Source organism: Cicer arietinum, chromosome 6 (assembly GCF_000331145.2).
Source record: "Cicer arietinum cultivar CDC Frontier isolate Library 1 chromosome 6, Cicar.CDCFrontier_v2.0, whole genome shotgun sequence".
Taxonomy (NCBI): domain Eukaryota; kingdom Viridiplantae; phylum Streptophyta; class Magnoliopsida; order Fabales; family Fabaceae; genus Cicer; species Cicer arietinum.
In genome coordinates, this window is record NC_021165.2 from 949,268 (window position 1) to 1,021,356 (window position 72,089).

At 28.8% G+C, this 72,089-nt stretch overlaps 8 protein-coding genes and 2 non-coding genes across 13 annotated transcripts; 2 read left to right on the forward strand and 8 right to left on the reverse strand.

Moving 5' to 3' along the window:
- Positions 1 to 1,630: 1,630 nt before the first annotated feature.
- LOC101509745 (E3 ubiquitin-protein ligase SDIR1) lies at positions 1,631 to 6,744 on the reverse strand. 4 transcript variants are annotated; one of them, XM_004503100.4, is made up of 9 exons: positions 6,566 to 6,744; positions 5,424 to 5,588; positions 5,235 to 5,289; positions 5,077 to 5,129; positions 4,737 to 4,965; positions 4,454 to 4,568; positions 3,415 to 3,457; positions 2,813 to 2,935; positions 1,631 to 2,002 (listed from the first exon to the last, which is right to left on the reverse strand). In XM_004503100.4, exons 2-9 carry the CDS (start codon positions 5,499 to 5,501, stop codon positions 1,883 to 1,885), a joined length of 816 nt encoding a protein of 271 aa, XP_004503157.1. In that variant the 5' UTR covers positions 5,502 to 5,588; positions 6,566 to 6,744; the 3' UTR covers positions 1,631 to 1,882. The 4 variants fall into 4 exon arrangements, with proteins under 4 accessions (XP_004503157.1, XP_004503155.1, XP_004503156.1 ...); XM_004503098.4 differs by having other exon boundaries at positions 2,813 to 2,938; XM_004503099.4 differs by having other exon boundaries at positions 3,415 to 3,460.
- Positions 6,745 to 13,028: 6,284 nt separating this feature from the next.
- Positions 13,029 to 14,795, reverse strand: LOC101510723 (aspartic proteinase PCS1). Its single transcript, XM_004503101.4, has one exon. The coding sequence runs from the start codon at positions 14,596 to 14,598 to the stop codon at positions 13,255 to 13,257; it is 1,344 nt and encodes a 447-aa protein (XP_004503158.1). The 5' UTR covers positions 14,599 to 14,795; the 3' UTR covers positions 13,029 to 13,254.
- Positions 14,796 to 26,527: 11,732 nt separating this feature from the next.
- On the reverse strand, positions 26,528 to 28,615 carry LOC101511045 (probable E3 ubiquitin-protein ligase RHC2A). The gene has a single exon (XM_004503102.4). The coding sequence runs from the start codon at positions 28,229 to 28,231 to the stop codon at positions 27,089 to 27,091; it is 1,143 nt and encodes a 380-aa protein (XP_004503159.1). The 5' UTR covers positions 28,232 to 28,615; the 3' UTR covers positions 26,528 to 27,088.
- A 1,822-nt stretch (positions 28,616 to 30,437) lies between these two features.
- Positions 30,438 to 30,511, reverse strand: TRNAN-GUU (transfer RNA asparagine (anticodon GUU)). Its single transcript has one exon. It is a non-coding gene; the product is annotated as a tRNA-Asn (tRNA).
- A 1,651-nt stretch (positions 30,512 to 32,162) lies between these two features.
- LOC101496341 (thaumatin-like protein) lies at positions 32,163 to 33,330 on the reverse strand. The gene is made up of 2 exons (XM_004503139.4): positions 33,107 to 33,330; positions 32,163 to 33,024 (listed from the first exon to the last, which is right to left on the reverse strand). The coding sequence occupies exons 1-2, from the start codon at positions 33,165 to 33,167 to the stop codon at positions 32,327 to 32,329; spliced, it is 759 nt and encodes a 252-aa protein (XP_004503196.1). The 5' UTR covers positions 33,168 to 33,330; the 3' UTR covers positions 32,163 to 32,326.
- A 1,956-nt stretch (positions 33,331 to 35,286) lies between these two features.
- Positions 35,287 to 38,635, forward strand: LOC101511682 (uncharacterized). The gene is made up of 5 exons (XM_012716562.3): positions 35,287 to 35,522; positions 35,732 to 37,552; positions 37,701 to 37,902; positions 37,992 to 38,185; positions 38,266 to 38,635. The coding sequence occupies exons 2-5, from the start codon at positions 35,758 to 35,760 to the stop codon at positions 38,343 to 38,345; spliced, it is 2,271 nt and encodes a 756-aa protein (XP_012572016.1). The 5' UTR covers positions 35,287 to 35,522; positions 35,732 to 35,757; the 3' UTR covers positions 38,346 to 38,635.
- A 381-nt stretch (positions 38,636 to 39,016) lies between these two features.
- LOC101511354 (L-type lectin-domain containing receptor kinase S.4-like) lies at positions 39,017 to 41,568 on the reverse strand. Its single transcript, XM_004503103.4, has one exon. It carries the CDS (start codon positions 41,490 to 41,492, stop codon positions 39,381 to 39,383), a length of 2,112 nt encoding a protein of 703 aa, XP_004503160.1. The 5' UTR covers positions 41,493 to 41,568; the 3' UTR covers positions 39,017 to 39,380.
- Positions 41,569 to 52,982: 11,414 nt separating this feature from the next.
- Positions 52,983 to 56,692, reverse strand: LOC101512000 (ribulose bisphosphate carboxylase/oxygenase activase 2, chloroplastic). The gene is made up of 6 exons (XM_004503104.4): positions 56,358 to 56,692; positions 54,888 to 55,213; positions 54,621 to 54,726; positions 54,441 to 54,526; positions 53,600 to 54,072; positions 52,983 to 53,477 (listed from the first exon to the last, which is right to left on the reverse strand). The coding sequence occupies exons 1-6, from the start codon at positions 56,397 to 56,399 to the stop codon at positions 53,197 to 53,199; spliced, it is 1,314 nt and encodes a 437-aa protein (XP_004503161.1). The 5' UTR covers positions 56,400 to 56,692; the 3' UTR covers positions 52,983 to 53,196.
- Positions 56,693 to 63,141: 6,449 nt separating this feature from the next.
- On the forward strand, positions 63,142 to 63,336 carry LOC113787355 (U2 spliceosomal RNA). The gene has a single exon (XR_003473863.1). It is a non-coding gene; the product is annotated as a U2 spliceosomal RNA (small nuclear RNA).
- Positions 63,337 to 66,696: 3,360 nt separating this feature from the next.
- On the reverse strand, positions 66,697 to 68,716 carry LOC101512324 (AT-hook motif nuclear-localized protein 15). Its single transcript, XM_073369739.1, has one exon. The coding sequence runs from the start codon at positions 67,823 to 67,825 to the stop codon at positions 66,899 to 66,901; it is 927 nt and encodes a 308-aa protein (XP_073225840.1). The 5' UTR covers positions 67,826 to 68,716; the 3' UTR covers positions 66,697 to 66,898.
- Positions 68,717 to 72,089: the final 3,373 nt, after the last annotated feature.

Here is a 72,089-nt window from a genome sequence, read left to right on the forward strand (position 1 = left end):
GTTGATTACTCTGATGGAGAAAGAAAATGAAGTGTTGGGGATAAATGGTAGATTCCATTGTTCCTCCATGTGACCAACATGACAATCTCTAAAAATTATATGCATGAGAGTTCACAGTGTTTTTTCCTCAAACATCCAATAATATAATGGGATATAGGGAAAGTTGGTGGTAGCATTGGTTATTTGGGGTGGTAAGACAAGGCTTTCACTACATTCCACTTCTACCGGTTCAATTGTAATTGCCTCCAACATAAAGTAGAGGTGTTCTTTAATGTAATCATATCAAACTTGAATAAAAAAAGGTGTTATTGATAATTAGCGGCATTCGTAATGAATATTATTATGTTATTTGTTTTTCATTGTTTTAGTTATCTTAGAAATCGCACTTACAATGAACATATTCTCAAAAAGTATTGTACTATTTAAGTGTGACTTTGTTGTACTTTTTGTTATTTTGAAAATCATGTTTCTTCGTAGATTTTTAATAAATTTTTTTTAATAGAAACTGAATAATATTTTGTTAAAATGTGGCACAAACAATTTTCGGTGACAAAAGTTCTCAACGGTGACAAAAGTTCTCAATCCATGAGAGGGGAAACCTGTGAGTAAGTTTATAATTGATCTAGATAAAAAATGTGGTGAAATTGCTGCAAATATGAGACACTATTCATTCCATATTCACATGTCACTACAACTTATTCACATTGTAGATTCAAAGTCTATGGCCGTTGAATCACTTCATATTCAATGTATTCAAAGTCTACCGTAATCACTTCATAGTTTAGATGTTGAATCATCATTAATTGTGTCATGTTTCTATTATAAATATGATCAATACCATGAACTTCTGATTAGATAGCGTAACATCCATCGTTGTTATAATTTTCAACGATTTTCAAGTATGAGACATTTATCTACCCTAAATGCCCCCTTTCATTTAAAGTATATGGCCGTTGATGCCGTTTCCCCTTATTCACAAAAATATATACAATTGCATGAGAAATACCAACATTGTTATAGAGAAAGTCTTTTGTGGGCACAAAATGGTCACAAAACTAAGGCACACATTCAAAACCATTGTGAAGATCAAATGCTTGATTTTATTTTAATATTGTTTTTGTTTGTCAGTTCATTATGAATGCAACTTGCTAAGTTTTTGAGACTTCACACGAAGATAACAGTGTTATCAAGGATTGATAAATTGCTGTCAAACCATGGTCTAACACAGAGCATGATTTTTCGGAAAGTGTGAAAAAATAAGGGTTTTCATTTCATATTTCTTTTGGCTAATTTCTGCAGGTTGTAGAAATTGCAAAAATAGCTTGCAAGCCGGAATATGCATATGATAGCTGGCACGCAGGTCTAATATTCTGCTGATGGTGGTTTTCGTATAATTGGCGGCTTCGATTTGTTGACAGGATGATTTCATATGGTGTAGCAGAATGCTGTCCGATTGAAAAGTTGAAGCTACTTTGTTTAGTTTGAGATTAATGTTATTTGTACACCAAAGTACTCTCTTTTGCTATGTCGGATTATCGATAGGAATCAAATTAGCTGCTATCTATTAATTTCACGCAGTAGCTTATGTGATCAGGCTGCACAGAGCACGCATGTACAACGGCACAAGGCATTAAAAAGGAGTAAAATTGTACTTACTTTTTGGTTTTTACATGGCGACCCAATGAACTTTCTGTAATCTATAGGAAACAAATGTATAACTCTATAGTTGTTACACGGTATTCTACTATTCCTCAGATCCCTATGTCAGGGTAATTACAAGATTACAAGTCATAAGCTACAAATTCTGATGCATGACAAGTCATTACAGTTACAAAATAGATTATGATCACAGATTCATAATTAAAAAAATTAGGCTAGGTAATCAAACCATGTCCGCGATATCATTATGTCCACCATCATTCCATCCAGATCCTGCGCGAAATTTGCATACAGGGCATGTCCCTTGTTGCCGCAGCCAAGGATCAATGCAATTAGCATGAAACTACAAAATACAAAACAAATAAGCAGGCATCAGTATCACATTGAGATAAAATTATAAACACAGAATATCAACCATGAGGTTTCTATTTACTTAGAATTGCTTGACTTCTTAATATAATAGTCAAGATTGTTCCTAAGCATGCCCACACCAAAATCTTAAAACCAAAATGTTGATTTAATGTGGCTGAAAAATAACAAAACAAATTTGAAAAACATAAAATGTTGTGAGCATACCTAATTACTAAAATCAGTTTCTAGATTTAAAACTGGAGAAAATATTCATTCCATATAAAAGAATAAAAAAATAGTGTTCAACTGCATCACAGGTGCCTTTTTAAATGGGTAAACTCGTGCTCATGATGGAACATCCAAAGAAAAGTACTTTATAAAACAAAGGCAATGCTAACAAAAAGTCAATAACTTGCACATCCAACTTCAACTGTAGCTGAAATTCCATAGGATTTCAACTACATTTTTGTACTTGGTGGCAGAAAATGAAGATTAGAACTTGACATTAAAAAGACTGCTCTTCTTTCTCATAAAGTTCAAAGTGACTACTGTTTTTTAGTGTGTATGTCCATTGGTAAAACCTATGTTGGATGCCAGTGCCCCAGATTTACTCTCTCACATTATCGGTCTCAGAATGTGTGACAATGCATACACGAACGCTTTGACTTTCTTGTATATATTAGTGACTCAGAGTCTCAGATGAACATTAGTAAAGATGATTCAGTTGACTGGCACAGTATGTAACAAATAGGAAATAGAAACTATCTGTTAAATCATTACAATTCCAAGCAGCGAAACAGACCTGATGTAGGCAGGGCAAGCTCCGAAGTACATCTCCAACATTAACTTGCTCCAGACATACACTGCATGTGAGCTCATCATCGGAGGGTTTCGTGTTTCCAACAGCATTTGAATTATCCTGTGTCTTCTGCCCCAAACCAAAAAAATGAATCATGACAGGTAAAATGAAAAGGTTATAATTTGACAGTAAGGAAAATAAGCTTTTATACTTGTATGATCATTCTGTTATTAACTCCCCTATGAGAATATAAAGGGGTGGAAAATTCCAAAGACTTATTATAATGAACATACACACAGTGGTCTATAAAAATGATAAAATGAAATTCAAGAAAATAATATAATGGCATACACAGACTATTTTCCAAGTCCCCAAGCCCAAAAATGATAAATGTGCTATTTAAATTAAATTTATCAAACAAGAACCATTTAAGGATTATCAGCATTTCCATGTAGTGTCAGGTATAGTACAGGAAAATCATATGAATAACATGCACAAAAGCATACCCTCAAAAAATCAGTGAAGTTCTCGTGAGATGCAATGTAATTCACTTGTTTAAATAGAGGGGAGACAAAAACATAAAAGAACAAGGATCCAGATGATACCTCAGCAGAAGAAGATGGTGATGCTTGTTGTTTTGAGGAACTACTGCTGTAAGCAAAAACAGCTTCGTGTCATTTAATCAGCAATACAATTTTTCTAGTGTGCATGTGTGTGTGTGTGTGTGTGTGTATCTGTGTCTGTGAGGACATATTGGTTTCTGTAATAACTTTCAATGTCACCGTAAAAGGAACAATATCATGCATTTTTTTATCCAACTATTAAATTGTAACCATCCATTGTCTTTATTATTTGCATCAAATATTGTAAAAATTGAGCACCAATTAGAATATATTCAAATGGGTTCTTATTTTCATCTATTCTTAAAGTATATTATAATTAATCTTGACATACATTAATTACATTAAATAATTGAATGGTAATCAGTTGGAACAGTGGAAGCATACATATATAAATTGCGTTTATATTGGCTTATGAACAACAGTGGAAGCATACTAAATTTTCTGTGTTTGGAAAAGCTTGTGACTGTAAGCTAATTTTAGCTTATTTCAACAAGCTCTTCAAGATAAGCTTACGAAGACAACTTATAACTAATATAAACAGTTTAACCACAGTTCTCTTTAATTATATGCATAAGTTGTTATCCACTATATATATACAGCTTTGACGTGTCAGTTACCAATATACAGCTCAAAGAACCTCTTCATATTACAAATAAAATGGCTCCAAAAATAGAGTTCTTGATCCATATAGCATGGCAGTGAAAATCAGCATTTCCATGTCATTGACCAATATATAAGTCATGAGCAATCAACATAATTTCTATCTATGATCTTTACTACTTTACCCTCAAATATGTCTTTACATATTGATTTATGACATAACAGTAGTGAGTTTCATTTTTTGCTGAATCATTATCGACAGTGAATTTTCTGGACGTCAAACAATACTCTTTGAGTAGAGGGCTTTTTTTGAGGATGGGGCTAAAAGAAAGTACTCTTAGAGAAAAAGTTATTTTTGGTTTTGGAATGTCAAAATCCATTCAAAGGGAGGATATAACAATTGATCTGACTGATCACTTACCTTTGGGGACCAGAAACCTTGTATTTGTGGACAGGAAGAGAATTTATCTCTTCCTCAGTCATAGAAGGTGCAGTAGAAATATTATCCGAATCCAAAGCTCTTAAAGTTTCATAATCTGAAATTGAATAAATGACTAAATAAGGAATACTATACTATATTATATAAACACATTTGAAGAGTAGTGAACACATAACTTAACAACACTAGATTTGGTTTTCAGAAAGTTGTATAATTTCTAATGAGAAACAAAGTAAGAATTTAAATTTGAAAAGAACAAACAAACCTAGATCATCAAACTCCCGATCAAGAAGTGCCAGCTGAAGTCTAAGACCCTGCAGACGCCCTCGGCTTGCAAGTGCTATTGATGGCGGCATATGCAACCGTAGTTCTGTGTGGCCAAGAAGGCCACTGGCTGCTGCTGCATGAGCTTGGGCCTGTGCTTGAAGCTGTTGACATGTTGCATACATCCTTAGCATTGTAGCCATCAAGAAAACACCAAGCACCAGCCAGAGCTACAAATAGAACAAAGACCTCATAAATCATAAACATCATTAACAATATCAAATCTCGTTTTAATTTCTTGATAAAATATGCATGCCTTGCTTAGAAAGAGAAGACCTTACCAGAAAATTTGGTGACATCTGGTGAGAGTTCAGAATCATGAATAACAGGAGAACTGAAACATATAAGAAGTAAGTTGTGAATGGAACATTGGAGAAGATACAGAAAAGGAAATTAGCAACATAACAAATTATAAAAGAAACTTATTTCGAGAGCATACCTGTTACGAGAAAAGTGAGTGAGTTGGAGTTACTAGGACGTGCTGCATGAACACGCTGAAGAAAAGATAGGAATCAGTACAAAATAATACTTTATTCACAAAACAAGAAAAGAAAGAAACAATAAAACATTGCATATGTCAGCTATGGTAACACATTTGTGCAAAATAATTGATGCACACAATACATACCAATGCACGCCTCTCAGGTATAAATCCTGGAAACCCATTTTCTATGTCAGCTCTTGCTCCTCGAAAAACGAAACTCATGGCTCAATATATTTGGAAACTTGAATTAAAACTTCATGGGTGGACTATAGACCCTACCGGAATCAACAATTAAAACCTTCCAATATTCTGAAATAACAAATAAAATGGTAGTCAGTAAACCAGAGATCAACACTAAATACATGCTTGAGGGTGAAATTTAATAGGAATTACAAAGAGGATAAAATCAAAACAAAAATACCAGATAACCATATCATTAGAGACAATATCCAAATTGCCACATACTAAACCTATCAGGATTATACCAAAAATCTTAAAGTATCATTACTTATCTGAAATTTTTATCATCAAAATAACGACAAAAGAAAACACACACACCATTTGAGCCTGCAAAATATAAATTAATAGTTCTAAAGTGATAGACCTCAAACATTTCAAAGTATGCATTAACATTTTCAAGTTGTTTCACTTTCACAAACAACATGGTCCTAAAATATACTAGTATCCGTTATTCTGCTTAGCATTGATAAAAATTCACGGTTCCTAACTTTTGGCACAATAGTTAGAGAAAAAAGAAGGAAAAAAATCTTCCCTTGTTTTTGTTTTAGACTTGAGTAACAGAGCAAGATTCACGTATTCTAATCTTTAAGTTATGTTCCTTAACAAAATGAAGTCATCCAGTCATAAACTGATAGAATCAAACACTTAGCTGCAACTTAGCGGCTCTTAAATAATTTTCCTTGTAAACGCACCAAACACCAAAACCTAGGTGCCAAACCACTTAGCATTATACACCATTTCACAATTTGCAAGATTCAAAAGAAGATAGTAATGAAATGAGTGGCCAAAAAAATCCAAATCAAGAAGATAATAACATCGATAAAACAAACTCCCCATAACCGCTCATTACGCAAGAGTCGTATCGATTACAACATTAACCAACCGCAGATCCTCCATAAAAGCAATCAAAAACCCTAGCTCAATCTTGTCATCGCATTCAATTGAATATCAACAAGAAATAAACGCATCAAGTGATACAGAAAAAATGTAAAACCGAATTTGAGGCGTGTTTGAAAGCCTTGGCAATAAAAGACGAAGAGACTTACGGAAATTGACGAGGAACAAAAGCTGAACCGGAAACGGTGTTTTCGATTTCAACGAAGAAAAAACGGTGGATTGGATCTCCGTTCTCTGGATTCGATTCGAGATGGAAGATCACGAGAATCGGTGAATTTTTCCTCAGTTTTTATTTTTATTTTTTGTTAGACAGCCACGTGTTTCGTATATGTCTCCTTTTGGCAAAGTGCATGGCTATAAAAATCGTTGCATAAAATAAACTAAAATAAAAGCCACATATTTTATTTTTCAAAAGAAATTAAATAAAATAACATAAAGTAATTAATAGATCTTTTCTTTTTGAATATCGAAAGAAACTAACAGCATCGCAACGGTGGTAATTTTATTTGGGTGATTAATGGTAAAATTATAAAAGTATTTAATTTCACCACTGAAAATTGATCGGTTGGTAAGGAGTTACTTCAACTCACAAAATAATGTGTTCAATTCTTGTTGCCAACGTAAGAACCTTTTCTCTAATATATCATGTTGAAAATATTTTATTAAACGAGTTCTACTAATAACTATATATCATTGTATTTCAACAATATTTATTTATTTTAATATTATATTAAGTGGTATCTACAAAAAGTAAAGAGAGATGAAACTTCTAGAGCTATTCTTCTTTCTATATCTACGCATCTCATTAATCTTTAGTGGAGTACCTAATAGGTGGTGGTGCATAATATTCTAAGGCCTAGAAAATGTTTTAAGGATATAAAGTTGATTTAGTGGCGGAACTAGAGAGTTGAAAAGTGGAGTGATAAGGAGATCATGGTTTGATCTTCATCCTCGACAAAAAAAGAATGATATTAACAATGTTAATTATTAATATTTATTTTTGTAAAACAAAAAAACCTAGAAAGTCCGACGAGTATCTAGCTTGCTTATTCACACAACAAATTTCCTGAGGTCGGGCTAAAAAATTAGGACACGGGTTACAAAATTGGTACTTGATGTGGCCGTATACTGCCTGTGTGTTATTGGGTCTGTCTGTATATTCTATTTATAATTAAAATTATTTTTATTAAAATAAAAAATTATTTCTTTTGAATTTTCAATTCAACAATATTAATTATTAATATTCTTTTTTGCAAAAAAAAAAAAAAAAAAAACTTAAACATCCGATCAACATCAGACTTGTCCATCCAAGCAGTGAGTTTTTTTGGCTCAGGTTAAAAAATCCGAACATAATGCGAGTTACAAAATTGGTACTTGACCTAACCTTATTAGGGCTACATGTTATTGGGTCGGTTTATATATTTTTTTTTATAATTAAAATTATTTCTATTAAAATAAAAAATTATTTCACTTGAATTTTCAATTCAACAATATTAATTATTAATATTCTTTTTGGCAAAACAAAAAAAAACCTAAACATCTGATCAACATAAGGCTTGTCCATCCAAGCAGCGAGTTTTTTGAATTGGGTTAAAAAAATCCGAATAGAATATGAGTTACAAAATTGGTACTTGACCTTACTTTATTAGGACTACGTGTTATTGGATCAATTTATATATTTTATTTATAATTAAAATTATTTCACTTGAATTTTCAATTATTTTATCAAAACAAAAATAAATTGAACCCAATTATGTGTTTTACTTAACGGAATTTAAAATTGTGACAAGAACAATTTAAAGTTAATATGTAGAAGTGAAAATAATAAATAAAACTTGATAAATAACAAAAAATCACTATTCAATTATTAATATTAAATAGGCTAAATTACATCTGTGGTCTCTTAACTTAATTTCAGGTAACGTTTTAGTTCTTTATCTTTTTTTTTCCTGAGTTGGTCCTTTGTTTTAATTTTAAGTGATAATTTGATATTTTATGTTTTAAAATTTCAACAATGTTGTCATTTTTTATACAAAAATTCAAAAAAAATTATCAAAATTTTCAACCAAAACCTATAAAATTAATAATCATCTCCAATATAATGCAAATTTTATCAAATCTATAACTCAAGTATTCAAATACACTCATATTTTCATCTCCAACAACATCAAATAAAGAATGAAAATATGAGTTTATTTCAAGATTTAAGTTATGAATTTGATTAAATTTGTATTTTATTGAAAATGATAATGAATTTTATGGGTTTTGTTTGAAAAATTTGATGATTTTTTTGAATTTTTGTAAAAAAAAATGACAACATTGTTGATATTTTAAAACATAAAATATCAAATTGTCACTTAAAATTAAAATAAATGATCAACTTGAAAAAAAAATATAAAAGATTAAAACGTTACCTAAAATTAAATTAAGGGACCGCAGATGTAATTTAATCTATTAAATATTTAATTATTTCTTTAAAGTTATTTAGTACTAGCATGTATATTTAAAAAATAAAGTTCAATAAGTATTTAATTGTTAGTAGTAAGATAATCTTCAATAAATAAAATTAACATTTGCACGTATACAATTTTACGTTAGTTTTTTTAATATTTAATTGTTAATTAGAAAAACGACAAAATATTAATATTTCTGATAAGTATTTTTCATTTAAAAATTAATAGTATTAAATTTTAAATAAAATGATTTTTAATGGGGATATATGGGCTACCTAAAGGCCAACTAGGTTAGTCGATCATAAGTTTGGACTTTTACGGACCAAGCTAAAAAATCTATTCTAATTCAGGTTTAAAATTTGATGTTCAAACATTATATTTTTTTGGCTTTTTTCAAACCAGTTCATTTCGACAATTTTAGTATAGGAAATTCTTCTACTTAGTGAGCACTGGAGGGTTATCAGAAGCGTGAAGTTCAACGAGGTTCAGAGCTCTATAAATAGGCAAGCTACTTAACATAAAACTCTAACTTTTTCGTTCGCGACTCCTTAAACACTCGGGTCTAAGTCACATTACATTAATGGTCAAGTCTACCTGAGTTCTATTTCAAGAATAAAATTAAATAAATATCTTGTTAGAAATACAAGAAAATTAAAGTGCCCAAAATATTTGGTATTAAGGATATCTTATGAGTGTTCTCCTATTCATTCACTTTTGAAGTTAGTATAGGTTAAGAAAGATTACTCGAATTTCCTCATCCATGTCATTCACATATACAAAGAGTCTAATATTGTGGTAAATGAGTAAGTTAAATTAACTTATTTTCAACCATTTGGTGGTCTTCAAATTCAGTTCTATCTTCCTAGGTGTGAGCCTATTATTGTGCATAATGTAATAGGAAATGAGATGTCTGACAGATCACAATTTAAAATTTAACATTTTGTCTCTCGTTATTTTAAAAATATTTAAAGTTCAAAACTTATTTATCATATGATGTTGAATATCAAATCATAATTGAAATAAAATATATTAATATATCATGTCATATTGTTCTCATCCCAACAAATAAGGCATTATTTTAGTTGGGAATAGTATGAATAATAGTTGAACCTAATATTTTTATAAATTAAAAAAATAAACATGATTTGATCAACACTGCACCGAAACAAGTTCATTTAAGAAATTCATTTCAATGAAAGTTTGATCCAATTATAGCAATTACATTATTTCTTAAAATTAGTGATAAGGATAGAGTTTGAATAAGGTACTATAATACTCGTATTTGTAGTTAAAAAAAGATACTCATACTTAAGTGCATACCTGTGTGAGTATCAATTTTAATCTTCATACCCCTACTCTATAGGTACTTAAGTATTCATACTTATATCAACTACTCGCGTTTGAACTAAAATAAAATATTAAATTATAAAATATTATTTTATTATAACACAATTACGAAAATATCTAAAGTTCTTTAAGATTAAATCATAAAAATAATAAGCTATATAGTATTTAAATTCTCAAAAACTATTGAATCATGCAAGTATTTATTTGATTTAGCAATAACTATACTAAGATTATAAGGAACATATTCTAATGTCTTTTGTCTTCCATGTGTCAATCTAACATCTATTGTCTTCTCTCAAACATTTGCTAACATTTATTTAAATTCATTCTATCGACTCTTAATTAAACAGATTTTCTGTACAAGTTTATTGATTCAAATAAAATATCCACAAACATCAAATAGATAGCGTTTCTATTAAATAATAAATGAATAATAGTCAATTATAATATAATAATAATATTATTTTTTATTTCCTACAAATTTATTGCAGTGGTCCTTTAAAAAATTAAATACCAAATTTACAATTAATAGCATAGTACTACATTTATATGTATTTTATATGTATTGTACTACATTCTTATGAGTGTGCAAATAATTAAAAATAAGCGATAGAAAGCTCACACACAAAAACTATATTGGTTCACCCAATTCGGACTAGTCTAGTCCTCACAACTATGAGATTTTCACTATGTGCTTGAGAATCATAATATTTTCCTTCACACATTTTTTCTTAATCACACATTGATCAATTACAATTTTCATATTTCAACTTAGGAAAGATTTTTACAGTCACCTTTTAACATTGAAAGGATTTTCACACTCACATTTCAATCTTAAAATGATTTTTATAAACACTTTCAATTTAACATAAAAGATGAACTTGAGTTACAAATGATTTGTATGATAAAAGTGTTTGGGATCTTGAAACTTCTTAAAACTTATTTGAGATAAATAAAGACAAACTCAATAAATGATGATCCACATATATAATAAAGAGAGTTGGAGTTTACTTGAAGAGTTTTTGACTTGTTCTTACTTGCAAATGTGTTGGTAGATTTGAAAGTTGAACTTTTGTCTTCATCTTCCAATTGATCTTTATTTTATAGATGATAAGAGGCTTTAAATATTCAATTTAAACTTAATATAACCGTTAGACACATCAACCAATTGTCAGATATGTTTAAAAACAATTAAAAACATGTTTTATTATCGTGCAGAACGTTCTTATCAATCTAGATGTTATTTTCCTCCTTCGGGCCTTCAAGTCGAGTTCTTGCTTTTGATTACGTTTGGGCGACCTTTGTACGGATTATATCAATCTAGAGCTGGCTTTTAGAGATCCCGAAAATGATTTATTTGTCTCTTGTCTTTTATTTAAGACAACCATAATATTTTGCCTTCAATCTGAAGATCAATCTTGATATGATCATGTCTAATATTCTACATGTTTATTGTTGCAAGTATTCATTCAAATCTTGACTTTTAATTGCTCATTAAATATTGGGAAGATCATATGTGAAATGTCAGCTGATTTTATGCATGTTGCTATTCCAAAAAGATTTTTTTTTTTGTCAATTGTTCTTTAATTGAATAACTAGAACATTCTAGTTAATGTTCTTCCATCAATATTTTTACAAATAACTTAATAAATGACCCAATCTTGAAATGATTTCTTTTTTAATGTTGATTCTTGTCATTTTTCTGAACTGATATGACTATTTATGAGTGCAATGAACTTGTTTATCATGAGAATATTATTTCATAACAATTGAGAATGTTTTCTTCTATATGAGAGGATAAATATTTTGTTGAAGCAATACTTACTACAATTTCTCTTGGTGTTACACAAGTTGTGTCTTATCCATCAAATATCTCTGAGATACTTTAGTATAGATATGAATGTATTGAACACTTTCTTCGTGAATGTGCTAACTTGAAGATGCAATAATCATTATCTTGAATGATTGTTATATGATATATTTCTTTTGATATTTTTTTTTATTATAGAATAAATACTTATGTACTTGTTGATGTGAATGACTTATTGCTTGTTCACTTATGCAATTTATGTTTCTTAAATAAAATTGAAGTACAATATCACCATTCATAAAACTTAATCATTTATTTCATAAGTTTGATGTCATTAAAACATATATCAAAAATGTTTTTACCTCAACACCAATGTCTTTTATGAAATTAATTGTTAACTTTATATATATTTCTTAGATGTGGAATATTTTTCTTCCACTCAATATTTTATTGAGAAAAATTAATACTCAAATTAATCTATTGTATAAATAAGACATATTAGTCCATTCTTTAATTTTTTATCCAACTTTGGTTGATTTTTTTTGCTTAAGTTATATGTAACGATGATGATTCATTAGTTATCTATGTCACTGTGTCAAAGATAGTTGACATATAAATATTTTTGGACTAAATTAATCTCTCCCAAAATTATTTTTTATTTTGAAACTGAATATCACATATATTGCATAGATCAAATAATTACATGTTAACAATTTTTAATATTGTGACATGACTAGTTGTCACCTGATCATCATTGCCAGACATTTCAAACAAAAAATCAACAAAATTTTGATCAAACTTAACTGAGAAATTAACATACCTCATTTATTCAATTATCAAATATTAATTTGAATATTATAATTTCTTAGAAACTACAATAGTGTACGTCTAAAATGTCAGAAATCAATTTATTCTTAAAATTAGTATCCCAAGTACTTACTTCTCCAAACTCTCAACATGAGTATATAAGCTGTACAATTGACCAGCATAAGAATAAGAACCTCTCGATAAAACTCATCATGATTAACGTACGACCAAGAAATTTGGAAATTTGTTTTTGTAACACTACACTAAGAATTAATGAATAAAACAACAAAACTAGTACAAATAGTATTTACCTAACCTATCTACCACAAACACAGACCCACTACAATGGTAGGCCACATATGTGTTGAACATTGTCCAAAGAATCCAAAAGAGGCCCAATGACTTAAAAAATATAAAGAATTTAAGGAGCCATCCCTAATCGTTGACTTGCAAGTTCACAACTAGTATCAACAAATCCAACCCTAAAGTTGACTAAATCAAACTCCATCCACACGTTCATTTGATGATAATGTCCAATTACATAAGCCTCAATTCCCAACAAGTCAGAGTTCCCAAACGTGAAACAATACACAGAATCATTTTTCCACTTTGCCACGTCACCAACTTTATACAACAGCCTCTCCCCTGAAACACTCATCTCCGCCCCTTCAAACACAAGCGTCACCGCCGGTAACGGCGGAAGACCTATCCGACCCGAACCCGACCCAACTCGATAACACAAATCCATAGCTCCTTGGAACACGAAATTCGTGTCTTCCAAAAGGGTCAACACCCCTTTCGTCTGAGCAACGAATTCTTCTCTCAAAGCGGTGTAAACTGGTCCCAAAAGAAACGTAAATTGTGTACCCGAATCTACCATGGTTTGACCCGCCCCGGTATGATCCGGTGATAAAATCGATTTTGGTAGCTGAAGATTCTTTTTCCCGACCCGAATTCCTTCGAGTTGAACCGTGTATGCTACCCGATCGAAATACGGTAACGGGGTTGTCATTTTCACGAGTGGCGTGTATTTCAACGGTCCCAGCCAACCGAAATTCGCGTCGCCGAAGAGTAACACGCCGGAGGAATCATTGCCGGAGATGCAATACGAGAATTTGGGTAACCCCAATTGTGTCACAAACGAGAGTGACCCGCGGTTCATACCCATTAACCCGGTTGTTTTCGAGTCTTCATTTGTGTTTGTACTGAACCCGGAATCCATACACCCGAATATAGTTCCGGGTTGTGCCAACCCGCCGGCGAAAAACGTCTCCATGGCGAGGTTGCCTTCGATGTAAGAAGCGTCGGCGTAGGAGATAGTAGCGTGGCAGAGTTTATTCGGGTCGCATGAAACGGGTACAGGGAAGTCTCGGGTTCGGGTTTTACAAACGGGTGAGGTGCAGGGTATAGGGGTGTATGAAGAAGAGAGGATTGGGTTGAAAATGGAGTTTAAATTTGGAAGCTTTTTGCAGTGTAGCCATGAGAGTTCACTCCCTGTGTCGAGGACCATGGTAACGTTCTGTGGGGGTGAGCCTACTGTTAGTGATACTGTTAATGTTACATTGTGATGGAAAGAGAGTTTGCGTGAGGATGGAGTTTTTTTAAGTGAAATTGTTCCATGTGGGAGTGTTTGGACCTTTAAAGGCATTATGAGAGGAGATGAGAGACAATAAGTGTTTGTTTGGATTTGAAGGAACATGATGAAAAGGGTAATCGTAAGAGGATGAACTAGGAGAAAAACATGGTGGAAGGAGAGTGCTTTCATTGGAGTTGTTTGGTTTTGGTTTGTATTGGATGTTTTGAATTTGAATGGAAAATTTGAAAGGAGAGAGAAGGGGAATGAGATAGTTATGGTATGGTGGTGAAATGTACTATATGTCTCTAAATTCTTATATATAGCTGGATTGAACTATAATTATTTCATGACTTGGAGGGAAAGTGTGTGCCACTTGTTTACTAATTGTTGTAGCAGTCTTCAAAATAGGTCGACTATGTAGGAACCTTTTACACGAACGTTTGTTGTTATATGCTACTTCAATATTGTTATATATTGATTACTTTTTAGACTTGTTAAATAGTGGTTATAATATAACATTGATTCAAATAGAGGCTATATAGTACAATTGCTTATTTAAAATTTCAACGGATCACTATTTTCTACAATCACCAACATTGGTTTTTGTTACATTGAAAACTTTTGCAGCCGTTTTGAAAATAGATTATTATTTTCACATTCATTTTATTATTCCATATAAAAATAGTGCATTACATTCAAGTATTAATATTCTTGTGCACAAGGTGCACTGTATGGTATTTAACCAACTCATATTAGCATTGATGCTCATTGGTTGATTCTCTTAATGACATTATTAGTTAGTATGAAAGGTGAGATAAAGAAAAAGAAGAAAGACAAAGTTTTGATGCTACCAACGCATTCTTGAGGAAAAAGGTCATTGTTTAGAAGGTACAATCCATAGACATAAAGTGCCAAGTTTTAAGAAAATGGGGGGAAAAGGTATAGGTTTAATTGGATGGAGATAATAATAAACTGGCTTGTTATTATCCATTGACTCTTCACCATTAAAAAATTAGAAGGGATGATCATTAGTACTTTAGTACTTCCGAATGGAAGGGATGAAAAGTGTGCACGAACGTTTTTAAGACTATTAAGAGAATCAAGTCTTTAGCATGTACTCTATAATGATAAAATATTAAATTGACTGTGTCCAAATTCTTTTTTTATTATTATAAGTTGAATTTCTATTTACTAGTCTTACACGTGAGGTATGGAAGGTGAACCTTGACTTAACTAACCTGATTAGCTGTGAATTTTAACTATGATGACAGCTTTTGAAAGTAGAATTGCGTCCATTCAACATTTTCCAAAATACACAACAGATAAACTTTTGTACATGTGCCCTTTGGTTATAGAAGTTCGTGGAGAGAATAAAGTGGAATGTGGGTCTTATTGCATTCTTTTCTTTCACATGAAAGTTTTGCATTTAAAAAAGTGTTATTTGATTTAAAAAGGCTAATGATCATACTGTCACAACTAATGTAGTTTGTAATTTTGTTAATGTAATTTTTTACACAATCGATCAGTACATAGCAATTAATTTTTTATACTATATTATGTAGGTTTATAAGTTGAGAAATTCTAAGATGGAGTTGATATATTAATTTATCGGGTGAACTTAAATCTATAACCAATTAATGAATGCTATTGAATTTAATGAAAAAAAGTTAAATTATAGTGTATGTTGCATATCATTACTCTTATATTGTACTTGAGTCCCTAAAATTAATTGAAATCAAACAATTTTTTTTCTTCATATTTTTGTATTTATTTCATTAATTATTTTAATATTTCTTGAATTAATTTCTTTTCCAAATAATAATTTCTTAAACTCTTTATTATTTTCGCATTAATTAATTTGGTTTCTTTTAATATTTTGCTATTTATTATTATTTTTTACCCAGTATTCTTTTTGAATTTTTTTTTTATAGCTTTTGTATTAATTTTTTTAACTTTCTCGAAAATCATTTTAATATCACATCACAAAAATGATGTACCATGGGATCCAAACCATATTCTTAAGATCAATCATCAATCCTTTGCCACCAAGGTAAATTGTTAGATGTGAACAAATATATATATTATATAATTTTTTCAAGGTTTTAAAAAAAGAATAATTGTAATTATTATATATTAAATACTTTTATATATATATATATATAATAAATTAATTATTAATTGAAGTAAAAAATTATACTATTGTATCATCAAATTAAAATTTTAAAGTTATAGTTTTTCTAAATAGTTAAGATTGAACAATAATGGTTGAAATAATAATTTTAAAGTTATAAAATTTCTCAATTTTATTTAGTCTGATTAGGAAATATTGATATTTTGGATAATTGAAATTAAAATTTATATGTCATACTCAATAAAATTAGTTATGATTTCGTCGAAATTTAGATTTCTAAATTATAACTCATAACGTTCTGGCTTTTAGTTTGAAAGAAAATATGAACAAAATGAGCTGTCAAAAGTAAGTTGGTATTGTGTTTGATCATAAACATGTATAGTTTTCTGGTAAACAATGTTAATATAATGTATTTGTCTTCTTTTGTCCTTGTTTGTAATTAATCAATCTGAATATCAATATAGAGACATTTTTAATTATTTGGACTTTCAATTTGAGTATCTTAATTGTTAATTTAATCTTAACGGTCTTATGTGCAATTTTGACATTCTTACCTTACAATTTGAACTTTCGATCATTCATTTAGAAGATTTTTCAAAAAAAGAATTGGGCTTTACGTAAGTAGATTTTTATCTTGATATGACATGATATGGGACCACATGATTTTTGCATGAATATGCAAGTTTATGATTGATTTCATATCTTTGAATAATCCATTCAAAAGCACAAGTTAATAAATAATATGATCATAATCATAATTAACAATTTAATTGACTATTTGTTTATCTTCAAAATAATAATTAAGAATTTTGTCTCAACAATAGTCAATTCAATTATTTAAAATTGGACTTTCGTATCATCGAAATTATATTTTCTCACTCATAGTTAATTTAATTATGTTAGACTAAATCGTTGGATTGTGAAATTAAAGTTTATATATCATATTTAGTCTAACTAGTTAAGATTGAATTGTTGGATTACATATATTTAAATTTCTAAGTCATAATCGATTTAATTAGGTAAGATTGAACTGTCAGATTGTCAAAATTATTATTTTTCGGTCATAGTTAGTCTAACTAGATAAAATTGAACCGTTAGTTATATTTAGTCTAATTAATTAAGATTTAACCGTTGGATTGTCGAAATCTAAATTTATAAGTTATAATTAATATATAACAATACATAAATTTCTCTTAAACTTTCCATTACATGACACTCGGTACATCTATTGATCCACACTCTCCATATCAAATATTTAAATAACATTCATTCTAACACAAAAATATAAAAGAAAAGAAACTAACATGATTCAAATTTAAACAAAACATTTTTAACCGGTGCAATTTGTAAAGAAAAAACTATCACCACATATATAGTTTTTAGCTTACTCTTCATTTATAATTCGAAACAAATGTAAATTTTTTTCAATTTCAACCATTCCTATCACAAATTACACTCTAATGTTAAAGTTAGTCTCGATATAAAACGACGATGAATAAATAATATACAGCTAAATAGGGTAACACGTGCTAGTAGTCCTTGAAGGGCCTTATGTATCGGCCATATTGATATCGTGGTTGTGTATTTAGCCAAAATTGTCTTGTTGTGTTTCATCCTTGCCTAGTGTCTTTCAAGTTCATTTGATCGACCAAACATTCGCTAACTCTGATTGAATAATGTAAAACGATATAATAAAGATGATTAATTGTGTTATAACGTAATAATGGTGAGGTCACAAGTCGATGTCGGTGAAGCAATCGTGAACATAGAAATTTTGAGTTTAGGAAATGAGAAGCGACGTGCAGAGACCACAATAAATTTCTATTTTATTTTAAACTTATTACTTATTAATTATTATTAGCGACTATGTCAAACTTAGATTTCGTTGAATCCAACATTTCCCTTTCTCTAATTTCTAGTGGGGAATTGCTATCATCTTACGAAGACTTTTTGATACTATGTATAAACCCATTATTGCTTATGTAAAAATATAGCTTTTATGATTAAAAAAATTAACAATAAAGTTAACGAATATTTTTTTATGATAAAATGTAATTTAAAAAGTGAAATGTATGTTAAAATTATTTTTATAAGTAAATTATAATATTAGTTGGAAATTTCAAAATAAAACATTATATCATAAAATATGTTTTATTTTAATTTATATTTTTAACAAAAAATGTTAACAACACATTCTCTAATATATATTTTTCTAACATTTTTTTATTAGTTGAATTTTATATAGGATTTCCTAAATTATGTTAAGTTTACTTAAGTTTAGTGGATCTCGTATCAATATTTCGGAAGTAAATAAATAAAGAGTTAAAAAAGTAAGTACATGAGTGTTATATTAGTCTTTCTCATATCATATCCATTACCATCAAATTAATTTTTGTTTAATTGTAATTTTGATCACTTTATTTTCATCAATTTATAAAATTGATTCATTTATTTTAAAAATCGATAATTTTGGATATTCTTTCACAATTTTGAACTAAAAAAATAATTATTTGACATATTTTAAATAATGCGACATAAGATTTAGAACTATTTAGATGTATTAATTATTTATATATTATTAATTAAATTATAAAAATGAATTTATTTCAAAGTTTAAAGTTAAATTTTTAAAAAAATTTATTGTAATTTTGTGAATATAAATCACTCTACATCGTATCATATACTACGTTACTTGAAGCATACATTACCATTTTTTAATTAAAAAATTAAAATGAAAGACTAAACTAATAAATTTTAAAATAAAAAATTCAATTTCATAAATTAATAAAAATAAAACTGCAATTAAGTGAACGATTTTTCATTGATTCTACTAAGAATCTATGGTTAGAGCCAAACTATTTTTGACGCCACTCATGAGTGGTCTTTAATTTCTTCTATTGTTTGTTTTAATTAACAAGACAAGATTGGGGACCATCAAATTCCAATCAATCAAATTTCAATTAGAACAGACCCGAATTTTCTATAAATAATTATCATGTACGAAGAATGTAAAAATTTTTCCACCGATAATATATGATAATTAAACTCTAAAATTAATGTATAATTAATTCAATAAAAGTGTTATATATATATAAATATTCAATAACAATTGACTATGACAGATCAGTCTGTTTCAACTAAATTTTAAAATTAAAGAATATTTTTAAAGTGACAATAATAATTTATTTCCACAATAATAATTTTTAATAAATATAAAATTGATTTATACAAATATTATTTATGTACTTCTGTAATTTCATTATTCACTTATAAATATGTGTGATGATGATAAATTTGTATCCATCACCACTGCATAACAAATGGGATATTAAATATGGAAAGAAACATATTCAAACGGATATTAAAAAATTTCTTTCGTGTTGGAAAATTAGTAATAGAAAATATTCACACAAGCGAAATTACGCTTACCCAAACACAAATACACTCATACAAGAAGCAAAATAAGAAAATACAACTTCTAAATTTAATACGGTTCACTCCCTACATGCATCTACATTCTCACAACAAAATGTTGTTTTACTTAACTTCTAATATTTGCAAACTCTCTCACATAATTTAGTAAGGAAAATTTTTAAACTCTCTCAAAGGCACTCAACTACACAATTAATACACTCAAATGACTATAATTGGTGTGGTGAAAAATTTAAATCAGAGTACTTCTATATTTGAAAATTAATATGTTTTAGTACTATTAAATTAAATTATTAATAATTGAATGAAATATCATCAGTTTAATTATATATTAGATTTAATACTACTAAATTTTTAAAATTTTATTTTTCGAGTTTATTTTAAAATGACGTTTTTTATTATGATTTTAATTAAAATTAAAATTTTAATGTCAATTATAAAAATAATTTGTTTAATTATCAGGATCAAAATTAGATAGATAAATGTACAATTTTTTTTAATTTAATCAACTTTAATAAATACAATAATAACATCTACATAAACAAATTAAAAAAAAAACTATTAATCAAAATGTTCATAATACCAATACTCAATTTTTTTAATAGTATCATAAAGTTTGTCTTTAAATTAACTCTTCATATTTATAATAATTCTCAAATTCTTTATTTTTTGCACTAGATAATATGATACTTGAATGAGTACCAGTGTAACACTTTGAAAAGAAGTTAAAAAAAAGAGATTTGGTATGATTTCTTAATCAGGGTAAGCTGTATGCAGATATGGTGACGCAAGTTGGTTCTTAGCAATCCCAACAGTTAAAGGGGATTCTCTTTCTAAAAATATATTGTCCAAATGTTGTATGCTCATGTATTAAAACACTTGCTGTTTGTCCAAAGGTAGCATGCTGATATATTATAACACTACCTACTATATATATTTTTTGCCCAATAATGCTTAGTAGTTAGTAATCATTTTATTTTTGTTAATTGCAATTTTATTGAATCGTAGCAGCCTCTTTTCCCTTGTTCTCTGTTTAATTGGAGTTGCTTGAAATCGTAGCATTTTCTAACGAAAAGTCCTTACATTGCTTAGTATGGCAAAGGAAGGTATAAATCAAGATTATATTTTAGTTCTATAGTTATTATTACAATTTACAAGACGTGTCAATTAAAAACACTTAATTTTTTTCTTCTTCTTTCTTTTATTCTATTATCTTAAAATATTGCAAGTAAAGATGACAAAAATGTATATAATAGTAGATATATAAAATTTGCTACGGATACAAGATATATAGTTTAACAACTATCAACTATCAGTAAAATAAATGAATATTTTGACTAATCGTTAGATAATGATACAAAGACATATATAATGGTATTCTTCATTAAATTAATAATTTAAATAATTATATTGTAATACACTTTGTCTATGTGTTAATGTAATAATATTTGTGAATTTTGCGATAAATTTTATTTATGTGCCGATGTATTGACAATTTAATATTTTTTGTGTTACCAAAAGAGGAGACAAATTCTATTTAATTGCAAAATAAAAATAATTTTGTACATTAATAATTTTTTTATTTAAAAAATGATATTCTTATTAGAATTTTTATCCTCATATATATCGAATAAAGAATATCTTGACATCCTATTGAGGTACGACTCATGCATATCTAGTCATGATTTTACCACTTTTGGTTGTCTCTAATTTTTGCAATAGTCCCATTGTCTATGAAGTATTCAACACATAAACAACCTTCAAAATTGTTAGAAGAAATTACATAAACAACCTATGAACCTCTTTCAAGATGTTTTGAAAAACTTTGATGTGATTTGAACTAGCACAAGAAGTCTATCTTTTTTATAGTTATTTTATTTAATTGCACTTTTAGTCTCTTTATTTTGATATATTTACAAAAATAGTTTTTCTGATTTAAAATATAATCTTTTGATTCCTTTATTTTTACATTTGTTGCAGTTTTAGTCCAAAAACACAACTTTCTCTTCAACTTCACAATTGAGGCCATGAATCATCATTTTTGGGACTCAAAATAACCGCTTTATAGTTCAAAAGTCTAATATGTGATCAAAACTACAATAAATGTTAAAAAAGAGCGACTAAATAGTTTAATTTTAAAATATGAAAACTATTTTCATGAATATGATAAAATAGAGGGATTAAAAAATACAATTAAACTTAATAGTTTAAAGGGAAATGTTTCCTAACTTAATGATGATTTAGAGTATAAAAATGAAAAAAAAGTTACTAATAACAATGGCCAAATTTGTGTTTGATTGGTGCTGTAGGTAAAATATCTTTATATATTTATTTATATATTTATTTATAGAGAAACTCGTGTGAATCAGTTAAAAAAATATCTCTTTAAATTTTTGTTTGATTCAGTATGTAAAATTTATTTACATATTTATAACGTTAACAAAAAAAAAGACACAAACTGACCCATAAAATCCTATAACAGTATAAACTACTCCAGTACTTAAATATTTAGCTGATACAAAATGTTATGTCAAGCTCATTCAAAATAAAATCTCAAATAAATAGAAAAAAAATATTTGTGACTCTAATCTAAGTAAATGACATTAACAAGCCGCCTATTTAACGTGTTTAGTGACAATATTGATTTAGAAGGACCACCTACTCCTTACAAATATTTATATCTATGTATATCTATATATCTATCAATAACGAATCATTGAGGTAAATTTTACTCTCGTACTAATAAAAAATACAAGATACCATGTGACTAAGTTTAGTGTGAAAACATCTTTGATAGGTATTTCCAATGTGAACCACCCCTTTTATGGACAATCAGACTAGTCCTAACAACCGGCTTAAGACGGTGACACAACAAATATATTTGACAAATTAAGTCCTTACTGAAACTTGTGGCATGTACTCAAAAGCCTTCACTTCCTAAGCTTTTATTTCACAAAATATCAACTTTTTGGAATGGTGATATTCTTATATTAAACGTGGCAATATTTATTCTGGGGACACCTGGTAGTATTTCTGTTAATTTTTTATTATTCAGTTTATTTATTTACTTTTGAAGTGTGACTGAATCATAAGATAAGTCATATGTCATAAATCATTTCAAAAGGAAAAAAATTCGTAATCTAAAAACAAAAACACGAAAAGAAAAAATCACAGTATAAATCCCAGATGAAAATCAGTGGAAAATTGCCACTGTATCAGACGTCATGAACTCTTTGCCGTAGCTAGAAGTTGTCATGAACAATTGTATTAGTGAAGTTTAGAATTTTTGTTTTAACTTTTTTAATTATGCATTTCAAAGATTAAATTTGTCCCACATATTTTTTTTTATTAGAAACCAAAACATCTCATTACTTTAATTTTAAATTACAACTCACACACAACCTCCTATTGCTATCCCTCCTATATATTTTTATTCTCATAGTAGTCCTAAATACAAGGATTCAGATCCTTCAATAATCTCAATTGTAATAAATATAACAGGATTTTCATCTAGGAACAAGATTATCAAAATCACATATTAATATTAATATGTAAATTCGTACGAATTTATATATTTAAGTATAAAAAACACATTAATTCATTGGTAGATTTAAAATTGATAAATTTGTTATAAAGACTGAATTAACACCGATGGATTCATAAATTTACGGTAAATTAAGCTAATACGTTAATTTTACCCTAATTTTAAAATAGGTTAAATTTTTTAAGTCTGATTCAAAAAATACTTTTTTTAGTGTTCCCTAATACGTTTGAGACGAACATTTACTCTTTTTAAACTCAAATGAACTATTATCTTCTTTTTTCTTTGAACTCACGCACGACTTCATCTTTACCGTCACCGTAAACAATCAACAAGTCACGAAAGATTCGCAAGTCTCGAATAGTTATATAATTTACTTAATTTAATATAATATTAATTTATGAATATAAAACTTTATGGTAATTTTATATACTTTTACTATATAATTAAATTGTAAGTTTAGATTATTAATGAATTTATGATATTATAAAAATATATATTAATTCTAATATGAAATAAATTCGATAAATTTATATATCGATACTTAGAGATAAATTTCCACTATCAATTGGGCCATTGAACTCGGGTTTTACAAAAGTAACATGTACAAAACAAATTTATTTAATACTCGAACTTAAGTCAGCAAAGGTGTTAACTTAATTGCATCACTTACGGTTATACAGAGTTTCCAATTTTCAAATTTGTTACAATATACTAGTGCTTTTTTGAAGATTTTTTTTGTTAAATCTTACACTATATATATAAAAGCATCATTTTGAAAATCAGACCAATCAATTCAAACCACATCCTATGTGAACCAGATATATGGCTAATCTAGTTGAGCAGAAAATTGTTAGTCTTCCCATAATCCCTTAAAAAAACAGTTGCTTTTACTTTGACATTTGACATATACAATGCCATGTGTTATAATTTTAGTGAAAGGAGTACACACTATACCAAAACTGAACTCTTTTTCTCCAATCGAGCTTCAGAGTTAAATTCAGATGTTTTTGTGAAGCATGATTATATGGTTTTTACATATATATTAGTATCTTCAATTAATTAAATGAAAAAAAAAACATTTTTATAACTATAATAAAATATATTCAAATATTGAAGTTTGTAAAAGTATACACTCTGTAGAACTGCAGGAGTGTTGACCACTAACTATAAAATGCTAACTAATAGTAACTAACACTAGCAAACTAGTCCATCTTCAGTCTTCACCCAACTGTATAAACGAATTTAATAAATTTAAATATAAGCAAATCTCAATTAAATAATAAGATTTTTTTTATTAAACTTAAATATTAAAAAGAAAATGTTAATTAATCTAATAGCGATATCTATCTACTTTTAATGTTACTTTTTCAAGAACACCTTCAAATTAATTCATTGAAATTTTAAGGAGAAAACCATGATAATTAAAGATAATTTAATGAACGTAATTAATTTTTACATGAAATTAAAACAAATAAAATATATTTTACTTACTATCATTCTTAAAACACGTGAGAGTAGTCAATTTTATTTGTAATTGAGTTTAGATAAAGTAATAAAACATATTTACTCTAATACTTCTCTATTGAGTTGATCCCTCCTTAGTATGACAATGAGACGACTCAAAAACGAATTTTGCCACCTTCGCCTTTACTTGTAATTAATTGAAAAAAAAATTATATGTTTCTATTTTTTATTGTAGTTATATTAATCGAAAAAAACTTTTATATTTTCTATTTTTTTATTGTAGTTGCAATTTAAATCTTCATTTCCATTTTCGAAGGGGTTGGGTTTCTCTATTCTAATCCTAAATCCGTTCTTAATTAATTTAAAAGTTATATATTATAATTAATAGAATAAAATGATAATTATTAATATAATATTTTCTAAACAATATATTTTATTATGTATTTATAACATTAATAATGCACCAATACCTAACAAAAATAATTTGATAAAAGTAGTCTGATTTCTATTTCATTTATACATTTTTCATAATATGTGTGAAATGATCAAATGACTCAATTATTATGAATCAAATGAAGTATAAATTTAGTATAAGCGGGTTCAAGACAGGTGAAGAGCGGATATCAACACCCCAAACTCATCTTAATCCCCGAGATTCAACTTCAATGAAGACTCATACTTGTACCCGATCAAAACAAATATTTCTTATCATAATCAAGACGGATTCAAGTAGATACTTGGTGGTGCGTGTTGTGTGTCATATCTAATATCTCCTCAAACAAATATCTTCTTAAAGAGAAAGTTATGTTCCTAAAAAATAATACTATTTGTAGTTTTGTAAAATATAAAGGCATGTGCATTGTGGTGAAATTATTGGCACTAGAATGGCGTGCGGGGGCAAAATTCAACTAATCTAAAATCCATCCAGCAGTGCACGTGCAATTATTTTCTTCTTTCTTACTCACTTGAAAAAAACTCAATTTCTCTTTAGCTATGTACACTTTTGGTTCTTAGGTACACGCCAAGTGGTTTGGCCACCCCCACCAAAACTGAGCTATCTTTGCCAATAATAGTGTTTTTCAAACGTGTACAACTTTTTCCTTTGCCAAAACAAGTAACATGTCTTAGGAATGGACATCCATTTTCCATTTGTTTATTTTTAGTTTGCTTCCAAGCATAATAGCTTTTCAACTTGCACTGCCTTCTAAGAACTCCCAAACAAAGAATATATAACCTTTTCAATCTTCAAATCAAGCAGTAAAATTTCGTGAGCCGTTTGGTTCAAAAAATGTAGATTTTTATTAAGTTGAATCTGAATTATCCGATCTCAATCAGTGGCTAATGTTGCTGTTCTGCCCTCATACTTCTCCTGCTAAAAAAATGAGCAGTGTTGACTACTTATATCGATGTAAAACGATGTACAAAAGTACATACCTGAAGAAATTTGTTGAATAGCAGTATGATACTCTCCATGATTCAATGTTCATTATCTATTAGATGAAAGAAAGCAAATAAATAAATCGCGAACTACTACGAGACAGGTGAAATTGAGAAACTAAAATGTTTGACTAGAATCAAATAATAGATTGCTTTGCTCAATGGTGTAGAGATCTTCTAACAGAAAATCCAGCATCGTATATGCCATCAGCAACAATCAATTCAAGGCAGTGTCCTTAACATGCATTTGAACTCGTGTTGTTGAAGGAAACAAAAAAACAAAAAAAACCAATGACCATAATTTGAGATATCATAAAAACTGAACCTAAATGAAGTTTATCAATGACTAGAAAGAACACAACAATAATCAATATGAAAGTGCTTCAGTTCATTATCAAAGTAAAACCAAGGCACTGATCATCATGCCCCCTTCCCACAATAGATTCTGATTTTTCTAAGTTCCCCTCCATTGTTTTCTGACTTTCTGCTTCAAATCTCCATTCGAATTTGCTACAAAATCGAACTCGAACATAATTCACCATATATCTGCAGCAGAAAATGTCAAGATTGCATTGTGCATATCCTGAACTCAATCATTCTCATTATGTACTTTAAACTTCGAGGGAACCAAGAAACAAAGCTAAGATTTTTATCCTCCTCTCATAATGGAATCACCACGATCTCATTCCACTGTTTACATCCATAGACCAAGTCCTTCGTGACCGCTGAGAAGGATCCATATTGGAAGAATTAGTCCTCAAAGATCTGGAATGTGTACTAGAAATAGAAGGCTGATTCCGAACTCCACCTCTAAAACAACCAAAGAAATGTCCAAACAAGCTTCTGAAACCACCTCTCTCCCTTTCTCTACTCCCTCCAGAAGACCAAGAAATCCTCCTGGGTTCGCCACCGTTATTAAATGCACCATCCATTTCAGTATAAACAACAGGTAGTTCCCTCTCAGCACCTCTTCTCCCACCAGCAAATCTCCCAACAGCAAAACCACCACCAGGTAATCTCCAAATAGTTAAACCAACATTATTATCTTCCTCATTCAAACCAACTGATTGCGACTGCGTTTGCGATTGCAATTCATTATCAGAAGGTAACTCATGACGACAAACAGGACAAGAATTGTGAAGTGCAAGCCAAGGTAAAATACAATCAGGATGATAAATATGTTTACAAGGCATTTCTCTAACAACAGTACCTAACTGAAAAGCCTCTTTGCAAACTGCACAGTGTGATTCCATATCCAAATGACACCCATTGATTTCAATAGTTGGTAATGAATCAACGGCTGTTTTTGAAGCTGGTGGATGTTCATATCTTCCAATACCGTTGATTTCAATCTGAGAAAGTTGTTCTAACAGTCTATCAAATCCAGATCCCAAAAGAAACTCTGACATACTTGGTGGTAAAGGTCTAAGACCAGAACCAGCACCATCATCATAGAAAAGCTCAAACCCACGACTCTCTCCTGTGCTACCACCTTCTGTTACCTCCGTTGATCCACTTCCGCGTAGGACGATCACCGGATTGAAAGGTGACCGGTCACCTCCGTTGCGGCGGGTTCGACGGAGAAAAGGTGGACGAGAATTGTCATCGGAACCGGGATGTTGACCGATCATGTACATAGCAGCAGCAGGAAAACGTCGGCGGCGAGAGTCCACGTGGACAGAATGGGATGGATGTTCGATTTCCTCGACAAATCCGCCGTCACAATCGGGACAAGTAACCGTTTCTTGTCTCCCTACCCTAACAAATCGACTGCATCTGTAACACCAATACGAGGATGTCCCTGAAGACATCATCTGTAGTATACTAGATCTTGTGAAAAACTCTAAACTTGATCCAAACCCAGTAACCCAAATTCAAAATAAAAACACCCCACAAAGTCAGAATCACTTTTTATGTTGTTCAAAAAATCGACGAAAAATAAAATTAGATATTTGAAGATATAGGAAGGGATCGTGTGGGTATTGTTAATTTCAAGCGTGTGAAAAGGGAAAGAAAAATTTCAAAAAAATTGAATTGAAATTGAAATTGTGTGGAATTGGGAGGGTTTCCATGGGAGAGTGTGACGACAGATACATGTGTCGCGTGAAACGAAGATAAAAGAGAAACCGCGTTTTCATTTTTTGTTAGCGTATCAATAACGCTTTTATTGTGTGACACGTGGCTTTATGTTGTTGGATGGTTTCGAAACAACAGCTTAACAAAGATAAAACGTTGCAGCCGAATGAGCCGTTTTAGAAGAGGAGTTAGCCAGCCGCACAGGCAAGCTTCAAGCATTGCTACAGGTACATAATTTTTCGATGGCTTTTTATTAATCTACGCTGAGAACTTAGAACAACGTGGCCACATTCTAATCATTTGTAGTCTTTTCAATTTAAATCTTGTTTAATTTTTTGACAAAAAAAATTGATTATTATTCTCACGATGACTATCTGACTTCGATTATTAGATCAAATATGAAAAGTATAAATTATAAGTATTTCTATTTTAAATATATGTATATTAGTATATATATTTTAAAATAATACTATTAACCAAAATTTTATTATTAAATATATAGCTATACCATTTTTGTGAAATTTAAAGCAAAAATATTAAATAAATCATTAAATAAATTTTTTGACTCAATAATTCTTTAGACTATGGAAAACATTTAATTATTTCTTTTAATGGTAAGAAGACATTCAATTATTGCTTTTTTAAAGTTTAAAACAGACGAATAAAGGAGAAAACTTTTTTTGACAAGTGATAAAAGGAGGAAATATTTTAAATTATAGTAATATTTTTCTAAATAAAAATTTGAAAGTGAAGCTATTTTAAAATATTACTATATATATTAACATTAAAAATTCATATTAACCAGGTATAATTCTATTGCATGTCAGAACAATATAATAGTTTGCAGAATCTAATTTATTACCAATTTTTTTAATAAGTATAGTTATACCATTTTTGTGAAATTTAAACTATAAATACTAAATAATTCGTTACATTAAAAATAATTCCATAATTCTTTAGAATGTAGAAAAGAAAATCGATAATAGGTTTTTTAAACAAACAAATAAAACTCTTCTTGACAAGTAACAAAGGAGTTTTAAAAAATTATGAGAATATATTTTTATAATTATAAATTTAAAAATAAAACTATTTTAAATTATAATGATTCGTATAAAAAATTATAAACTAGTATAATGATTTGTATAATCTAATTTATTATCGAAGTTTATTAACAAATATAGTTATATCATTTTTGAGGAAGATGCAACTTAAAGGTAAAGAACATTTTAAAATTTTGAATAAATTTATATTTGTCTTTTTGTGAAGAATTATACTATTTATGTGAAATATATAAAGTAAAATATATTACCCAATTCATTAATTTTTTACTCGTTAATTCATTAGACTATAAAAAACATTTCATACTTGCTTTTTGATTTGGGTATATTCTATACTTGTTTCTTAAATAGACAAATTAACGAAAATACTTTTTTTTTACAAGACTTAAAGGAGAATTTTTTTTATGAATAAAAGAGAAAACTTAAGTTGATAATATGAGATTAAATAAATTATATTGTCCTCAAATTACAACCTCTTATATATATAATTTTCAAAATATTTATAATTAAAGTCAAATATTTTCAATAATTCAATTATTATAATTGATTGATATCATAAAAATATTTACTGTAGCAATATTTGTATAAATTACAATATAAAACTATTTTAAAATATAATTATACATAAAAATTTAAAATTCATAATAATCAATTAATTTTGCATGTTCAAAAAAATATAATGATTTATAAAATCTAATCTATATCTATATATCTTGAAGTGAATTTTGATGATGTAATAAGTGAAATGCTTTTAAGACGTTTAGGTTGATGAAATAAATTTGATTTATTGAGTGAAATTTGACAAAAATAATATATAAATTATGTGTGGTGACATGTTTTATAAATATTTGAGGAAAAAGAGGTAGATTTTAAAAAATGTTTAAATCGCTAGAAGGAGGGGTTGAACCTCCGACCTTGTGGTTAACAGCCACACGCTCTAACCAACTGAGCTATTCCAGCTACTTGTTATTTATTTTAATTTTGTACGTTTCATACTGAACCATCAATTTCAGTTTTTGCTCATAACCCTTCAATTCCAGCTACTTGTCCTCACCATTTCCAATATCATTACCAACCTATTTTGTCATGGCAACATTCACAATTCCAAGATTATAATTTTGATGGAGAAATTTCTGTTAATTATAAGTCTCTTCAAAAGGGAAATTTTAAGGGATTAGCTAATACCCTTCAACTAGCATAGGTCATAAGTGGACGGGTATTATTATTATTATTGATTGGTGCAGATGATTTAAATTAGCTCTACTATATATTTGTCTTTTTGGTGTTTAAGAAAAGTATTGTTTTGTATAAGTGAACTTTTCAGTTTTCTGCAAAATGCTTTTGTCTTGTGCTTGATTCCAACAACTCCATACATTACTTTCTGTTATTTTGTCTTAAATTTTATGAATTTGATTGAATGAATATTGTTTTTAGTCAAAAAAAAAAAAAAAAAACTCTTTGGTCCATTTTATATGTAAAAAAATAGTACCTTAACTTACAAATACACTTTTCAAAGCAAGTACCTTAACTTACAAGACATTTTGTTCCTTCAAAGCAAGTGGACAAAAATTGTGATCGTTAAAGCCAGACACAATTTTCATAAAGGAGGGAACTTCATCGAAAAAATGGTGGTTGGTTAAAGATGGTGGCAGGAGATAATTAGTGGCAAGAAGAAGTGAGAGATGACACTAATTGCTTACGATTACAGGTAGATATACTTTGTTTACTAAAATGCATTAACATTTTTACTTATAAATAGGAACGAAATAGTATATTTCAAAAGAGGTGGTGTGGGTATCAAAACAACAATAGAGATAATACTTGTCTTTTTTTTGGGTAGAAAGACTTGACATTGGACTGGGCCCAAATATTACTTATCTGTTGCATATTAGCCCAGATTGAACAATTTAGGGCTTGCCTGAATAGTTGATCATGCCTTTTCATAAATTTGTGCATATTTGTTTTTAATTATTTTTTCGGTTGAAAAAAACAATTGTTTTTCTAGATTCTACCTATTTTGACTAGAAAGAAGATATAGACAGGGGATTCTCATGATTTTTTTCTTCTTAAAACCAATCATAAATGATGTTTATTAAGGAGGTGTTGATATGCCAACCTGTTTATGAGAAATACTACATATTCTTTGAATTGTTTTCAACATGATTTCTATAGTGCTTTTATTTCTATGGAATGAAGTAAATAATTAAATACATAGAAAAGAAATAAGCTTACATTATTAAAATTATAATTAGAAAAAAATTGTTAGCATCTAATAAGTTGTGTTCTTTATTATTAGATAAAGGAATCTCCATACTCTTATAAACTCTAAAAAAACTTGTTAGGATTCTATTTGTCATGCATATTATCAAATTAGTATTTTCACACACACATATAAATATATAGATAGGAACTCATTTGACGGCGTTTAAAAAATAAATAATTTTGATATTCAATAAAATCACAATGCCATTATAATTTATGAAATTATCATGACTCCAAACATGCTAAAGATTAAGTTCCAACAATTTTGCACATGCATAACAAATGAAACAAACTTCTCATAATGTAATAGCAGTGTTGATTGGCTCAGCATTAGAAATTGAATCAATAATTGAAATGATTGAACATGTTACAAGCCAAAATCAAAATTCCAGAAGACAGAGCACTGTGAATCACTAACCTTAAAGATTGCTAAAACAATACCAAACAAAAATTGTGACAATAACATATGAAAAGAATAAAATAAAAATTAAAGAGAAGTGAAAAAAGAACTGATCATGCAGGGCAAAATGTAATGGCATAACGTTTTGCCAAACAAGTCATAAGGGAAGTTGAATCATCATAAGCATAACTATAAGCACGAGGACAAACTGTCTTAAAAACACGAGCAAACAAAGTTGGCTTGCAAATATTTGGATCAGCAAATTCCCCACTACAACAATACTTGTCTGATTTTGTAGCCAAACAAGCACTTTTACATCCCACAACTTTTCCATCATGTTTTACAACAAGTGAAGATGGACAGCAAGCATTCAAATCAGCTTCACAAGAAGCAACACCACAACCACCACCACCACCACCACCAACTGGTTTCATTGACATTGGAAGGTTAAAACCGTCCACCAAACTAACATCATAGTAATGCATAGCTGATTGAGATGTTCCAAGTGTCATTTCTACAAGTGTAGCCGGAGGGACACCACCTACTCCCCTGCATTTCAAAACCCCTCCACAGTCTCCGGTTTGACATAAACCTTTTTCCGTTGTTTCATCGAACCAACATCCTTGTCTACCCCATATTCTACCTGACCATTTGTTTGGAACTTGGAGAACAATTTCTTCCCCGCTTGGGAGGTGAAATCCACCCTCTTTAATTGAAGGCTGTCCTCCATTGCTAAGAATTCCTGGCCATACACTCTCTTTGCAATTGTTTACTATTATCAGTTGAATCCCTTTTCCATATGTAACAACACCTGATCATGACAAATAAATAAGCTCTCAAGAATTTAAGCTAGTTTGAGAGAATATGTGGGAGCATAAAAAGGAGAAGATTACCTGAGACAGAGATGGAGAGTAGAAAGCAGAAGAAAATGAAGTGATGCGAGGAAGTAGTCATTGTGTTTAGGAATGTGGAACCGTTTGTGTTATTCTGAGAATGTGTTAAGAGTGATGAAAGTGAGTGTGATATATTATGGCATGGGATGGTGGTGCAGACTGCAGGGGAACGTGTTTGTTATTAGTTTCCTTCTTTTTAGCCATTTTCTGCTTTTATGTGTTTGAAAACGGTTTGTTACCTTGACCACTTTCATGGCTTATTACCCAACACTACTTCTCATATTTCTCACATTGAAATTATTTTAAATATTAATGAAATAAAATTTAATTTAAGATTAATAATAATAACACTTAACATTGAAACGATTTTACTTATTTATTATATTTTAAATTTGAGATTATAGTAATAGAACTATTAACCTTTAACACAATAATGGAAAAGATTTTAAACTTTATCATCAATATGATACTTTTTTTTATATTTATGTTTGTTTTTTAGGTTATCTAAAATTTGAAAGTGTAGCTTCAACTTAAACTTCAAGATATAAGGTGTTGTTCCACAGATTCAAATAGACTATATCTCTCATATGTGTTAAGTTCAAAATATGTTTTCCTTATATTATTAATTGCTTGAGGATATCACAAAAATATTAATTTAAATTTTATAACAATACCCTTATTTACTCATATATTAACTATTGTTCGGTATTCTAAAAAAACTATTTTTCAATGTCAGATATTCTAACTGATTAGAGTGCCTTCGTCTTTTGTTTTAAGGTTTTAGGATTGTATTTGGTATTTGGATCACATGCTTGAGCTTAGTTTCGTAGTAGAGAACATTTAACTATAATCTCGAACTCTTTTTGTTCACATGACCAAATTATATCCCCACAAACATAGCTAGATTAGTTGAGGTGGTGCTAAAGTCATAACACATGGATAACCAATCATGAATATACAAAAGGGATAAACTAACCTATATACTCAAACAAGATTAAGATATCTATGATTCTAGAGACAATTCCTCACCCTCAATAAACTTCTAACGTCTACTTAACCTTATTGTGAATGTGCAGAATGAGACACACAATTAGACATACATTCCTTTTTTGTACCTTATTTGATTATTATCAATCATATAAAAATATTTAGTGGAGACCATGTACCCAAATTAGGGTTGAGTCTAATACATGAAAAAGACTCAACTCAAGAACATGGATGTCTATATAATGTGAAAAGGCAAAGAGAAAAACATATATTGTCATTCATTCTAAAAGACAAAGTTAACCTCTAATTAAGTATTATTGATTGTGATGAGAACGAAAACCTAAATATATACTCTACATCTACACTATAATAACAACTATATTAATTAAAGAAATTTAAATATTAGGAATATTATGAAACTTGTTGTAAAATTAATATTATTTTATCTTATAAATATGTGTAGTTGATTTTTTTTGGATTCTTATATAATACAAAATTTATTTATGCAATTCTTAAATGATAAATAATATCAACGAAAACAAACAATACCCATATATCTACATGAAATTAATAAGCCCAAATTGAAATGAAAAAATGTTGTGGGCTGAGGAGTGGTGAGTGGATTTAGGTATTAGATTGAGAAGAAAATAAAAAATTATAAATAAATATTAATTTAATTGTAATTTTAATCTCTCTATTATTATTAATTTACGGAATTGATTCTCTTATTTTAAAGTCGATTATTTTAATATTTTCTTTAAATTTTAATACTAAAAAAAATAACGGTTTGACATATTTTAAAGGACGTAAAATACAATTCTATGATATGTAACTATTTAAATGAATTAATTATTTATATGTCATTAATTAAATTAAAAATATAAAAAAAATTGAAATTAAAAATTAAATTTTGCAACTTTTTATTCCAATTGAGTAATAATTATTCTAAATCACCATATCATATCTCACGTTATTTAAAATATTTCGCGTTATTATTTTTTTAAATAAAAAAATTATAAAAAAAGTTAAAATTATTAATATTTTAAATAAAAAATTGATTTTGTAAATCAATAAAAATAAAATGATAAAATTTAAACTAAATAAATAATTTAAGACAGTGGTAAAATCGAAAAAATGTAAATAATAATAAAATAAAAAAAGGTTTGGGTTGAAGGTAAACCAGTGAAAAGCGTACAAAATATACAAGCAGCAGAGACCGACCGGCTTCGGAAGAGAGGATCGACACGAATTTCGGTTCTTCCGTTCGTGTGGCGAAATAAACCGGTCCAATTACCTTCATTTCATCCACCCAACCGAACACTTTTTCTAACCCTGACCGGTCCATCCGGTCACATCTTCACGGTTTTCTTCACTTTCTACGAACTCGGTTCTCCTCTCGCAATCTCCACTCAGCGATTCAACAAACCGGGTATGTACTTTTCATTCTTCCTCGTATATTTCCTTTTTTTAGTTCAAATTTTTAGATTTTTAATGAGAAACTGAAGGATTATGCTGCAAAGATTCAAACTTTATAATAATTTATTACTGTAGGGTTTAAATAAGAATTTGGGTAATGAGGAGGTGTTTGTTTTTGTAGTATAACTTACTGGGTTGCTCTGTTATATTAATCTCCTGTAGTTGTATTGAAGTGATTATTGGAGAAAATGAGTTCGAATCTTGAACCGGTGGCAATTACACCACAAAAACATGACCCAGCTTGGAAGCATGCTCAGTTGTTTAAGAATGGAGACAAAGTGCAGTTGAAGTGCATATATTGTCTCAAAATGTTCAAAGGTGGTGGGATTCATAGGTTTAAGGAACACCTTGCTTGTCAGAAAGGGAATGCTTCCATGTGCAGTAGTGTCCCTCCTGATGTTAGGCTTCTTATGCAGCAAAGTTTGGATGGTGTTGTGGTGAAAAAGAGAAAGAGGCAGAAAATTGAGGATGAGATTATGAATGTTAATCCTTTGGCTACTGTTGTGAATGCTCCTTCTAATCTGGGGGTGCAGTCTATTGGAGTTCAGGATTCAATGGAACAAAATTCAGGTCATATGTTGAATTCTCCTGGTGATGGAATGGGTAGAAATCTTGAAAGAAGGAAGAAGATTAGAGCTACTAAGAATCCTGCTACAGTTTATACAAATACTGAGTCTGAGGGTGTTGTTCCTATGGAGAAAAATACATTGTTCTCCAAAAAGATAGACAGTCACATTCATATGGCAATAGGTCGGTTTTTGTATGATATTGGTGCGCCTTTTGATGCAGTGAACTCAATCTATTTTGAGCAAATGGTTGAAGCAATTGCTTCCGGGGGTTCAGGTTTTCAACGCCCCTCGCATCATGAACTTCGAGGTTGGGTCCTGAAAAACTCTGTGGAAGAGGTGAAGAATGGAATCGATAGGGGCAAGATGACTTGGGGGAGAACTGGATGTTCCATTTTGGTTGACCAATGGACTACAGAAGCTGGCAGAATACTAATAAGTTTTTTGGCTTATTGTCCTGAAGGCACAGTCTTTCTGAAATCCTTGGATGCAACTGAGATATCGACTTCTGCAGAATTTTTATATGAATTGATAAAACAAGTAGTAGAAGAAGTTGGAGTTGGGCAAGTTGTCCAAGTGATTACATCAGGCGAAGAACAGTATGCTGTTGCTGGGAAAAGGCTGACTGATACTTATCCTAACCTTTATTGGAGCGCGTCTGCAGCTCATTGCATTGATTTGATACTTGAAGATTTTGGAAATCTTGAGTGGATTAGTACAGTAATTGAACAAGCTAAATCTATAACAAGATTTGTCTACAATTACACTGCAATTTTGAATATGGTCAGAAGGTATACTTTAGGGAATGATATTGTGGATCCGTCTTATTCACGCTTCACAACAAACTTTACCACATTAAAACGAATGGTCGATCTTAAACACAATTTACAGGCTATGGTTACTTCTCAGGAATGGATGGATTGTCCATATTCAAAGAAAACAGCAGGTTTGGAAATGTTGGATTGCCTGAGCAATCAAACATTTTGGTCGTCGTGCGAAATGATTGTTCGTCTGACACTTCCTCTCTTGAGAATTCTGAGAATAGCTTCCAGTGAGACGAGACCTGCAATGGGATACACTTATGCTGGAATGTACAAGGCAAAAGAAGCAATTAAGAAAGCACTTGTGAAAAGGGAGGATTATATGGTGTATTGGAATATTATACATCAGAGATGGGAGAGGCTGTGGCATCATCCTCTTCAAGCTGCAGGCTTCTTTCTTAATCCGAAGTTCTTCTATAGCATTCAAGGGGATATACACAACGAGATTCTCTCGGGGATGTTTGATTGCATAGAGAGATTGATACCAGATACAAGAGTTCAAGATAAAATTATCAAAGAGTTAAACCTGTACAAATCGGCTGCAGGAGACTTTGGGAGAAAGATGGCAATCAGAGCTAGAGATAATCTTCTTCCTTGTAAGAGTCCAATAACCTATTCACTTGGATAATAATTCTAGTATAATATTTAGTTGCCATGTTGTGATTTAAATTTCCTAACTTCAAGTAACTTCTTTACAACCACTTGTTAAACTTCCCTTTTCACTTACATTTTCCATTTTTCTAGCTGAATGGTGGTCAACATATGGAGGAGGCTGCCCTAACTTGTCACGCTTAGCAATTCGCATTCTTAGCCAAACATCGAGTGTGATATTCTGCAAGAGAAACCAAATTCCTTTTGAACAGATAATCAATACAAGGAATTATATAGAGCGTCAACATCTCACTGATCTCGTCTTTGTTCATTACAACTTACGATTGAGGCAAATGTGAGCTCGAATTGTTGTATATTGATAAATTTTTTCAATATTGTTGAAGTTGAAAGGAACTTATATTGAGTTGTTTGTTTTTCTTTCAGGTTTATGAGTAAGGAACAAGAATCTAGCGATCCCCTATCGTTTGACAACATTTGTAACGTTGAAGACTGGATCAGGCCAAGGGATTTATACTTAGAAGAGTATGGGAACTCGGATTGGATGACATTGGATTCTTCTTCCATGAACACAATGCTTTTAAGGCCTTTAGACGATGAAGCTGAAGAAATTGTTGAAGGTAAATTGTAATCTATTTTAATGGATACAGGTAACCAGGTAGAAAATGTTATTAACAAACATGTTTTCATCTGTTTGTAGGGTTTGATGATCAAGAGATTTTCAGTAGTCTAAAAGACGACGAGGGTGAGACTACTGGAGACAAGTTTGAAAACCATTAGCGAATGATGAATAAAACCATGCTTGCTGACAGATTTTGATTGTAGTATCGACATGTTTTGAAGGTTTCTGCCAAATACTGGTTGGTATGTATTAATATTAAAAATAGAGGCTAACTGGTGAGGAGTTTAGGGTTGAGGTGAGAGAAACTAAGTTATTGCTGATGTATTAGTTGGTATAATTTGCAGTGTTCTTGTACAGTATTTGATAGTTCTGTAGTATTTCTCACACTACGGTAGTTTTTGTTGCTAAGATTGTTCCTCTTATGAAATGTTCAAAGCTTGGTTGGTCATGTATTTTAACTTTTAAGAGGCATGAAAAGCTGAAGGAGAAATTGTTTTCTTTGGCCAAATGGTGTTTAAGAGCTTTGAAAATCCAAAACAAACAGACTGAGATGATCTCATATAGTACAAGTTCTTTGCATTGCTGATACTCCACTATGGTTTTGCTTCTTGATGGCAGAAGTTTATATATCATGAAGATTCTGGAAATTGGCTGATGTTGCAGGAGTAATAGTTTCTGTTAGAGTAGTGTTTTTTCTCTTTCTCTTTGGCATATATCTTTCATTTTAATGAATATATATTTGATAAAGCATTTATTAATTTATAACTAAATTAAACAATTTACAAATACAATTTACTTGTTTGCATAATATAATACAATACATGTGGGGTGAAAAAGGCATTAAATATTTTAAATTTATTAAAAATTTAGAAAACAACTGTACAAAAACAAAAACAAAAAAACTAAAATACAAGGTAAACATAATAAAAAAAGTGGGCTGCACCTTAAAGCCGAATCATGGAGGTTCTATACACAAAGAATCTAGAGTAGACTTTAAATTGGATCCACTATAGTCAACTGTACCATACAGTCGAATGTAGAGAATCCAGGTTGGTCTTTGTTAGACTTTGATCTTTTATGGTTGATGTATGGTGCATTTTGTGGGACTTATATATTTTATTGTCTTTTGTACATTGCAACAATTGTAGATGATTCAGATCACACGACTTTGTTGAGTCAGCTAACTACCTACCTTACCGGCCACCAGAGAGTGAAAGAGACGAAGTAGACACACCCTCCATGTCATCACCGGCCGATGACCATGTATTCATTCTTTCATATGATTTTGAATACAAAAACTCATCAAACTGACCACCACCACCATCCTTTTTCACACCAAAAACATCAATCTCAGGCAATGCCACCTCCCCCTCCAAGTACCTAACAACCTGCCTCATCGTCGGCCTCCTTTCTGGTGACTCATGAGAACACAACAACCCAACCATAACCACCAACAAAACCTCCTTGTCACTATAAACCCCACCCAACTTACAATCCACAACCTCCATCACCTCCCCTAACCTCCACTTATCCCAAACCCAATCCACCAAAACAAGCTCCTCAGGCAAAGCTTTTGCCTCAATAGGCCTCCTCCCACACACAACCTCCAACAACAAAGCCCCAAAAGCAAAAACATCAGAACTCCTCGTTGGTTTCCCTGTCCTAGTCAACTCAGGTGCCAAATACCCCAAAGTTCCAACCACCCTTGTTGTACTTGGATTCTCACCATGATCATAAAGCTTAGCCAAACCAAAATCACCTAACCTACCATTCATCTCACAATCCAAAAGAACATTCCCTGCTTTCACATCTCTATGAATCACAGCTTGTTCCCATTCCTCATGCAAATAAACTAACCCCAAAGCCACACCTTTTATAATCCTAAACCTTTCTTCCCATTTCAATACCCCTCTTGTTTCTTCAAACAAATATTTATCCAAACTACCATTTTTCATGAAATCATAAACTAACATTAAATCATTACGCTTCCGACACCAACCTAGTAACTGTACTAGGTTCCTATGACGAAGTTTCCCAATGGTTTCTATCTCTGAGATAAACTCTTGTAACCCTTGTGTTGATCCGTGTGAGATTCTCTTCACAGCTATTTCTGTTTTTGTGTTTTGTAACACACCTTTGTAAACTTGACCAAAACCACCGAACCCAAGAAGATTTTTATCCTTGAAACCTTTTGTTGCTTGGTGCAGTTCTTTGTAAGGGAATCTATGTGGACCCACTTCGAGTTCCCAAGGTTCTATAACATCATTGTTTTTCATCTTTATGTATAAAGATGAACCAATGATTAAAACTATTAGAATTACAAAGGAAATAGATAGACCCAAGATTAAGGCTTTTTGAGTTTGGGTTCTTTTATTGGTATGTGAAGAGAGTGAAGGAAGATTTTTCAAGGTTTTGGCTTCTCCATTGATTTTGAAGCTCCAGCCCAATATATAGTGTGAGCTAGAGAGTAACCCTGTTGAAGAAGAAAACCCAACATACATAGTTTCTTCAAGAATTGGAGTTAGATTTACTTGGTATGATAATATTGGTGAACTTGGTTTTGATGAAGTTGGTGAGAGTCTAACTTCTAGCTGATTCGATGAAGAATCGTAGTCGATCCATGCTTGAGTTCCATTACCACTCTTCAAATTGAGGTCTTGGATTTGATTATTGGTTGTAAAAAAACATGCTTTGACTGATTTGTTTGATGCCATGTTGTTGAGGTTGATACCAACATGGTTGTCATTGATGTCGTTGAATTCGAAGTCTTGCACCGTGTCGAATTCCACTGCCAATAAGTGGTTTGAAAAGTTGCCTAAATCTTTTGGGTTGAGAAGGCCTAAGTACTGACTAGGATAACCATTGGTGAGTTTTTTGGAAGGGGAAATGGTGAAGGCAAAGCCATGGCCTCCTAGTTTTGGATATTGAGGAATTATTGCAAAAGCAAAAAAAGTGGAAAAGGAGAAAACTTTGGAGTTCTTGTTGTTCTTGAAGTGGATTGGATTTGAATAAAATGCATGACCAATTATTCTTTCAGTGTCGTTTGTTAAACGGAGTATACCTTTGTTTTCAATCACTGCACCTAAATTTAAAGTTATGTTGTTGGTGGTGGAAGCTTCGTTAAATCCATCAAAGAAAAACTCTTCTTGCTGAGAATAAGTTTGTATAGAGTTTGAGGCTAGAAGGATCATGATAAAGAGAAGAAGCAGGAGTGTTTTTGCCATGACAGATTTGAAGTTGAGGCAGAGGATTAATGGATGATGGGTTAGAGTGATGCTTTGAAATTGCAAATCACATGGCAGCATCTATCTATGTTATGTAAACGTATTTGGTGTCAGTTATTTACGCAACATCAACATATTCATTTACATTTACATTTAATTAAATCTGTTTTCTTAAATTACTATTAGTTTTTATATATTAATATTTGCGTGTCAATGTCGTATGTGATGTCGATATTTAAATATGTCTTATTTATATTGTTTTATATTGTTGGTTTGGATGAAAAGCATTGAGGATTGAGCTACCAGAGAGAGTGATGTATGCTTTACAGCTTGTGGATTGGAAACAGAAACGTGGTTGTTGTCTTTCTCTTTAATTTCACACGTGGCTGTGTAGTTTCCCACTCCATTTTTAACTATATTGGTTTTTATTTGGGTTGGATCATACAGTATATGCAAGCACACATTACTCTTTTCTTATTATGAATTGAAATCAAGTTTTTTTTAATCTCCTGTTGGCATTATTTTTTCCACCCCAACCAACATCAATGTATACATTTAGAAAAATAACTAAATTTTACAAGTTGAATATGAATAATAGTGGCAGCATCATTTGGTTGTACTGTAGACAGTAGTTGTGTTCAAAAAGAATAAAATAGAAAAAATACATTTTATTTCTAAATTTCAGTCTCTCATGCTGTTGTCCTTTTCTATTACATACATATTCTCCACTATTCATTCGTCTGCTTGTAAGCCTAATTTAGTTGCAGAATAATATTTGTCTGGCTGAATGTGGATACATATATATTATGTTATGTCAAGTGGTTCTTTCTTTATAATACACTTTTCTTTTGTTTCTGTTTTTCTATATTTATATTCTAAGTAATAGTGACATACATTATGTTTGATCAGCATCACTTCTGCATGTTTTAATTGGGTTTTTCCAAATATAATTAAATTAGTGAGAGTCAAAAACCAACATCAACTCAACATATAATTTAAAACTCTTTCGAAATCTTTGATCATATATAGTCTCATTTATTATTGTTTGAATTCAAATTTGATTAACATCAAACAGTTTAATTTTTAATTTAATAAAAGTTAAAATATATATTGAAATCTAGACTATCTAATCATCAAACAATCCATATGTGATTAATTACTTACGATGTGATTGCACAAAATCCAATCCAAATTAAAGTTTCCAGTTAGAGTGCTTGTGTGCAGTTCTTAAGTGAGACAATGAATTCTTGAAATATATGAAAGTAAAATAACACACTGCTCTGTATATGTTTCACTATTGGAATAAAATGCAAATTTGGTTGTCGAGTCAAATAGAAAACCGACTTTTAGGGGATGTAATAGGTTTTATAGCACTAAGTAAAATTTCCTTTTTAATATTTGTGGTTATTTTATTGAAAGTCAAATTTATACCGTATGCATCCCTTTCTTCATGGTAAAGGAAATTGAGTATACACTATTTAATTTATAAAACAAATTGAGAAAGAAAAAAAAAAACAAAGAACGGTCCAGAAGATCTTTTAGTTATTTGTGATTCAATAAGATTTTAATTACATGTATTGAAATTATTATATTTTAATTACACTATTAAACTGTTTGTGGTGATTTAAAATATTTTTATGAAAGATTTGTTTTAATTTTTTAGCAATCAACACTTTATCGTAATTGTGTACTTTTTAGCTCATACTTATTTTTTTTAAATTTATTTTTACATTCTTATTAGAATATTTGATTTTAAATCTTAACAATATACATGTATGTACTGGAGCTAGGACACTTTCTCCTCCTTTTCCCCCAACGGATTCAGTTTCCAAATTATCAATGTCTATAATTTTATATTAAATTAATAAGGCTTAATAATGAACTTAGAATAAGCATATACACCTAATTAAGCTTTATAAAAGCAAAATTTTCGACAAGATTGTACATGTAAGCATTACAGAACAAAAAGCGGAAACTAAATCTTATTTTAGATTTTTATCAATTATAAATTTGAATTAAATCTTATTTTATATTTTTTAATTATACATTATATATTTTTCAAATCTTCATTAAATGTTGATAAAATATTCTTCAAATCTTCATTAAATGTGGATCAAATATTCTTCAAATCTTCATTAAATGTTGATTAAATATTCTTCAAATCTTCATTAAATATTGATCATATCTTCTTTTCAACTTGGTCAAAGATATTCTTCAATTATAAATATGAATCAAATCTTATTTTAGATTTTCATTAATTATAAATTTGAATCAAATCTTATTTTAAAATTTCATCAATTATAATTTTGAATCAAATCTTATTTTGAGATTTTCTTTAATTATAAATTTAAATCAAATCTTATTTTAGATTTTTATCAATTATAATTTGAAGTCAAATCTTATTTTATATTTTCTTCAATTACATGAGTCTTCTTTCATACTATTTGAAGTCAAATATATTATTTTCATAAAATAATTTTATTACCGTCAAAATTTTAAATGTAAAATCAACTTAATTTCAATAAATTATGATTTATAAAAGCAAAATTTCCGACAAGATTGGACATATAAGCATTATAGAACAAAAAGCAGAAACCATCAAGATATATAGAACAATATGATTGAGGCCAAGATGGTATATGATGAGAATCCGTCAAAATGTAAATTACATTCATGAGCGACTTTGTTAGGTTTGTGGTGGTCAAATTAATTATGACTAATATATTTGATTTACTAGTATTTCGCTTCAACTTTTCCAAAAATAAATAAATAATTTAGAATACAATTTCACCCCAAACAAATAAATAAACAAAAGAGATCCAGGCTATAAATTAAGAATAGGTACCGGCTAACAAATTCCATCCACACTTTCTCAATTTAACAACTAACATTTAATTATAAATAAATTATGCAGAGGTAAAAACAAAATCACCCTACAAAGCAAATTGTATCAAAATGGCAAGTAGACGAAAGATAAAATACTATAACTAATTATCTGGCACCATCCCACGGAAGCATTCCAAATTACATTTTCAAAATACCAAAGCATTTGTTCATCTATGAGTCATAGTTTTATGTACCACACTTTTCTAAGCACTTTGTTCAACCTGCAAGCAATATAAACAATTAACACAGTTATTATTTTTAAAATTATTCATGAAAAAAAAAACTCAAAACTTACGTTGGTTAAATTGCACCCTACAATACATGGTTGCACAGATACAAATTAAAAAAACCCACTAAATGAGATAAAATTTTATATATATAATAAAAAAAACTAAGTAATAGAAGTAAAGAACTCATAATTGTGGCATAGAGCAAAATTTTATTGGGGTAATTTTTTTTTACCTTGTTCTTATTTTTCAAAGAAGTTATCATTATCAAAGTCTAGGAAGGATGGTTCAAAATTCAGCATATCTGTCAAAGAAGAAGTATATTTAATAATTAAGAAAATGGGTAGAAAATATATTTTATTAAAACACATACATTGACCCAAATAAATACTAGAGAACATACCATAATCACGGTAAAGATGAGACATATCTTGAAAATTATATTTTCTAGCCAGCTCTACACAAAATTCATTTGAAGAAGTGTTTGGAAAATTGACGGTTTCATTCACATAATGTGAATTAGATTCAAGAGTAGGGAATAGCAAAGTTGAAGTATCATTGATAATTGGGCCGACCTCCAAGACATTTTCATTAGACATATGTCCTATAAATCCATTTGAAGAAGTGTTTGGAAGATCAAGGACTCCCTCATTCACAAAATGGGAGTTGGATTCGACATTAGTGAATGGCATAATTGAAACATCATCAAGAGTTGGGTTGACCTCAAGGACATTTTCATTAGATATTTGTCCCAAATATTCATTTGAAGAAGTGTATGGGAAATTCAAGATTGCCTCATTCAAATAAAATGAATTGGATTCAACATTAGTGTATTGCATAGTTGAATCATTTTCGAGAATTGGATTGGCCTCCAAGACATTTCCATTTGAAGAATTGTTTGGAAGATCAAGGACTCCCTCGTTCACAAAATGGGAGTTGGATTCGACATTAGTGAATGGCATAATTGAAACATCATCAAGAGTTGGGTTGACCTCAAGGACATTTTCATTAGATATTTGTCTCAAATATTCATTTGAAGAAGTGTATGGGAAATTCAAGATTGCCTCATTCAAATAAAGTGAATTGGATTCAACATTAGTGTATTGCATAGTTGAATCATTTTCGAGATTTGGATTGGCCTCCAAGACATTTCCATTTGAAGAATTGTTTGGAAGATCTAAGACTGGGACATTGACATAATGTGAGTTGGATTGAGTGTTAGTGAATAGTGTAGTTGAAGCATCACCGACAATTGGGTTGGCCTCTAGGACATTTCTATTAGAGGTAGGTATTTTCATTAATTGATCCAAAAATTTGCTTAACTCCTCAGTTTGTTGCTTCAACACCAATCTTGCTTCATAATCTCTGAAGAATATCACATTTTGTTTTTTCAATCTTCGCCAAACTGAAAAGATGAGGACAAAAAGAAACTTAGTAATAGAAAACACTAAATATGAAAATAGTAATTATAAAGTAAATATAGCAAGAATCTAAATGAGTCAACCATGTCAAAGATAATAATGGGATTGTGATAGTATTAAATAAACAAGAAAACAACCTTAAAAAAGAAAAGAAAAAAAAAAGAATATAACCTATTAATTGATTATGTGCTAAATCTAATGTTTCTAAACTCTCACAATAAAGGTAATTTTTTTGAGAAACCATTCAAACCCGCCCTTATAACTCTAAATTGTTTCAACTTGTTGATTGATGTAGGAATATTTCAAAACCCGCTCTTATAACTCTAAATTGTTTTAACTTGTTGATTGATGTAGGAATATTTCAAGTGATATAAATCACTAACTCTTCAAGTAATATTAAATTTCTATGCTTCACTATTCATATAATTTTCACAAAAGGTAAAGTTTTGGAAGTATTTTGATTTTCTAAATAGGGGTTGGAAGTGGTCCACAAAGCCTATTTGTACAACAGTATATATTATAATTAGACCTTAATCGTATTTCATGAATCTATGTTTTATTGAGAATAGTAAATTAGACAATAATGATTAGAAGTAAAATATACAAAATCAAATAAACAATATTACTATAAAATATATCAACTAAAATATCAATCATGTTAGATAATGTTGAATACTTGGGACAAAATAAAAGTGACAAAAAATTAAGAAAATAAATTCATTACGTTCTTCAGCGACACAAGGCTCTATTTTTGCTTTACTTTGTAGTGTGTCTATTATTTCTTTTGGACTCATAAACATAAGTACGCATTGGTCAATAATTTTTTGAGCCTGCAATGACACAAGTAAACCAAAACAAAAATGTAAGTGTTAGCAATCCTAACTACTAATTAATAGCAAAAACCTCATTCTAATAATTAATTCGAACAATTTCTCAATCTAAATAAGTTATACATTTTTCTTAAATTTCTAAATAAGTCAATACACCTTAATTAGATCTTATTAGTTTTCATAATGAAAAAAAAAAAAACATAATAAGAAGTATGGAATAACCATTAGCAATTAAATCCACAATCCTATCATCCTACTTACCAACGGAGAATCTTGAAAACAAACAACCCCATCATCTTAAGAATAAGTGCATAATTGATACTAGTTTGTAATTCAAGTTTTCTGTGCTTATTTTACTTGTCACATAAAGGCGTAGAGGATATTTGATTTACAATGTATAATCTTGTACTATACTATGAGATAGAAAAATCTAATCTTTTTCTTAAAAATAAATAAATAAATAATAATAATATAATATTTTTAAATTTTAACTCAACTAATAAATATTAATATTGTTAAGTTGAACGACTAGTCTGGAGTTTGAACTTACTAACTAACCAATTTATATAGTAAATTACATTAAGGATTACAAATACTTATATAGTTAAGGATTACAAACATCTATTTAATCAATTAGATAAACAACTAATTAACCAACTTTCAATTAAAATAGGTAACACATTCAGATGCAACATGTTTAATTAATTACGTGGTCAATAAATTTAGAAGTTTGAGCACGGTTCACGGATCTACTAGTACTTGCCATATTGCAAATTTCACAAAAACTGGAGAGATAAAAAAAAAAAAACAATTAGTAAGTTAAAAAAGAAAAATAAAAAATGCATAAGTAAAATTTGAAATTAATCATAAACAATACTCATGATCAAAAAAAGAATGCAAACAAATATATGATACAATCTATATATATATGTAACAAATTCAAGATTTTTACTTCTATAATCAAATAAATCATAACAAATAACAAAAAGAGAAAAAGAATCACCAAACAAAACGAAGGTTTACTTGCATCAATGAGATTCGAAAGAGAATCATATGATTGGAATATTAAAAAGCAATAAAAAAAAAAGTAACAAAATTTAGACTTCATGCATGTTGAAGGGAAAAGTGTGGTTACAGACAAGAGAATGATTTGAGAATTGAAGGTTGACCCAAAGGAGTGAGTGTTTTGCTGATTGATTAATGTAGATATGGACTAGTAATATTTCACTATTTATAGGTAATTGTAATTTATTTATTTTTAAAAAAAATCTAGTTTTGATTTTTTTGGATAAGCTCAAATCTAGTTATTTTTTTTGTTGAAATTTGATAAGCTCCATGATTTAAAATATTTTTAGGGAAGATTTAAAATATTTTTATGAAAGATTTGATTTGATTTTAGCATTTAATACCTTATCATAAACACTATCAAACTGCTCGTGGTGATTTAAAATATTTTTATGAAATATTTAATTTAATTTTATCATTTAACATCTGATCATAAACACTATCAAACTGTTCCTGGTGATTTAAAATAATTTTAAGAAAAATTTAAAATATTTTTGTGAAATATTTGATTTGATTTCAGCATTTAACATTATGAAACTGCTCGTGATAATTTGAAATATTTTTAAAAAAGATTTAAAATATTTTTATAGAAGATTTTCTATAAAAAAACTTAAAATACGGTAAAATCTATATCTATATTATACAAATTGAAAGATAGCATTGAAATACATATTATTCATGATGATAAATTAAACGTTTATGTAGCTTATTTACCTCCCCGAAAATTAAACTAATAAAAATCTCTCTCATCATCTTCACTTCATAAACCCCCAAATTCATTTTCAGTTCCAGCAAGTTACCTCGTTAACACCGCCACTGTTCCACCATTTTCCAACCAACAACACCGATCATTCTATTAACTGAAATTGAATTACTGAAACTTTCAATTAAATGGTGGAGAGACGAATTATATGACAAATTAGTTTCGAATATTGTTGGTCATCAATTAATTTAGTCTCTCTGTTATTTAATAGGTCACAAAAATTGTTTTAATAATTTTGTTTAGTGCTTTCGTTTATCTTTATCTTACGATATATATTCATCTGAATTAATTTATTGATGGAGGTACTAAAGTGATTCATATTCTTCAATTTTAAGGACTTATTTGCTATTTTGTAAATTCAGAGACTTGCAATTTCTTGAAATAAATTAAGAATGTGATTATATGCAGTTCTTAAGTGAGACAATGAGTTCTTGAAATATATGAAAGTAAAATAACATACTGCTCTGTATATGTTTGACTATTGGAATAAAATGTAAATTTGGTTGTCGAGTCAAATAAGGAAAACTGACTTTTAGGTGATGTAATAGGTTTTATAGCACTAAGTAAAATTTCCCTTTTAAAAGTTGTGGTTATTTTATTGAAACTCAAATTTATACCGTACGCATGGTAAAGGAAATTGAGTATACACTATTTAATTTATAAAACAAATTGAGAAGAAAAAAAATTAAGAACGGCCGAGAAGATCTTTTAATTATTTGTGATTCAACATAATTTTAATTACATGTATTGAGATTATTATATTTTAATTACAGTATCAAACTGTTCGCGGTGATTTAAAATATTTTTAAGAAAAATTTAAATTATTTTTATAGAAGACTTGTTTTTTTTTAGTAATCAACACCTTATTGTAATCGTGTACTTTTTAGCTCATACTTATTTTTTAAAAGATTTATTTTTACATTCTATTAGAATATTTGATTTTAAAACTTAACAATATACATGTATGTACTGGAGCTAGGACACTTTCTCCTCCTTTTCCCCCAACGGATTCAGTTTCCAAATTATCAATGTCTATAACTTTATATTAAATTAAAAAGGCTTAATTATGAAATTAGATTAAGCATATAAACCTAATTATGCTTTATAAAAGCAAAATTTCCAACAAGATTGTACATGTAAGCATTATAGAACAAAAAGCGGAAACTAAATCTTATTTTAGATTTGCATCAATTATAAATTTGAATCAAATCTTATTTTAGATTTTCATCAATTATAATTTGAAATCAAATCTTATTTTAGATTTTCTTTATTTATATATCATATATTCTTCAAATCTTCATTAAATGTTAATCAAATATTCTTCAATTATAAATATGAATCAAATTTTATTTTAAATTTTCATCAATTATAAATTTGAATCAAATCTTATTTTAAAATTTCATTAATTATAATTTTGAATCAAATCTTATTTTGAAATTTTCTTTAATTATAAATTTGAATAAAATCTTATTTTAGATTTTCATCAATTATAATTTAAAATTAAATCTTATTTTATATTTTCTTCAATTATATGAATCTTCTTTCATACTCTTTAAAGTCAAATATATTATTTTCATAAAATAATTTTGTGAACATCAAAATTCTAAATATAAAACCATCTTGATTTCAATAAATTATGAATTATAAAAGCAAAATTTCCGACAAGATTGGACAAACATTATAGAACAAAAAGCAGAAACCATCAACATATATGAAACAATATGATTGAGGCCAAGATGGTATATGATGAGAATCCGTCAAAATATAAATTACATTCATGAGACTTTGTTAGGTTTGTGGTGGTCAAATTAATTATGACTAATATATTAATGATTTACTAGTATTTCGCTTCAACTTTTCTAAAAATAAATATATAACTTTAGAATACAATTTCATCCCAAACAAATAAATAAACAAAAGAGATCCAGGCTATAAATTAAGAATAGGTACCGGCTAACAAATTCCATCCACACTTTCTCAATTTAACAACTAACATTTAATTATAAATAAATTAAGAAGTATATTTATGCAGAGGTAAAAACAAAATCACCCTACAATGAAACGTGATATGTGATTCAACTAACATTTAATTATAAATAAATTAAGAAGTATATTTATAAATAAATTAAGAAATGCGATTCCCTACAATGAAACAACTAACATTTAATTATAAATAAATTAAGAAGTATATTTATGCAGAAGTATATTTGTGATTCAACATAATTTTAATTACATGTATTGAGATTATTATATTTTTTTGTTGAAGATTACATGTATTAAGATGTCACAATGAAACGTGGAAATAGTTCACTTCAAAGTAATGCTACAGATAATTAATAAAAACCGGCTATTGTGATGGAATAAATCTTGTTGCCACAAAAATTTACACGATATTTGGATACACGTACAATAATAATTAAGTAATATATAATTTTAAAATTATCAAAAGACATATATTTTTTTTAATGTCTGTCTAAATATTGTGTTTACACAAAAGTTGTTCATTGTGATGTTACTTTATCATGATTTTTTTTGTAAAATGAACGCTTTTTAGACTTTCTTTTTTCCTTTTGCAAGCAATAGAATTGGCTAGATACTCTGAAATAGGATATGCATAAAGCTAACACTATGTTTAGAATCAAAGAGAAGTAGAGGAAAGATTGGAAAAGGATACCTTTCATTATTAAAAAAAATAAAAAAAGATTTGAAGCGAGAGAATGCATACAAACTCAAAAAAATTTATATTTGATTGGTTTAAAAACATGAGTGAAGGAAGAAAAAAGTAGAGTTGGTATTCACATAAAGGTTGTCTCTCCAAAATGATGAGACCACAAATTAGATGCAATCAATTATAAAATTATTGACAATCAATCTAACATATATTATAATAGAAAAGTTGCATAGAGATCAAAATGTATGTGTCATTGTCTTCCAATTTCAAAATAAACTTAAGTAATATATGATACATAATAACTTCCAAAAATTGTTGTCGTTTATATATTTCTTAAGAAGCGTTTAAAATGACCAATATATTAATTGAAGTTAAAATCATAAAAAAATTATTGTTACTAATGATGATGGAGGAGCAATGAGTACCGATTAACTAATATTGATTGTACTTTAATTTGTAACTTATGACACGTGAATAGTTACGAAATTAAAAATGGAATAATAAGGAGATGAAAGAGAATCTTTTAAGCGTGCCACATAAATTTTTGTTGAAATAATAATATTTGAATGAAATGACACAATATTAAATAATATGTCACAATAGTATTCGATGTTCTATTTTAATATATTACAATAGATTGTATCGCAATGTTAATATATTTAAAGTTCAAAGCTTTTTTTTTTTAGTAACTTCCTCATCAAATCAAACAACTTCTTTCTTCTAAAGATTTTTAAAAATTTAATTGTTTTAGTTATAAAATACAGCGGAACATATTAATCATTTAGGTGGAGTATATAAAAAGGTAAATATAAGTAATAATTATGACGAAGATAATAACTCAAATATTTTTTCAATTAAATAAACTATACAATATACATTAGTACAACAAATTAGCATCAATTAAAAAAAAAGAGAGACAAAGTATGAGGGATAAAATCCATTTTAAAATTTCAATACCTAAATATATAATATGTCTTGTTTAAACAAAATATTTTGTAGCCATTTCATAGTACTTATTCCTTTATTTTGTTTTGGTCATTAATGTAGGTAGATAATTGTTCTAACTCCTTTATAAAAATATATGTAGAAGATTGATGCCGAGAGGAAATTCAGGTTTTTAGAAAATAAATAGGAACACCTTCGTAGGTGAAGTAGAATAATAGAAATTTTAAAAATAAAATATTTGAGAAATAAAAATAGTGTAGAACGAAGGAAAACAAAATGAGTTTTGTTGACTACTAACTTGGTAATTCAAGTTGGTAGTGCTAGTGCTAACTTGATATTTTAAAGAGTTTTTATGTCTTTTTAGTGATAGTGTTTAATATTTTATCTCCTTTTCAATCCAACAAACAATTGAACTTTTTACCGTTCTTTCCTTTATATCTTTTATATGTAACTACTAAAATAGAATTGTTGGAAAAAAAATTAAAATATACTAAAAAAGTTGTATATAAGCGATACAATACTAAAGAGGTCTATCGAATTATCAAATGAAAAGAGAAATTCTTATAGTGATTCAATTAATTCTAAAAACTAAAGTGTGTTTAATTTAGAACGATCTATTGTGCATACTATTAGGAAGTAACAGTGAGTGTATTAGAGTGTAGTTGTCTAATTGTGGGTTTTGCATCAGCTTTATATAAGCATTGTATAATGGGTAACACAACTAAAATAATCAAATATAGAATAGAAGAAATCAAAGGGTAGGTTGAGAGAGAAAGACACCAAATTCAATTTAACATTGTACACAAATGAACAAAATTACACAGGAAGACACTCCAATATGAAAAATATAATAAAACTATCTCAAACTTGGAATCTTTTTCTTCCACCTAACACATTGAGAATGTTACAACCACATGCCATCACAACTTCTAGCTGTTTGAGGCAATTGAATCAATCCAACCTTAAGAGAGTGCAATTTAGAAAGTTCCTCTCTTAATAGCATCTTGATTAGCATCACCAAGAGCAGCCTCACTCAAGTACTTGTCTGCCAATTGAACTCTCTTCACATTCTCTTGTTCTTGGACAAGCATGTTACCATATTCCAAGAGTTTCTCCACTGTCATCTTTGGCTGTTCAAATGTTGGAGGCCCTTCCTTTGAGTTCACAAGCTTCTTCCCAATTGTTTCAACACCAACACCAGAAATCCACTTCCTCACTTCATCATCATACACTCTAGCCCTCAATGCTCCAAAGAAATCTACATTAGTAGTACATATGAATCAACATTGTTAGTCTTCTTCTAGTACAAATAGACAGACAGACAGATGGATGACTCACATAAAGATAGATAGACAGACAGACAAATAGAAAGATATATACCGATGGATTGGCCGGGAAAGGTGTCAACAATCTTGATAATGTCATCGACGGGAACATTGTCGTGGCGAAAAATTCCCTTGCAGACACCGACACGGTCATCTCTTGTTGGAGCCCAGTAGAACTTCTCCATACGACCGTCACGGATGAGAGGAGCATACAATGTTGAGAAATCGTTACCGGTGACGACGATGGGGACACGAGGGTTATCTTCCTTGTTGTACATACCAGGGAGTTGGACATTTGTGGGGTTATCAGCAATGTTCATGAGTGTGGCATTCACCATTTGGTTGTTGACAGTGTATTGTGTTGTTCCACCCATACGACCAGCTCCTGCATCAAGATCGTTGATGAATAGAACACACATCTTTCCCTTCTTGATTATATCAGCAGCTTCACGGTATCTCTGTCTGATCAATTTTGCTGGCTCTCCTGCATTTCCACTTTCTAGCTCTCCAGCACTCATCATGATGGGGCTGCAACACAATTTCAACATCAAAAAACACACACATGGGATAACATAACATATACGCTATATATTCATCTTCTTGGAAGACCTTCTTTGGTCTTATTTTATGAATAAATCTTCAAAAGAATTTATAAAATATATTGTATTCAGCTTATTTTCTTAAGTTCTTCCAAATAGTTCATTGTCAAAAGTTGTTTTTAGCTTTTCTGTCATTTAGGGACAAAAGTAGTAATGTATAATCTCTCATAAGATAATTGCTTATTTAGTAATCTCTTAATTAAGTATATGTTAAATTTCAAAGTTGGGAGTTTTAAGAATTGAAATCTTTGTACAATTGTGCATGGAATTAGGCTAGCTAGTGTAATAAGAACTCACTTGATTCCCATCTTGGCAAAGACAAGCTCACATTGGAAAGATTTTCCTTGTCCTTTGCCTCCCCAAATACCAAGAATGAGAGGAACCTATAAAAAAACAATCAAAATATTGAATATGTATCTCAATTCTGCGAAAGTCATAGTATAGTTTATTAAGAAATCATGTGTCTTAAGTACATACCTTAATGTTGGGCAAGGTCATGAAATTTTTAGTGACGTGAACAACAAGCTTGTCCATAAAAGCAGGAGCAATGTAAAATCCATCCATGGTGTTGTCAAAGTTGTACCTAAGAACACCATCAACTATTAGTCTCTAAAGTATCACACTCTCTCAAAGTTAGTCTTGAAACATATAAAATGTTAGGGACTAAAATGACATAATTTGATATACTTTAGGAATTAAATTGAAGAGAATAACAATTTATAATAATATGTGTAAGTGACTCACTGGCGAAGTCCAGTGCTAATATATTCATAAGAGCTCATGACAGCATAGTGAGTTCCAGCATCTTGTGGAGCTTGGAAAACTGAATCAACCATACCCTTTCCCCTTGTGATGTCTTGTTGGTCATCTGAAATATCATAGGCAAGACCCTTCCATCTGTCTGGTTTTTTCTCTTTTCCTCCTTCAGTCTCTGCAGCAACTATTTTTAAGCTTCCACTCGAATTTACCTTTGTGTTTGGAAGTCTTGAGGTTATCTTTTTCAAGCTTGTGCCAAAGAAAGCTGAATTGGAAACTGAAGGTCCAGCTACTACTGAACCATTCAAGCTCAACTGCAATATCACACAATACTTCATAATATTATTAATAGTTCCACTCTTATAAATTACAATTACATACCCCCCTCATTTTTCAATATCATTTTTTTATCTATGAAAATAATTAAGATAAAAAGATTAGAAATTGATCCCGCCGACAATTGTATGGTGCAACACTTGTGAGACCGTCGGATCTAGATAGTGAAATTATAGTGAAATTTTATTTCACTAGATCTAACAATCTCTGCTCCTCATAGTTGTTGCACTATACAGTTGTTATAGTGAATCAAAGTGTGATAAAGATTAATTCTCAATTCAAAGTACAATTCTTGTGCTCCATTAGCCTAACTTCCTAAAATTTATTATATATTCGTTCGGTTCCATTATAAGATCATTTTGAGAAACTTCTTTATCCCCTTTTGAAGGTACTTTCTAAATTTTTAACTAAATTAATTATTTTTTTTTACAATTTATCTCTAATTATTTAATATTTTTTTATGTGACCAACAATAAATATTATGACAAAAACATAAACTTGTTATCTCACTTAAATGGCAAACTTATAACAACAATATCAATTATTAATTATTAATAAATTTAATATTAATATTAACTTTCTTAATTTCCATGATTTGGTGTAGGACAAATCACCTCTCTAATTTGATATATCTATAAATAGATTACAATTTTTGGTTTTTGAAATATAAATAGCTTACAGAATTACATGACACCACTATGTGCTATATAAACATGCATATAAACTATTAAGTACCACTAGGTATCAGTTAAATATCACCAATCCAATTGAAACTTAAATAGCAAGGACTATCCAATTGCAGTAATGTAAAAGACAAGAAACATAGTATAATTAAAGTCACTTGATTTTGGATTTGGAGCATATGATCCCTGACAAACACACCTATCTATGCTGTATTAACATGCAGATATCACACTTCCTCCAAGATAAAATATAAATAAAAATAATATTTGAAAAATTTATATATTTAATTAAAAATTAAAACTAAATACATCAACATCAACATTTTAGATATCTTTGTTACTTGTATTTTCTTTCAGAGTAGTATATGAATAAAATCTTAAGAGCAATAGTAATTAATTAAACAAGCACAAATATAAGAAAGTGGTAAAAGGATCATACAGGAGTTTTGACAGCTCCTACAGTGGAGACTGAGGCAGCCATAGAAGTGCTCTGATTGGTGCTACAAAGAATTAAGCAAAAAGTACTCAAAGTGGAAGCAAATTCTATGCAAGTTTATGACAAAGTGAGGGACTTATAGTAGCTGATTGGTAGTGTGTAACAAAAAGATTGGTCACACAATCCATAATGTCCACACAATGAAGATTACCAAGGATGCCACGTGGCAACCATACAGTGCCTGGATTTCTTAGTCTCTCTTAAGCATAGACCCTTGAGGTTGATATTGAAGGATTTTTCAGCTCCACCAGAATTATTAAGAGTTTATTACCACACATGATTGGATAGGACTCATCTCATCTCATCTTATAATTAGCAAAATTCAAGCATTGGTTACTGTCATTTTACACTAAAAATTAAAACATCAGTGTCTTGTTTTGATCATGACCAATAATAATATTGGTATTTTTGATGAATCATTAATTACACTAATACTTCAGGTGATGTTTAATTTACTCAAAGCTTTTTTCTAGTTGTAAGTTTCCTATAGTATACTTCCAAAAAAAAACTACTGAAATGAATTATATGGTTTTCATTTCTTATGTGAGAAGAGGAGCATACTTTTTTCTATTCTTACATAAGGCTAACGATTATTCTAGAGCCGGTTATTTTTTGAATTTTTTTTTTTGTTTTCATTTTTTAAAATTTACATTTATTTTACAATGATGAAATAACTATTGTTCCAGAGAGGACAGAGAACATGATACTACCTAATTAGATTTATTTTTAAAAATAATAAAAATAATTTTTTAATATTTCTATTGTTTTTAAAGCATTTTAAAGATTTTTTATGTCTTTATTACCGAATAAAATAACACAAAATTTTATTAAAAAAATAATATAAAATATTTTTATAAAGTAAATCGCAATTTATTCCAAATGAAAAGATTGATATGCATTGTATAAGAACAAATTCAGTTTTTAAAGTTTTGTGAAATTAATGTTCAAGTATTTTCATGACGAGAAAAATTGGTGTGGATTGTGATTGTATAGAAACAATAAATTAATTTGAAAAGTATGAGATATAAATTCATAATTTAATTGTATACATTATTCTCTCTGCCTCTCTCTGTTTCCATATTTATAATATATTTTGCATGTGGCTCTAGAGGAGGCGTAGTCCAATAGGTAAAAATATTAACTCATTCCTCACAAAAATGTAGGTTTAATTCTCATTGTTAACTTGAGGACGAGTTTAGAGATGGATTTAAGGGGGACAAGGGTGGACTTTAAGTTAGCAGATGATAAACACCAGACAATTTTTTTATCTTGAGTGTGATAGATTCAGCTTCTTACAAAAGAAATGAAAACCATATAATTCATTTCGGAGAGAGTTCGGATTGTGATTAATTAAAACAAATTATTTTCACAATTTGTTAATATTTCTAAATCCATATAATTTATAAAAAAAACTTTTTTAAAAATCCACCTTTTTAGGAAAAAAAAATTCGAACAAATGATACAAGTAAAAAAATAAATTAATACATTGTTTTACCGGACTTCTCCGTTGATCTGGTAGTTACGTTTAGTCTCTTTAACTTCGAAGATTTTCTACTAAATCATCTTATTTACCGCATTAGAGTATACTACAACCAACTTTGACTATACTCTAATCTTCTCAAATTTAACTTAGTACAATCAAACTTTTTAGGATATATCCACTATTAGATTAAGATACAAATTTTAAATAGATTTTTGAAATACATTTGGATTACTCTAAAAATAGATGATACAAAGATTTTGCTTAAATTTAGTGAAGAAACAATTTTTAAAAAGAAATTGTTTCTCATCTCAGTTTACTTACTCTCAAATTTAGGTTTCTTAATTATTTCTCACACTTTTATTTATTGATGTTGTATTTGAAAGTCTTGAGATATTGAAATTGAAATGCTTTACGGAGTTCTTTCAGAATTTTATATCAAGTCTTATCTAATCAATTCTTTTAGTGTTGAAAACAACTTTACATAGTCCTAGAGGAAATAAGTTTGTTGTCTCATGCGACTAGGTGTTCAAGAAATATAATTGTTTTATATAAATGAACGATATTTCTATATTAATTTGTACAAGGTTTAGGTGATTCGAAATAAATTTATTTGCGCTCAAATACACATTGTACATTAAATACTCTTGATAAATATTATACTTTTTAATTAGGTGATGTTCACTCTTTACATTATATGTACGTAATTAAAAGATGTGTTTGTCACCAAACGCGTTGTGATGTACAGTCGTGTTTACCACATAATGTGACTAAATAGTTATTTGTGAGTCTTAAAATTATATTATCTATAAATTTAAATAAATATAATTAAATAAATTATTCTCTCATTATATTTGTTATCATCAAAATAATTATAAATTATTATTATTTCTAGATCAACTTAATTCCATCAAATAACATTTTCCAATTGGACGTGAAGACCTTCCAATCATATTTATCTTCCAACACCCCAACCAATAAGTGGTTTGATATATAATGGTTCACCGTGTGAATGTGACTTATGATTTCAACCACGCTTTCTTCCAAGCTCTGCAAGGTCCATCGTTTCTCCTTGTAATCCAGTTTTCTATTTGTTTATTGTTTTTATCTTTTCAGCATATTTTAATACGAAATATTCTATCATGCACCTCTACACTTAAATTTATTATTCTTAATTAATGTGAAAAGATGATTTTACTCTTTTAATCATTTATAATAAAATTTAAAATTAATAATTTTGGAAGTTTTAAACTTTCGAAAGTTTCAAATTTTGAAATAAATATTACATTTCAAAAATTGGGAAAGTTTTGAAATTTTTACATATAGAAAATTTCTAAATCTAAAAAATTTTGAAATTTTCTCTATTTCAAAAGTTCCAAATTGCTCGAAACTTTCAAAAATCTGAAAATTTTCAATTTTAAAAATTTTAATTGAATGTATGAAAAATTTGAGTGCCGCTTAATTTTTTCGATTTTGAAAATTTAGAAATATTCGAAAGTTATGGTAAATTCTTTAAAATTTTGAAAGAGGGTGAAAAAATGAATTGTAAAAAAGTTAAAAATTTTATAAAAAATTAAAAAGATAAAATTATATTTTCACATTAATTATATTGACAGATTTAGCTGTGGAGTGCATGTTATTAATAAGACGACCAGTGTTAACTAGAAAGTTCTATATTAGTTGGGCCTGTGTTCTTTTTGGATTGAGGGCTTTTCCCCTTTTGTAGCTTGTACTTTTGCTGCTGAGTCTACCTTTGTACTTGTTTAATGTAGTATTTCTTTGTCAAGTAATAATAAACCACTTTTATATTTCAATGATTGCTGAATAATAAAATATTCATAATAACTGACTTTGAAATTATGGGATTTTTTATGAGATATATCTGTTCATAATATCTGTTATTTATTTTTAATATATCTGTTCTTTATTATTTTTTCTCACATAGTCAGTTATTTATTTTTAATATCTGTTATTTATTTTTAATATATGTTCATTATTATGGGATATAATTACATCCAAATTCATTTGTTTTATTTTGTTATAATAAATATGTCCTTTTTTTCACATATATTATTTATCTTTATAAAAACTTACAACTTAAACTAATTTGTCTAGATTTAAATTGTAAATAATTATAAAATAAATGACTTATCTATGAAAGAAAAAATGAAGATAAAAAATTTAAACTGTAAACATTTATAAAAGATAAATAATCTTTGTCAGAAAAAATAATAAAGAACAGATATATTAAGATCACATTCAATCTATGCAATCACAATAAAATTAAATCTTCTCTTTTAATCATCCTCCATATTTAATAAATTTGATCACTAGAAATATAAAAGTCAAAATAAGTGATGAATAATTTAGAGACTATCCTTAAATATAAAAGAAGTTGTTAATATTCATTTGTAATTAATTCCAAAAATATTTATAGTTTTACTTATTTTTTATTTCAAAGAGAGAATTTAAATAAAAACAAACGTAAAATAAACTGAATATTATTTTCCTCTTTGGTCAATTATGAGTTTTATCAATTTTTTAATAATTATATTAAAGTTTTTAATACGATGCGTTCAGTTTGAACATTTATAAAATTTAAATTCATTATTAATTTATTTAAATAAGATTAAATAATTGTACAAAGAAATACAATCAAATAATTGTAAAAAGAAATAAAATAAATTAAGTTTTGTCTTTAAAATTTCTAAGTTTTATTTTGTAGTCTATGTAAAAAGTTATTCACTTTTACTCTTTGAAAAAAAAAATTCTTCATTTTTTTGTCTTTACTTTTAAATTCAAATTTTTAAGTAATTTTTATATGCATATTTAAAAGTTAGAACATTTCAAGAGTCTTCCACAAATATTTAAAATTTAAAATTTTTTAACAAAGAGAAGAACTAAATATAAATTTTCAAGCTTCAAAAATTTGAAAATTTATTTTAATTTATTATTTACTAAAAAATTAAATTACTATAAAAATATTTTTATAATATCTTAAATAGACCAAAAAATCATTCAAAAATTATAAAGATACAAATGAATTGACATAAAAGTGGAGACAAAAAATAAAGATAGAAACTTTTTTTATGATAAAATTGAAAAACTATTTTTTAAAAATTGAAAACAAAACTTTAAAATTTTATAAAAACTTATTTTACTCATTTAAATATATACTTATTTAATCATCCAAATTTACAAAACATTTTGAATTCAATATTAGTTAACTTATTTATTCTATATCTACACTTTTTTGTTAAATAGAAGCTAAGCCAATGTTTGGATATGCGGCAAAGATTGAAAGAATTTTCTCACAAGCACAAATTGTGGCATTGGATAGACTTGCGGTGGCGGTAGTGCAACTCATAAATCAAATACACTTCAACAATTCCAAATCTTGAAACATACGTTGAGTTAGATCTCAAAACCTCACTCGTGAGAAAAGTGTGCATACAACATTGCTAATGTTTTTTTTTAATTCATAATGTTTCTTGCTTACTCACTTATCTTTTCAATATATATGATTTTTCATTTAATGATAAATGGAGAAATTGGAATTTTTTTTTTTACTATTTTCAACATTTCTTTGTTTTTAAATTTTCTTTTTAACATAAGACTTATTTAGTCAAATAAAAATGTGACTTATTTTATTAAAAAAAAAATTCCTCCACTATATTTAATTTAAAGTATGGAGAAGATAAGAATAATTTGTATGAGAAACAGTGGAGGAAATAGTCGTTGGGCTATGGAGCATTTGTGTGCTTCTTACTTTTGAGTCTTTGTATAGTGTTTAAGCCTTACTTTGGTCCCATACATGATTGTGAGTGCTTAACTTCTTCTCTCTACTCATTTGCATTAATTACTAAGGTTAATGGAGTATCAGAGTGCATTGAAAATCCTCCAATGTTTACATTTTGTCACATGAAACAAGAGTCTTGGCAGAAACCATGTCATGGAGTATAAGGCCTTAGTGCAATCAAAATAAGAGATGGTAATCAAAGTAAGAAGCCTACAATGGCTTAAGGAAAAAAATCAAGATCCTTCACTAATACAAGCAAAAATGGCTAAAGGGTTGGGATTCAAAGTAATTTGTTATGGAAGCAGGGTGGAACATGCTGAATATTGCAAATGTTGTGAACTCTTGTTATGGAATTAGGAGTTCACGATGCTGGTCTTACTAACATACTTTTCCTTCCTCAAAATGCAAATTCAAATGTGCCTTATGGTGGGAAGCAAGTGGAATGGCTTGCAACAAATGATTTTGCAAGCAATCAGAGGATATGAATATGTGCTTGGAATAAAAAATAAGTTTGGAAGAAAGCACTCTTATAAAACAATATCCATTAGATCATGTGATTATAAAGGATCTCTCATCAATTTAAAAACAAGGATGGAAAGCCTTTAAGTCGATCAGTGTATTTTGATAAACAAAATGTAATGCTTGATGTGAATAGGTTTAGACCAATATTGTAGAAAGCTCTTGAGTTATTGCATCAATAGATATGGTTTTAATTTTATGATCCAGTAAGATGAATGAGTGAACAATTGAACTAAGATGCAGGTTTTATGCTTTAGCAATCAACAACAGCATGAAAGGATAAGATAAGAATCATATTATATTTTGAATTAAAGACAAAATAGTCATTATATTATTTTACTCATACCGATCAAATTTTTATTTTTGCAAACCATGGCTAGAGTCCATTTCACTTAACAATCAGTCATATCATGATTTAAGGGAAATGAAACTGAGGAAAAGATTGAAATGTAAACAAGATTTCCACTTTCCAGCTTCTGAATATTCGTTCACTCTTAATAATGGATACTGTCATCAACTCAAGTATTAGTTCAACAACTTTGGAAGAAAAGGAATTCAGACAAAGGAGGGAGAAGAAAGACTGAATTCACAGGATTATACTTCTTTTTCACTCTCTTAGATAATAGATATATATACTTACTTCTTTAATCACTTTTCATTCATCAAGAAATGAGCAATTGTCTTTGGAGAGTTTTTCCAAATCTATAAAATGTTTTGTTGACATAGATTCTCCTTGGTGGATGCTCACATCACATACCCTCTGCTTGATAATTACTCTATGTTGGCCTCGTAACACATGCGTAGATACAATGGATTACACAAGTATAAGTTCCAAGCTGCTGTTGTATAAGAGTCCCATATCGCCGGTACAAAAACGCAACTGAGTAGGTGCCACATATAAAAACAAAACCAAGTCTAATATGCAATTCATACCTTTCTCGGCCTTTTGGCTAAGATCAAGTGTAGTATCTGTTCTTATCAGTTTAATATCTGATATGTGGTCCAATGGGCCACACGATATTAAATTACTTTTTTGAGGGGGAGAGGCCAATTCAGTAGCTTGCTACTGGGCTTCTCGTGGGTCGCCTATGCGTTGCACTACTGTATAGGCTGGCGCACCCCACCAATTAAAGTCCAATATTTTGGTTGTTTGAATTATAATTGTTAAACATCAATATGTTATATGTTTACATAATTGCACCACTGCCTTTTATAATTTTAACTTTTCGTTATTTTTAAATTTGAGGTTAAATTAGCTCTCTAACTTATTTAACATATTGTATATATTTTTTAAAATATTTAATAGAATGAATTATTATATGAATTAAGCGGTTTTGTACATACTCTACAAAATCAACTTTGTAATATCATATATATTTGATATCTATGTTTTTCAATTTTTTTTTTCTCTTCAATTTAATATCCTATACTTAGATATTACTATTGTTACAAATATATATTATTTATTTATGCACTATTTTAATAATTATTTTATGAATTATCAATACTTCAAAATTAAAAAATATTTAAACAATACTATGACGATAGTTAACATATTAATTTGCATGAATATATGATTTTTTATTATTATTATTATAAGGGTCGGGTCAATATAGCAGTGGATTGTCTTATATTACTATTTCTACACAATTTATGTTTTATATTTTGAACTATAAGATTATATAGAATTAATTGAACTTTTAAGTAACGAGATAATTTTTTGTTGAACTTAATCATTTAAACAATTATTCCATATCTAAAAAAAATTATAAATTTTTTATGAATAATGATGTTGTGTGAAATATTTATTCTAACTATTAATCCACGCATAAATTAATTATTTATCAAAAAACACATAATAGATGTAAAAATATTATGTGAGGTCAATTAATATATATTATAATATCATTTAATAATAATACATTGTGAATTAAATTTTATTTAAAATTCTATTCCATACAGCACATGGGCTCCTATTCTAACTAATTTAGTATAAGACTTCTATTTTAGATTTTTTTTTTGTCAAACATTTTCGTACTCCAAAGTCTTGTTAGTATAGTACCCAATATCTATTCATTTAATACCATATCATTTTAAAAATAAAATAAAAATTCACGTTTTGAGATAATTTTGCTTTTAGAATACCAGTACCCAATGAATCTTCAGGCTGCCAAAGAATCTACTTCAAAGAGACTTAATTATATTAGTAAGTAACAAAGTTGGTAACAAATAACTTAAAAATTCTAATGAAAAAAAAAAACACACACACACACATATAAGGACAACTATTTATATGATATCACTAACAATTAACCATTTCTTCTTCACTGTGCCAACTTCCTAGCCCATCCATTATTGGACTCTACAATTGCCCATCTCCATAGATAAAAACATGACCCATAAAACAGTATACTTGCATATGAAATTTCTATAAACAAAAGATAGATAAAAATATAATATTTCCTGCCCAAAAATACTTCTTCAAAATAAGTTGTCTTGAGTTTTTTCATCCAAATTAAGAAAAATCATAAATAAATATTGTAACTTTAAAAACTTATTTTTCATTAACTATTGAAATTGATTATTAATAATTATCATAATATAATAGAATATAATAACTTGAAAGTGGTACAGTCTATCCATAAAAGAAAGTGATGCAATCAGAATTAGAGAAAAAAACAATTATACAACATTAGAAAAACAATGGAGGTGGTATATGTTTATGCCCAACAAAGGAGCTTTTGCATGCATGATGGTGTTTCTAATGTCATTAAGCTTAGATGTTCACCTCCAATATAATACGTTGATAGTTAAGCGGTTCATCTTAATCTAATTCATTATAAAATAATAATTCCTCTCTTGAGTTGATTTCTAAAACATATATAAAGGCAATATCTTATTTTAGTGCCCCCTAATTTCTTTCCATTTTTATCCTTTAAAACTACCCAATTGTTTGGAAAAAAAAATTAACTTCTCCTCTGCAAAAGAAAGAGTTACAATCACCAAAAAGAGAACTAAATAGTATAAATCAAAAAACATGATGAGAAAAAGAAAAAACAGAATACATACACACATTAGCGTGATAAATAAGATAGACAAATAGACAGACGAGAGTGCTCTCTCTTTTGGACACTAGTGATACTAATGTTAAATCGATGCAATAGATAATAACTGCGTAAACAATATAATTAGTGAGTGTTAAACAAATTCAATTAACTTGAACTATATAGATATGCATTCACTAATGAATAAGTCATGCTATAATTTGTCTTAGAGAACTAAGATCAAACATTCTCCCTACATTCATTTTTACTTGTCACATGTAGAAAAATTGTTACTATTTAAATGTCACTTTCAAAGTTCAATGTGACACTAATTATTAAATTTATCAATAATATTCTTATTTTATATTGCAGAGTGAAAAATATACAAGATACGATAATAATTGATTAAGGACATCATAGGAAAAAAAATTAAATAAGGACATCAAAAGTAACAAATGTTATCAAACTTTATTGGTTGTTTTGGTATGTGTAATTAGCAAAAAAAAGGAACAAAGCAAGCAACTCATGCTCTCGGCAGAAACTTGAACTTTTCCTTGATCAAGTGGCCTAGGGTTTTACATATGATTATCCGATCACATTTGACAAAACCTAACAGAGATTGCTATGTTACACTCTTGAATTCTCAAAATCAAGAATTTCAAGTTCCCTTCTGTTTTCCCTTTCACAATGCATCAACAAACATCTAGTCTAAGAGTATATGACATGCTACCCGAATAAAATACAAATGCACTAGTACTATATACTTGGGGATTGGTACAAAGATGATAGAAATCACATTAAAATTTCTCATATTCAATGTCATCCGAAACTAATGAAAATAAAAAGAGTTGAATTGATTAAATAAGAAAGCAAGTCAAACTAATGGAATATCTTAGAAGCCCATAATGGTTTGACCAATCTTTGTCCAAAACCAATCAAAATAAACATACTAATACACAAAAATTGATCAAAAAATGGAGTGATACAAATTAATAATGTAGTACATATAGTCATATCCAAATTTAACTAGACTTGGATTCCTTCAATACTGAAAAAGGTTAACTATATAACCACCATTATCTTATCTACTCTAAAGTCTAAAATGATTTGATTTATTGAAGGGAAAGGGGGAATGAACCAGCCCCACCAACAAAGTTTATCTCATCACCTTACTAGAAACACATAGATAGCACCGTCTTCCAAATCATTTCAATCAATATACAACTGTCCATTTTTACTCAATCAATCAAACACTGAATGGACATTGGACATATACAACACAACTAGGCAAAGAGTCAACAAATTAAAATCATATGCTTACCATAAATTTCTCCATGACATATGATAGGATGCAAATATTAGTATTATTTCAAATTTCATGCTTAACTATAGAATCATAATGAAACTAATCTAAAAAATAAAATAAATCAGATAGACAGATAAAAAGAAACAACGTAGTACAATATTATCTAAAGATAATTTTCTTACAGCCAAACAAAACAAACAAATCGACAAAACATATCCTAAGTCCTAACATTGCTAAATATATATATATATTCTTACAACAGAAACAGTCACACTGCACAAAACAAGTAGTCAGAAAGATCAAACATGATTAACAGACTTCGTCCTCCTCCTTTACTCAGAAAGGAGGAGGAGGAGGTCGAGGAGGCGGTGCACCCCAAAACACATCATGAGACATTGGATGACTATTATGTATCAAATTGGGTGGCAAGTTATACATAGGCATTGAAACCTGATGTTGTAAATGTTGCTGTTGTTCATTCAAAACTTGAGATGAAGAAGTAACTGCTGCTGCTGCTGCAATAGTTGCTGAATTCACACCAGATTGTTGTTGCTGCTGCTGCACTTCCATTTCTTGTTCATCACCTTGTTCATCTTCCAATGGTAACCTTTCATAAGTAGCATTAGCAAAAGTAGCTGCAATAACCATAACAGGTCCAGAGGCAATCAAAGAACCCGCCACAGAACCGCCGACAACCTGTCCCTGACCACCGGCTAAATAAACAGTAAGTCCGGTGGCTCCAGGCGGCGAAGGAGACGGCAAAAAAGCGCCGGAAAGCGAGAGTATCTCGAATCTTCCATGAAGAGTAATAACACCACCGGGAGCAGCCGGTTGTCGAAGCGTTACATTAGCAACAATGCCGCTCCCGCTTAAGACGGACACACCGCGGTGTCGGCGGTTAGCGAAGGCGGCTATGCTCTCCGCCACGTCACTACCGCTGATGATTTCTAAGACGTGGCTTCTGAGAGCGTTGGGGGATTCTTTGGTTATAACGATGGGTGGTTTTGGTTTGTTTTTGGAACCTGGTGGTCTGCCACGTGGACGGCGGCTACTGCTACCTGGTTCAGAAGGGTTTTGTTCATCAACGTTGTTGTTGTTGTTGTTGTTGTTTTCTTCATCTTCGTTTGTGTTGTTGTTGCTGCTATTATTGCTGTTTTCTTCCGCTTGTTCTTGTTCTCTTTTGAGATGAAGTGATGATGGAGATGATGGCATACTTTCTCTTTGACTCATAGCTACATTCCCAGTCCACCAATTATTCGCCATCTTCAGATTTATAAATATCAAGTTTGTTTGAATCTCCAAACTCAGATCTATCTAACTCTGCAGCTGAATCGGTAAAATCAAAACCTTATCTTAATTATCTCAGAAGAAAAAAGATATATTTTTTGTTACTGCATGATGATGATGATGATAAAATCAAGGGTTGAAAGAAATGTGTGCTTTTTGCATGTAAACCCTAACCACACAAAAAGAAAAAAGAAAATTGAAAAAAGTGAGTCACATCTAAGAAGAAGAGGAATAGAGTACAGTAGGTGTGAGATTGAGGTATGGTTGAGAAGAGAAAGAGAAAGAGAAAGAGAAAGGGTGTTGTGTTGTGTTGTTAGGAGTTAGGAGAGGAAAGAATAGGAAAATATGAATAAGTACCACCTCAATCTATGCCACTAAAGGGGGTCAGAGTACGGTTAGAACAGTACTGTAAGTCCAGTGAGACAGAGGAGGAAGGGAGGGACCCTACAAAGTAACAGTAGTATGAGTATCTATCGATCTGGATATGGATATCAGATATGGATATGCGAGTAGTAATTACTAACACCGTCTTTTCCTTTGAATGATCATCTAATAGCTAGCGGTTTTGGTAAGCGGTTATGGTGTTGTGTTCAAAGTTTGCAACTTCCTAAGTAACCACAAACCCATCCACTTGTTGTTGTTGTTATTAGTAACCCGCTCTTCTTTATTTCTTCATTCAAAATCAAAACAAGATTACCATTACTAACACACTCCATACTGTGCAACAACAAACAATCTCTTCAAAACTTTGCTATTACGCATTTCACTCTCTATATATGGACTTACGTATTTGCCCTTATGCTGCTAGGTCACATCGTAGCTCGAGCGTCGCCTAGGGAACCACTCGTCTCTTCACCCATCTCTACTTCTCCTTTCGGATTTTGTGTAAGACTCATTTTTTTACTCTTTTTTTTATAGATACTAGACTACAATCTAACATAGGCGGTTACAGTTATTGTAAATAAACTTTTTTTTATATTAAATATAATTTTAATATAAATTTGTTTTTGTTATTTATTTATTTTCATCATTTATATTTTGATTTTTTTATTATAATTTTTATATATAAAAACTATTCAGATTAAAATTTGAATTTGCATGATGTAATTTGTAATCTTAACTAGGATGGATGAAAATACACTCAATTTTAATAAATATTATTTGTTTTAAATAGTTTATATATTTTTTAAAGTATACAATTTTTTTTTGAAGTATAGATTTATTATTGAGTTAAATTAATAGTTTTTTCAATAAAATATTATTATATTGAATACATATTGATAATTATTATATAAGGGATTTTAATTATCAGACGTTATAAATTTTGTTGTGATTGTGATAACAACTAAAATGAATCACTTACAAAACATAAATTATCAAAACAAATATTACTTAAAAATAAAGGATTAAAATTACATTTAAGTTAAAAATTAATTACTTTCTAATGTGTTAGTAAGAAATTGTTTTTAATAACTTTTAAAAAACTTATTTTCTATATTTAATTTTTTTTGAATTATTTTTATTGCAACAAACAACACGAAACAACATTTGTTTTTCTTAAAAAACTTTTAGAAAATAATATTTAAATTATTTAATAATATAATCATTTTTATAATCTATAACAAATAAACGTATAAGTTTCTCTATGGTATCTCATTAAAGAGGGTGAAGTGGGATGATTTGACAAAATATTTTTTACTATTCAATATCGATGTAAAATTCTTTTACATTAATATTTTTTTTATGTTATACTTCTTCTGTTATTTTTTTTATTTTATTTTATTTTTACAAAATATCAAGACAGCCAATAAATTATTGTTTTTTGAATTTTTTATTAATGTTTTTGTCTATAACACTCAAAATTATTTATTTATTTATTAGAGTCATTTTAGTCATTAAGTAAATTTATTGAGAAAAATAAAATTGTTATTTAGTCCCTAAAAATATTAAATTGAGACAACTTAGACTTACCTTCTTTATATTTTATTTGATCAATGAAGAAACAAGTGACGGAAATAGAAGAAAGGAAAAGATGAGAAAAAAACATAGAAAATAAGATAATTATTTTAGTAATTTATTGTAAATGAATAATTTAATTTATATACATTTATGATATATTTTATATTTTTTTTCAATAAAAATAATTAATAATCAACTTATAGTCCATTTGTTACTAGCATATGTGGAAAAAAAAACATTTTTTTTTTTGTAAATATGAGTTTTCATCCCTTTATTGCATATTTAAAAAAATAAGATAACATGAAAAGAAAAAATGCTTTAAATAAAAAACTATTTTGAATAGCTCATTTAAAAAATGATTATACGTAATTTAATTTCTAAATTATTGAATATTAAAATTATTTTTATTTGTAAATTATAACAAATAGATGAACAATGTGTAGTTGGTTGTGGGGAAGTTGAAACAGTAAATCATTTGTTCTTCGTGTGTCATCTTTTTGGATTCGTGTGGTATGGTGTTTTAATTGGTTTGGACTATTTGGTGTATTTTATAAGGATGCAATCAACCACACTAATCAATTTGATGACCTTTTTTTATATGGCTATGTAGAGCGTCAAATAATTAATTTAGTTTGGTTTGTGGTGACGTGGGCAATTTGGAAATCAACAAATAAGACGATTTTTCTTTCGCATGTTTTGAATGCAAATCTTATTATGGAGCATGCCAAACTTTTAGCATGGAGGTGAATCAAATTGCGTATAATTTTTTTTTATTATGGGTATAACCAATGGTGCTCTCAACTCTTATAGTGCATTGGTATCGCTTGTGGTTAATTGTTTTACTTTTTGTTTGAATAATTTAGTTTATATTTCTACTTTGTTTTGGTTATACAGTAGAAACATTGTAAAATTTCTTTTTGTTTTTGCTTTAAACACATCTTGTACTTAGAATGTTTTTTGAATATATTTATTTTTAACTTGTTCAAAACAAAAAAATAGAGGAATGCAAAAAATTATAATTTCAGTTATATTCGTGGTCCCTTAACTTTCTTTCGGTTAACGTTTTAGTCTATCTTTTTTTTTTCGAGTTGGTCCTTTATTTTAATTTTTAAAATATCAACAATGTTATCCTTTTTCTTTTACAAAAATTAAAAAAATCATCAAAATTTTCAACAAAAACCCATAAAAATAATAATCATCTTCAATATAATGCAAATTTTATCCAATTCATAACTCAAATATTCAAATAAACTCATATTTTCATCTCCAACAACATCAAATAAAGAATGAAAATATGAATTTATTTCAAGATTTAAGTTATGAATTTGATTAAATTTGCATTTTATTGAAGATGATAATGAATGTTATGAGTTTTTTTTGAAAATTTTGATAATTTTTTTGAAATTTTGTAAATAAAAGGACAACATTGTTGATATTTTAAAACATAAAATATCAAATTGTCACTTAAAATTAAAATAAAGGAGCAACTCGGAAAAAAAAAAAGTTAGATAAATGACTAAAACGTTACCTGAAATTAAGTTAAGGGACCGCGAATGTAATTTAGCCTTATGTTTGGCTTGTTAAAAAAAAAAAAGAATGCAAAATATTATAATTAACTATGAATAATAATAATCTCCATTTAATGAAAAAAAAATGTCACTTGTAAAATAATTATATACTATCAGCGCATATATAAATTAAACTATAAGAGAAAACAAAAATTAATATTTATATTTATAAAATAACATAAATATCATTAAAAAAAAATTAGAAGATATAAAGAGAATTAAAATAAATATTTATAGCCCATTAATTTAAATATTTTATTTGATTGTTACGGAATTTATTTCATATGTTTATTCTCTTTATTTTTATATTTTACAATTTTATTGATTGTAATGAAATATTATTTTGTTTTTACTAATCTTTTCTTAAGAAAATTTATGTCATTTTATAAATTTATGTATTTTATTTTTATCATACTTTTTTTTATTCAACTTATCAAACTACTAAATGATCAATTTATTTTTTACTTTCTCTTATTTTCATTTTATTTATTTATTTTATCTTCTCTTCTTATTTTCATTTATTTATTTATTTTATCTTCTCTTCATAAATCAAATAAAATATAAAAAACAGATGATTAAATTATCTCGTTAAATTTTTCAAAGACCAAATTTATTTTTATTTTTTTCAGAGACAAAATTGGATATAACAGTTTTTTTCAAGAATTAAGATTAATGTTTACTTTATTTATGATCATATTCCATCTATTTCTTTC

Excerpts from the sequence above, each read along its gene's own strand:
- LOC101509745 (XM_004503097.4), bottom strand. The coding sequence starts at position 5,501 with ATGAGTTTCGTTTTTCGAGGAGCAAGAGCTGACATAGAAAATGGGTTT. Across the intron at positions 5,290-5,423 it reads TACCTGAGAGGCGTGCATTG|CGTGTTCATGCAGCACGTCC; the intron begins GTATGTATTGTG and ends TCTTTTCTTCAG. Across the intron at positions 2,003-2,812 it reads GCTTGCCCTGCCTACATCAG|TTTCATGCTAATTGCATTGA; the intron begins GTCTGTTTCGCT and ends TGTATTTTGTAG.
- LOC101510723 (XM_004503101.4), bottom strand. The coding sequence starts at position 14,598 with ATGAAAGCACTCTCCTTCCACCATGTTTTTCTCCTAGTTCATCCTCTT.
- LOC101511045 (XM_004503102.4), bottom strand. The coding sequence starts at position 28,231 with ATGATGTCTTCAGGGACATCCTCGTATTGGTGTTACAGATGCAGTCGA.
- LOC101496341 (XM_004503139.4), bottom strand. The coding sequence starts at position 33,167 with ATGACTACTTCCTCGCATCACTTCATTTTCTTCTGCTTTCTACTCTCC. Across the intron at positions 33,025-33,106 it reads ACTCTCCATCTCTGTCTCAG|GTGTTGTTACATATGGAAAA; the intron begins GTAATCTTCTCC and ends TGTCATGATCAG.
- LOC101511682 (XM_012716562.3), top strand. The coding sequence starts at position 35,758 with ATGAGTTCGAATCTTGAACCGGTGGCAATTACACCACAAAAACATGAC. Across the intron at positions 37,903-37,991 it reads AACTTACGATTGAGGCAAAT|GTTTATGAGTAAGGAACAAG; the intron begins GTGAGCTCGAAT and ends TTTTTCTTTCAG. Across the intron at positions 38,186-38,265 it reads AGCTGAAGAAATTGTTGAAG|GGTTTGATGATCAAGAGATT; the intron begins GTAAATTGTAAT and ends ATCTGTTTGTAG.
- LOC101511354 (XM_004503103.4), bottom strand. The coding sequence starts at position 41,492 with ATGCTGCCATGTGATTTGCAATTTCAAAGCATCACTCTAACCCATCAT.
- LOC101512000 (XM_004503104.4), bottom strand. The coding sequence starts at position 56,399 with ATGGCTGCCTCAGTCTCCACTGTAGGAGCTGTCAAAACTCCT. Across the intron at positions 54,527-54,620 it reads TGACCTTGCCCAACATTAAG|GTTCCTCTCATTCTTGGTAT; the intron begins GTATGTACTTAA and ends GTTTTTTTATAG. Across the intron at positions 54,073-54,440 it reads TTTGCCAAGATGGGAATCAA|CCCCATCATGATGAGTGCTG; the intron begins GTGAGTTCTTAT and ends ATTGTGTTGCAG.
- LOC101512324 (XM_073369739.1), bottom strand. The coding sequence starts at position 67,825 with ATGGCGAATAATTGGTGGACTGGGAATGTAGCTATGAGTCAAAGAGAA.